Raw genomic sequence first — 72,089 nt, 5'->3', positions numbered from 1 at the left:
AGAGAAGGCAATGGCAGCCCACTCCAGTACTCTTGCCTGGAAAATACCATGGAGGAGGCCGGTGGGCTGCAGTCCATGGGGTCGCAAAGGTCAGACACGACTGAGCGACTTCACTTTCACTTTTCACTTTCATGCATTGGAGAAGGAAATGGCAACCCACTCCAGTGTTCTTGCCTGGAGAATCCCAGGGATGGAGGAGCCTGGTAGGCTGCCATCTATGGGGTTGCACAGAGTTGGACACGACTGAAGCGACTTAGTAGCAGCAGCAGCAGGTGCCAGGCTATAGGGATTGCCCCAACAAAGTGTCTGCCAAACATTGTAACTCATCAGGGATCACAATAAAGACATGGGACCAGAGGTCAGATGAAGATAGGAATGAATGCTGTGGTGCCCAGAAATGAGAGAATGTTGGTGTGTGTGTGCTCACTCATGTCTGATTCTTTGGGACCCCATGGACTATAGCCTGCCAAGCTCCTCTGTTCATGGAATTCTCCAGGCAAGAATGCTAGAGTGGGTTGCCATTTCCTCCTCCAAGGGATTTTCCCAACCCAGAGATTGATCCCAATTCTCTTAGGAATGGAACCTGCATCTATTGCATCTCCCATAATGAGGGTAAATACTTGTACTTTCCACAGAGACTGTATATGGAAAATGCTCTCATACTTCATGGCCCTCATGTGAAAAAAAATTTGACAGACGATTTCTACAATTTGACAAATTAGCTAAAAATTACAGGAACCTATATGTATAACTGGTTCATTTTGCTGTACAGCTGTAACTAACATGACATTGTAAATCAACTGTACCTCAATAAAAGCTTTAAAAAAATTACAAGATGTCAACAATAAGTTGTGAGGCATAAAGAAACTTCTATAACCTATATGAAAAAAAATCAACCATAATAAAGGAATGAATGAACTATATTTTAATTCCCCTTACAGAAACTATTTTTTAGAAGTTTGATGTATTATGAATAAGCTATCAAAAATTGGTAGCCAAAAATAGGTCGGGCTTCCCTGGTTGCTCAGTGGTAAAGAATCTGCCTGAAATTCAGGAGATGCAGCTTTGATCCTAGGGTTGGGAAGATCCCCTGTTGGAGGGTATGGCAACCCACTCTAGTATTCTTTCCTGAAAAACCCCATGGGCAGAGGAATCTGGTGGGCTACAGTCCATGAGAATGCAGAAGAGTGGACACAACTGAGTGACTAAGCATGAAAGATATTATAGATGTATATTTATGTTCAATATTTTGGGGGGTTGTGATATTTTTGAGCCTTTTACAATCTATAATTTGTGTTTTCTTTCTCCTGCTGCTGCGTTGCTTCCGTTGTGTACAGCAGCCCACCAGACTTCCCGTCCCTGGGATTCTCCAGGCAAGAACACTGGAGTGGGTTGCCATTTCCTTCTCCAATGCATGAAAGTGAAAAGTGAAAGTGAAGTTGCTCATTCGTGTCTGACTCCATGTAGCGACTGCAGCCTACCAGGCTCCTCTGTCCTTGGGATTTTCTAGGCAAAAGTACTGGAGTGGGGTGCCATTGACTTCTTTCTTTCTCCTACCTATATGTTAATATTCACAGTCTCCCTTGGCAGGTTAGTGTAACACTTGGGCTCCCAATATGGACTCAGTATCTTGCACACAGCAATCTGAAAGCACTCACCAGTGATTCGCCCCATAAAATATGGACTAAAAGGTAATTCTAAGAGGGAATGAGAGTTCCCTCTCTATATTTCAAAGGATGGTGTAAAATGAAATATATTTTCACATACCACTTTAACTTTCAAACTGTACGTAAAAATACCAAAGAAAGTATTCACTGAAAATCTTGTAAAAAGGAATCTGTGTGAGTGCTCAGTCATATCCTACTCTTTGCGGCCGTATGGATTGTAGCCTGCCAGGCTCCTCTGTCCCCGGGATTTCCCACGCAAGAATACTGGAGTGGTTGCAATGTCCTCCTCCAGGGGCCCTTTCTGATCCAGGGATCAAACTTGCATCTCCTGCAGTGCAGGCAGATTCTTTACTGCTGAGCCAATGGGGAAGCCTAAAAAGGAATATATTTCATTCCCAAATAATGGCGGAGATATGAGAGATCTGGTCATACCCCCCACTCCTGAGAGTAATATTGAATCTAGTGCAAAAAGGAAGAAACCCAAGTATCTGATGAAGGCAGAAGAGCAAATAGAAACAATAGACTGGGACAGCATACAATTATTTGGAAAGTTGATCTTTTCTAAAATAAAACATGAATAAGAATTATACACAGACGTAGTCTCTGATGTGTATATGTACATACGTATGTATTGGGGATTCCCAGGTAGCTCAGTGGTAAAGAACCCATCTGTAAATCCCTGGGTCGGGAAGATCCCTGGAGAAGGAAATGGCAAACCACTCCAGTATTCTTGCCTGGAGAATTTCACTGACAGAGGAGCCTGGTGGGCTAAGTTCACAGGGTCACAAAGAGTCAGACATGACTGAAGCAACACACACACACACACACACACACACACACACACGAACACACAGAGTCCTCCTTCCTCCAGTAATGTGATATAGAAATTGAGAAAAACTTCTTCCTGGGACTTCCCTGGTTGTCCAGTGGTTAAGACTTCACCTTCCAATGCAGGGGATATGGGTTCAATCCCTGGTCAGGGAGTGAAGATCCCACATGCCTCACAGTCAAAACACCAAAACACAAAATAGAAGCAATGGTGTAACAAATTCAATAAAAACTTTAAAATGGTCCACAGTAAAACAACAACAACAACAAAACCCTCGTTCTTGCTATGTGAACAGCACTTTCCTTAGTTATTTTCTAAATGTGTAATAGTTTATTACTGGACTCCGTTTTTCCATTTGGTCATTAAAATGATCTACTTTATGCTGGTATAGTATTTTGCAGGTATCATTTTTCTTCTTCTCCTCCTGTTTCTTTTTCTGCTTCATCTTCTAAGCTCCATAATAACCTCTGTTCACATTTGTGACTTTTAGAGAGAGCCAAAATGGATAGCAAAGGAAAACATCATAAATTCATTATGAAATTCTACTCTGTGTATTTTTTATGTATTCTCCAGCTTGCAAAGAGTATATTAATGGGGATTTCTAATTTTGTTCTTCAGAATGAAACAGTGTTGAGTGCTTGAATTTCTGGACTCCTCATACATTTTTCAAGCTTGACACTATCCATGTTGTATGTTGAAAGCCACCTTTTACTTCAGTAAGTCAACTAATATTGTGGAAAGCAGTGGATCTTTTTTTTTTTTTCCCACTGATACTTTATTTCCCAGATTCTCTGGTCAGATTGGACCTTTACTTATTGTCCCTCCAATGATTGTCTAGGAAGTTCAGTAACAATCACTGCCTTACGTTGTGTCTGACTTTTTTGTGACCCCATGGACTGTCGTCCCCTTCTCCTCCTGCCCTCAGTCTTTCCCAGCATCAAGGTCTTTGTCAATGACTCGGTTCTTCACATCAGGTGGCCAAAGTACTGGAGCTTCAACTTCAGTCCTTCCAATGAATATTAAGAGTTGATTTCCTTTAAGATTGACTGGTTTGACCTCTTTGCTTCCAAGGGACTCTCAAGGGTCTTCTCCAGCACCACAGTTTGGAGGTATCAGTTCTTTGTCGCTCAGCCTTCTTTATGGTCCAACCCTCACATTTGTGCATGACTACTGGAAAAACCATAGCTCTGATTTTACAGACCTTTGTATGAAAAAAATGCAAATGAACACAAATAAGGCATCAGAGGCAGCAACATCTCATTCCTCAGCCCACCAGTGCTTTCTACCAAACCACAGGCTCTTGTTAAAATCTGCCATGAAAATGAATAAAAACAAAACAACAGGAAAGCATGTAATATGTGATGTTTCCTTCAAATCTCCTGTAAGTTTGTATGCCAGCAGGCACCTAGCCTCACACAGAAAAGTGAAAGTGAAAGTGTTAGCTGCTCCGTCGTGTCCGACTCTGTGACCCCATGGACTCTAGCCCACCAGGCTCCTCTGTCCGTGGGATTATCCAGGCAAGAATACTGCAGGGGACCTTCCCAACCCAGGGATTGAACCTGGTCTTCTGTACTGCAGGCAGATTCTTTACCGTCTGAGCCACTAGGGAAGCCTATCATAGAGAGGTCACTACAATTTCAACTTTTAAAGGAACCAAGTCCTCACTTCACCTTCACGCCGAGACCCCCAGATTCACTTATTATACCAAGTGCAGCTCATCAAGAACAGTTTTAAAATGCAACCATCAAGCATAACCTATATATATATATATATATGAGCAAGTGGAAAAACTAGAGAATTTTTGTTTTTAATTACAGATGACTCTGCAGCCAGATCTGTTGCCCTTCTTAAATGGAAAAAGGGGTTTCATGGAAAACCCTCTTCCATAAGTTTAAAATCAAATTTGTGAAGACTTTATTAAGGAAAACCAAAACAACTTTCCATTTCTGGTTTTAAACCCAAAGCCAGATATCCTATGCTAACAAGTTAGTCTAGAGAGAGGGGAGCAGATGGAGCTTTAAGAAATAATGTTTTTGATAAAAAGACAGACTTCAATTGGCTATTTAGCTTTAACTGTTGTGGGTCTTTGATATGACCTCATGGGATACAGCCCATTGAGCTATTCTATGACGACATAAGAAAGTCATCTTATTCCAAGCAGTAGCCACTCCAAATTTTCATCCCGAGTTAACCACAGTTCTTAATGTTCCATTCGTCCGGGGGAAGGCTCACACTCAGAAACGCATCAGTGAACTCTACAGATGAAGGCCTCATCCATCTTGTTTGACTTCTCATTCTGGGCCAAAGGTCAGACAACTGTGTTTTATCAAAACTGACTCTCCATGCTCCTTCGATTAGCATAGAGATCATGCCTAACGAAATGGGTGCCACGTTTTGGAATATCCAAGCTCCTTTTCTCATCATCAAAAGCCATCAACTAAAGGTAAACCTCTTTTCTACTTCAGCCATTCGACTTCTGCCTAGGCCAGGCTTCGAGACAGAAAGAAAAGCGATTACTAATATAGCCCCTGCCAGCTACATACAGATTCTGTCTAGTTTAGATAAATGACAAATACTCTTGGGCCGTATCTGTGTTACCAACATTATTTCCATGTTTCATTCTCGCTGAAGAGATGAGTGCTGTGACATACCAGTCAAATTGAGAGATGACGTATTTATTGAAGACGCTGATTTTCACTGTGGGATATCGGTAAACCTTAAATATCTCAGACTAATGGAAATCTTCCCAGTACAGCGTCCAACACAATGAAAAAATTAAGGGAGGATGTGAAGAAACCAATACTGAGCCTGGCTTTACACTAATCGCCAAACCACTTAAGGTAGGAAAAGAGCAATAATCCAACATGCAGTTTTATATCTACCTTAGGAAGCAGGGCAAGAATCTCTTCAAGGTTACGGCCATGATAAATGATACTTCAAATGTATTCACATTTACAGCTGAAAACCGATAAGTGCTTCAGAAGATGAAACCTTTCTTCTAGGGAACAGCAGTCTGAACTCCTTCCCTATCAAAGGAAAATATAATAGCTGGAAACTAAGATGTTTTCTATAAAAGCTTATGTCATTTTTGCTTTCTTTTTTTTAAGTTGTTAAACGATATTGACTTTTCCATTCAACAAGAGGAGCCTTGGAGCAAGTTTCAATACCTTAAGGATGTGGTCAAATTCTTGAATGGTTTATAGTATAAAATCACACTTGAGGGAGATGTAAGTCCTAAAACGCATGATGGATATAAATGAAGGACCAGGAAATTTCATAAGCACATCTCTTACCGTTCTCTGGAGACGGCCGCTGCCTTCACTTCATCCGCACGTTTACTTCAGGTTGTTGACATCATTCTCACGGACGACCACGTCCTGGCTGGCACCCCATCCTCCAGTAGCACCCCTGAAGAAACCTTCGTGCATGCGTCCACCATCAATATCTTGAACCAACTGAAACATGAACACGTCTGTAGTCAGTTGAAACCTCTTCAACAGGTCGGAAAGGCAGCTGAAGCAGAAAGTCCCACCCGAGCATGAGCATTGTAGACAGTGCCTTGGGTGATTTCCAATTTTATCTTCTACTATTAACCTTTCCCATGCCCTGACACGCTATCATCTCTTTTTCTTCACCTGTTTATTTTGGGCTGCACTGGGTCTTCGCTCCTGAGTGGACTTTTGTCTAGTTGCAGAGAATGGGGCGGCTCTCTAGTCTCGATGCTGGGGCTTGTCCTGCTGCGGAGCACAGACTCTAGGCACATGGGCCTCAGGAGTTGTGGCTTGTGGGCTCTAGAGCACAGGCTCAATAGTTGTGGCTCACAGGCTGAGCTGTTTCAAGGCATGTGGGCTCTTCGCTGATCAGGGATCGGACGCGTGTCTCCTGCGTTGGCAGGCGGATTCTATACCACTGAGCCATCAGGGAAACCCATCATCTTTTAACCATGCAACTTGTAGGGGCTTAAGGACATCATGCTCATTTATACCTTCCTGCCTTCACAACTCTTTCTTCTGCCAGGAAGACGCCCCTCCCCTCCTCCAATCACCAGTCTTCTCTGTATGGTTGAAAATAGTTATTGTTCAGAAGTAAGACAGCTGGGGCATCCATGGATTTATGAGACTTTTTATCTGACCCATTCTATTTTACTTTCTCCTCTAGACCACCTCTATACCTTAACTGTACTTTTATAATATTACTGTATGTGTTCATGCTTCAGTCTTTTAAATATAGTAGCACATACCCAGGTTTGAGTTCTACTTATTTCGGTTATGGTACATGCGTGATGCTCTGAGAGTATGTTGTTCAAAATGTTCCAAATCCTGTACAACTATTGGCTAGTCATTTACTTTTCTACAGGTTTTGTTACTCCACCCTTAACAGAGTAACTAAATTCTGATATCCACATGGATGACATGTGCGATATCCCTTTCACACGATTCACTGATACATGTATTCTTGTGTGAGTATCACATGTTTTAAAACAGTATAGTTCAGTGGGACTTCTCTGGTGATCTAGCAGTTCAGATTTCACCTTCTAGGGTACAAGTTGTAGGTTTGATCCCCCATCAGGGAGTTAAGATTCCACATGCCTCAGGGCCAAAACACAAAAACATAAAACATATTGTAACAGATTCAATAAAGACTTAAAAAACAATATAACCAATAGTTTAGTAATATGTTGTTATATCTCCTAGGAGGGATCCTTCTTAACTGTGGTGGCCATAACTTTTAGATGTGTTGCTATCTGTCCTAAACAGGATACCCTATTTTCTGACAATTTGTAGCTAGTCTAGATTCTTCTACATGCTTAAGTAAAGGAGCACCTTGGAGAAAAAGGAGAGAAAGTTTTTTCCTTTTCCACGTTCTTTATTAGATATAGTGTCTATATGCTGCTGCTGCTGCTGCTGCTAAGTCACTTCAGTTGTGTCCGACTCTGTGCGACCCCATAGACGGCAGCCCACCAGGCTCCCCCGTCCCTGGGATTCTCCAAGCAAGAACACTGGAGTGGGTTGCCATTTCCTTCTCCAATGCATGAAAGTGAATGTGAAAGTGAAGTCACTCAGTCGTGTCTGACCCTCAGCGACCCCATGGACTGCAGCCCACCAGGTTCCTCCATCCATGGGATTTTCCAGGCAAGAGTACTGGAGTGGAGTGTCTATATAGCAGCTTACAAAAACCAGCTCTTTAAACAAAGTAGTATCATTCTAGATTCTAGCGTTCATTATGTTACCTTTCAGGTTTAATATTTTTAGTACTACTGAAAGTTTTCAATATGTCTAAACTATAATTAATTTGTTATGGGTACAGGAAGAAAGTTGACCCAGAGAGCCTTATTTAGGTACATCGTTTATTACAAAGGTTGGTCAAAACCCACAAGGAATTATATGTTAGGAACAAAGTAATACAGATTGCTTAGAATAGATCAGTAGAAAGATAAAGTATGTCCTCTTGGGAAAGGAATTGGTCGCAATCTCTTAGAGTTACAAATTTAGATATTCTCAAGCTAATAATCCTGCTGTTCATTTTGCTTTTCGTGTACCTGTGAAATACTATGAAATCATAAAATGTCCTATATCAAAACAAAATTTGAAATATAAATTTTGAATCACAGAATTCGTGAGATTCTAATGAATGCTAGACATCTGAAATCCTTTTTTCTTTTTTCAACTTCAGATATTACCCTTCCCCTGTTCTTTGATCTGAGTCAGTACATGTCTGATTAGCACTGAAGTTGTGGGTCCATTTCTTCGGGGTCTGATTTCTCATGCTCAATTTGCTGATGTTGAAATGTCTCGTATTCTACTGGGCACAAATATTCCAAACATTACTCACAGAAATTAAAGGCAAGTGGATCATATTGGAATGGAATTATTCATTCAATTCAATGCCGTCTAACATGGCTAATTCCATGCGGGAGTCTTAAGTTTAAATAAACTTTCCACGGCAATCTATTTTCTGAAGACTTTTGCTTTGTTTGAATTCTTTTATAGAAGGACATTTTCTTCCATATGTTTATTCTCACAGACAAATACAGGAAAAAGCCCACTTGCTCTCGTTGACCTTTCTGCTTAGCAACTATGACTTTTCTTAGCTCAGAGGTAATTCTTTATTCAAGAGGGCCTTATTTAGAACACATGATAGGCATTCAGCGTTTTCCAGTAGCCTCTGAACAGCACAGAGTATTTATTTACATTGTATAAAATTAGAGGAAATGGAGGGGGTATGCATTTGAACTAGAAGCAACAGGCTAATTCTCTTTATGGAGAGATTTCAGTCAATGTCACTTTAGGGGGGACAAAAAAAAAGAACTCGCATTACAGACATTTTAAACAATATAGATTTTTGTTACCTAACAACGAAATATATCATGTTGTCTTCTAAATAAGACCCAGGTCATGAATTCAGGGCCTTTCTTTTCTGTGCATTGTCTAGGAGTATATTTTGAACCCTGTCTTAGCAGACCATGACCTACGGAGTCATCTTTGCTGAAACAGTGCAAATGAAAACTACTTTTGGGAAAATATTATTTAAAAAGGACTTATATGTAGCTTTATGTGACTTTACATATTTGCAAACAGATCTTTAATTAAAAAAGATCAGCTAACAAAAAACTTATATACCCGATACAAGTGGAATCTGCACAAGATTGGTTTTGATAAAAAACTGTTACTCTTTCTATTGCTTAAAAATTGTGAAACTTATTCTTTTAACTTGAGTTTAATTGGACTTGAGAGCAAATTTACTAGCAGAGAACAACTAGGTTTGTTTGGATCAGGAACTAACTAAGTTTGGATCAGGAAAAAATGGTGCAAAAAAAACATGCTCTTCATAAGCAACATGAAAAAGTAATATTTTAACTGAAAGGGCAAAAATACTTTACAGCATCTACTTGTGGGATGTCAATTAATTTAAAAAATGATAAATACTCCAATACAATATTGTAATTAGCCTCCAATTAAAATAAATAAATTTATATTGAAAAAATGATAAATACTAATCAGGGATATAAAAGCAATTATAGAAATAAAAGCAAAATGATTTGGATTTGGTACAGCTACCAAAGTGGTTGAATATATCTCCATCCTGAGAAGATCTTAGGGAGAAAAAATATATAGTCTATTATATTCATGTGGACACTGCAAGTAGGCTTGAGAGATCATAATAATGAGTACCATTTAACTTGGTCAATATCCAAAGTAGTTACTCAACATAGCCAAATTCTTATTATATAAGCTCTTCTTAGAAGACATTTTATACATAATTTTGCACAAATCTCTATTAAAGATAGTCTATTTAATTTATTAATCTCAAAGAAGAACCATTGTAAGAAAGAATAATAGGGACGCGTTCTTATGTTCAACTGTATACACTCCACAACATTAAAATCCAGAAGATCAGCTTTGCTGATATAACTGAGTAAAGATTCCCAATAAAATAAGTATTTAAAAATATGTTTAAAAGTCAGAGTGTGTTATATATTAAAATATAATTTTGAAATATCTCAATGAGTCTGTACTCTTTACAAGAATTCCCACTAATTATAAAAAGCAACCCTACATACACATATTTTTGACAGAAGTTAGATACAGCCATTAATTTGTATGTTAAACATTTGCTTATTTTCTAAATTTGTACATTCACATATTTATATAGGTATGTAATACTACGTGTGTGTATATACATGTGTGTGTATCAGTACACATTTAAAAGTATTTATCTCTAGATAGCATGCTTATTGATGCTGTTGTTCAGTTGCTAAGTCACGTTTGACTCTTTGCAACCCCATGGACTGCAGCACACCAGGCTTCCTTGTCCTTCATGATCTCCTGGAGTTTGCTTAAACTTACCTTCATTGAGTCAGTGATGCCATCCAACCATCTAGTCCTCTGTTTCCCCCTTCTCCTCCTGCCTTCAGTCTTTCCCAGCATCAGGGTCTTTTCCAATGAGTCAGCTCTTCGCATCAGGTGGCCAAAGTATTGGAGCTTCAGCTTTAGCATCAGTTTTTCCAATAAATATTCAGGTTTGATTTCCTTTAGGATTGACTTATTTGATCTCCTTGCTGTCCAAGGGACTCTCAAGAGTTTTCTCCAGCACCACAGCTTGAAAGCATCAATTCTTCCATATAATTATATATATATACACACACACATATATATATATATATATATAATTTGTTGTGGCATGCTGAATTTAGTTCCCTGACCAGGGGTTTGAACCCAGGCCCCCTGCACTGGGAATGTAGAATCTTAATCACTGGACTACCAGAGAAGTCCTGACAATAAAACTATATATATATATAGTTATCCAGAGAAGGCAAGGGTAACCCACTCCAGTACTCTTGCCTGGAAAATCCCATGGATGGAGGAGCCTGGTAGGCTGTAGTCCATGGGGTCTCGAAGAGTCGGAAATGACTAAGCGACTTCACTCTCACTTTTCACTTTCATGCATTGGAGAAGGAAATGGCAACCCACTCCAGTGTTCTTGCCTGGAGAATCCCAGGGACGGGGGAGCCTGGTGGGTTGCCGTCTATGGGGTTGCAGAGTCGGACACAACTGAAGCGACTTAGCAGCAGCAGCAGCAGCATATGGTTAACACACACACACACACACACACACATATACACACACACACACACACACACATTGGAGAAGGCAATGGCACCCCACTCCAGTACTCTTGCCTGGAAAATCCCATGGATGGAGGAGCCTGGTAGGCTGCAGTCCATGGGGTCGCTAAGAGTCGGACACGACTGAGCAACTTCACTTTCACTTTTCATTTTTATGCATTGGGGAAGGAAATGGCAACCCACTCCAGTGTTCTTGCCTGGAGAATCCCAGGGACCGGGGAGCCTGGTGGGCTGCCGTTTATGGGGTCACCCAGAGTCGGACACGACTGAAGCAACTTAGCATACACACATATATATTAAAGCAAAATCTTCCAAATTTTGAAAAACTGTTGAAGTATTTTTATGTTATAGAAGAAACAGTTGTTTCTCTCCAATAGAAACCCAATGCATGGCACTTCTTCAAAAGTTATAGGGATCATGGTCAGAAGTCCTAAGCAAAGGCTGAAATCTGTGTAGAGATATAATGTCAAATTGACACGGCAATGGGTCTGTTGATATTAGCCTGGCTAATCATTTTGCTAATTGGACAGCCCGTCCGGCCGCATTGCAAAGTCCTATCGGATTTCACTTTAACTACTCACCCAGATGATGTTTGACTCAAATGTATTACTTTATATCAACACACGGAAAGGCTGTAAAAATAATACCACATGTGCTGCTGCTTCTCTTTAATAAGTGTCTTCCTCAATTTTCCCTGTTATAATAGAGATTTTCACACTGAAAAATTACAGGTTATTTAAAGGATATCAGTTGAAAATGCACCCATAAGATTCTGGAATTAAATGCAGCTACTGGCACAATTCTTAGTATCATTAACCTGTCAGTTGTCTTTAAGAAACTCCATTCACATGGACCTACGCCTGATTTCCTGTTAAAGAAGCCCCGTGGCTTTTCTGTCTGCTTCCTTCATACAAATAATGTGGCTTCATCTCAAAAACAAATTCGTAGTTTTAAATAAATTCATTCCGTTTCTTCCTTTGTCAGTATTTATAAATCAGATGCTTGTGGATGTTTTCACGTGGCAGATGATAAGCAGGATTATTTTGTTTCAGCTGAAACTTTGAGTTATTTTGATGAAGCGATAGATAGGGTCACGTCAAAGAGGCTGCATAACTTTTAAGAAGCAGAACCACTTACTGGCTGATGGCTTCCATCCATTTCTTCCTGTTATTAGTGATTTTCATCTTCAAAGTTAAAAAAAAAAAAAAAAAAGATTGCAGAGTCACCATTGTAGATGTGGGTCAGTAATTAAAGCCAGTATAGTGTCTGCCAGCTGCAGAAGATGCTACTCAAAGCAAGGAATTCTGCAGTGGATTTAAAGAAAATGATAAGAATCAGTGTACATGTTTCCGATCAATTTAATTGTTGTAACACCAAAACAAGTAGGTGTTTTCCTTAAGACAAAGAAGTCTTATAACTAGGTATAAAGTTTTACAAAGAGTGAACCCTTCAAACTTGAGTTGCTTGGTGGTAGTTAATATGAGTTTTTATATTTTTTGGCTAGGTTACTTACTATGTCTTAGGAACAAAGTTACTCTTGAAAAAAGTTACATTTTGTTTAAGGATGGCCGAGGATCTTTTGTCTTTTAGTTGATTGGAATATCCATCTGGTTACTTTATAATCAGATTTAAACTGCTGATCAAAATTCCTGCCATGTCGATCGGTTAAGTAGGAATCAGGAAAAAGATCTGCTCCGTTTTCTTTATTTCTCCTGCTTAATCTCTGCTAGGTGTGAAAATAGCCACAGAAACAAATAATGGAAAGACAATCTGGCTGAAGCCATACGTCTTGGAAAAAAGCTTATCCAAGTGTAAAAATACATAATCCTAAAGAATGGCTTTTGGTTTTGAATATGTGCATTGGATTGAAGAGAATATGAAAACAAATTGTTCTACTTTTCTCTTTAATAAGGGTACATATATATATATATATATATATATGAGTGAAATTGTTAGTAGTGTTAGTTGCTCAGTCATGTCTGACTCTCTGTGACCGCATGGACTGTAGCCTACCAGGCTCCTCTGTCCATGGGATTCTCCCAAGAATACTGGAGTGGGTGGCCATTCCCATCTCCAGAGGATCTTCCCAATCCAGGGGTTGAACCTGGGTCTCCTGCCTTGCTGGCAGGTTCTTTTCCATCTGAGCCACCAGGGAAGCCTCATATTTTATCTGTATATGTCTGTATACATTGGACTGGTTGAAGAGTCTTTCTGGGTTTTCCTTAAGATGCTATGGAAAAACCTGAAGGAATATTTTGGCCAACCTGGTGTGTTCCTAAGCGCTCTGTCGTCTCCCCTTTATGTCCTCGCTTCTGCCGTTTCCTCTGCCTGCATTTCCCTTCTCCTTCCCCATTCACTCTGTTTGCAGCAAGTCCATCCGTGTGACTCTGTGTTTTCCGTCCAAGTCAGCTCAGTTTCCTCCAGTGAGACCCCTGCCTGCGTCTTTCCCACTTCTGACCCTCAGGCTGGTAGGAGGGCCTTCTATGCGCTCTTCACTTCAGGAGCCCCACCTGCTTCTCAGAGACTCACATACCCTTACCTTACTAAGAGTATTTATAACACTGCCTTTGGAGACCCGGGTTGGATCCAACCCTGGAGTAGGAGATGGCAGCCCACTCCAGTATTCTTGCCTGGGAAATCCCATGGACAGAGGAGCCTGGCGGGCTACAAAGAGTTGGGGTTGCAAAGAGTCGGACACGACTGAGCAACTAACGCTATCTTCTGATAGCTGACTTTTCTCTCCCCTTTTAAATTCTTAAGGATGACTTCCATCTTAGAATCACTATTGCCCCAAATAGTACATGTCTTCCAAATAATAGGTCATAAATAAATGATCAAAGCATTGAATCAGAACCCAATTATTTGGGACAATTTTTCAAAATTTAAACATTAATTTTGTTGCTGTTCAGTTGCTCAGTAGTGTCCAACGCTCTGTGACCCCCATGGACTGCATCACACCAGGCTTCCCTGTCCCTCACTATCTCCTGGAGTTTGCTCGTGTCCGTTGATCTGGTGATGCTATCTAATCATCTCATCCTCTGCAGTCCTCTTTTCCTCCTGCCCTTGATCTTTCCCAGCATCGTGGTCTTTTCCAATGAGTTGGCTCTTCACATCAGGTGGCCAAAGTATTGAGCTTCAGCTTCAGCATCAGTCCTTCCAATGTATATTCAGAGTTGATCACCTTTAGAATTGACTGGTTTGACCTCTTTGCTAAGGGGACTCTCAAGAGTCACCACAACTGGAGAGCGTCAATTCTTTGGCACTCAGCCTTCTTTATGGTCTGACTCTATGGCATTTACCAGCATCCAAAATCAGCTAGTTGGTTTTCATTTTCTGGTCCATCGGAATATTTAGAGTAGAAGCTCCATGAGAATGGGGTTCTTATTGATTGTAACTGCTGTCTTCTTACTGCCTAGTGTTACTTATTGAATAAAATGGATCTCTAAATAGATATCACTTCTTCTTTTTGTTCATGTGCCTAGAACATAAAGGACTGCTGAAAGCAAAGGTGGTTTCCTTAAATATAAGTATATCTATAGTCGATGATGGAGAAGGCAATGGCACCCCACTCCAGTATTCTTGCCTGGAAAATCCCATGGATGGAGGAGCCTGGTAGGCTGCAGTCCATGGGGTCGCTAAGAGTCGGACACGACTGAGCGACTTCACTTTCTCTTTTCTGTTTCCTGCATTGGAGAAGGAAATGGCAACCCACTCCAGTGTTCTTGCCTGGAGAATCCCAGGGACGGGGGAGCCTGCTGGGCTGCCGTCTATGGGGTCGCACAGAGTCGGACACGACTGAAGCGACTTAGCAGCAGCAGCAGCAGAGTCGATGATATGCGTGGACCATATAGTAGAGGGTTTTGCTCCCAGCTTTGCAGCAAAAATCAGTAGCACATCATCAGTGACTCCAGTTAAATGTAACTTGAAAAAGAAGAAAAACTTGTTTTTAGCACCTAATTCAAATTTGGGGGAAAAAGCACCGTCCTGTGAATACGTATTATAATTTGGTTGAAACTGATCCGGAGTGGATTTGAGGTGCATTAGAGGCATTCGGAATTGAACAGAAGGGTCTGTAAAGATAATATATGATTCTAGCCTTCCTTGCTTCCCCCAAATTGAGAGTGTGTTCTCCGTGATCCTCCTCTGGGAAAGGAGACTTACTCGGAGGAGGGGGTGGGCCTGCATTTGATTGTTCAGCTGTATATCAACTGGCATGAGTTCGGCAGAGGTCTCTGCCATTTTGCATTCAATCCTCCAGAAAATCACGACCCAAATATCCTACAACAGGGATCAGGCTTCGATTTAAGTGCTGCTCCCCTCACATACTTGTGTTCTAGTCATTTAGAAAAGTGTGATTAAAAACCATTATGTGCCCTAACAGATGTGACCTTAAAGAGTTTAAAAAAAAAAAAAAAAGGTGCAAAGCAAAAGTGGTTAGACTAACACCAGGAAAGTATTATAGGAGCTGAACCACACTGAATACTGCTCACTGATTACTACCTTCTGTTTCAGGAAAAACACCCTGATGTTTCAGAACGAGCTGCAGCATTCCTAAATCAGCTCCCTGCTCTCCTGGTTCTAATGAGGCAGAAATTAAACGTCGATGGTTTCTGAATGTTAAACGCTCTTCACCGAAGAGCATTATTGGATTGTTACCATCTCCATTTCCTCTTCGCTCTGATAATTTAATCCATGTGCCAGGAAAACAGAAAACAAACACAATAAAACCATGGCAACCATTTAGAAAAGGAGATTCCCTTGTCTGAGCATCTTTCTTTACAAATAGTGAAGTGTGCTTCACAATCTTGGGGAAATAAGTTAGCTGGTTCTGATGAAGCGTAGTGCTCCTCGGAGCAGACAGGGTCTTGCTAATCTCCCCGAGAGTTCACAAAAGCATCTCACAGTTTTTGTCTGTAATGTAGTTTACTATGTCTTGTTCACATATGCTGCCTCTGAGCTATCAGTGGTAGAACATGTGATATAAGCTGTCAATACCATAGGAGAGCGTTTCTGAAAGTGATCATCTCTTCTGTTTGTAAAGATTGATAGATTATTCTGCTCTTTGTTCTTATTTCCATGTCCTACTTATAAGCAATGATATAAGTTCGTAAGAAATCTCCCAAGCAAACGATTGAGTCTGTCAGCGTTGGAACTAGACAGAAAGTAAGATGAGGCACAAGATATATTTGCCCAAAAAGTGTGCTAGCAAGACATGTGTTTCACTGATATTGATGGTAAAATTAGATTAAGCTCTTTTTTATAATTAGATTAAGCTCTCTTTTTTTTGGATTATGAGCCTGAAAACAATATTTTAACTTCAATTTTATCGTTTCTTTATAGACAAAGATAATTTAGAAGCAATAGTACAATAAAATAGGGCATGTTAGAAATGGCAACTTTGAGTGCCTGGTATTGTAAAGAATGAAACAGAGCAAATGAATCCTAAATAATTATGGTTTTATAAATTGCCCAACATATTGTTAAATTCTAAGTACTTTTGAGATATTATCCAATAAGAAGATATTTTATTTTTTAAAAAGATTTTCTTGTTGTTGTTGACCATTTTTAAAGTCTTTATTGAATTGTTACAGCATTGCTTCTGTTTTGTGTTTTGGTTTTTGGCTGCAAGGCCTCTGGGGCTCCCTGACCAAGGATCGAATTTGCACCCTCTATTGAAAGACAATTCTCAACCACTGGACCTCCAGGGAAGTCCCAGGAAGATATATATATATATATATATATATATATATATATACACATACTGCTATGATCTTCTTTTTTTAAAAATTATTTTAATTGGAGGATAATTACAGTATTATGGTGTTTTTTTGTTTTTTGTTTTTGCCATACACCAACAAGAAGATATTTTATAATAAAGAAACTTTTTTAGGTTAAAAAATTCTGTTAATGGTCTTCAATATATCTTGTGTAAAAAAGGTGGTAAGACATTAGGATGATCAGCTCTACCCACTCCTGTAAATTTGAGTTTGCCGTTTGACATCACCCCATGCCCACCCCCTACCCCCAACAAACAAAATGACCTGCCCTTTCAAGTAATGGGCAATTTAAAAATTAAAGTTGGCGTAATGATAGTCTGCCATGATATGTAGATTTAACTATTTAAATGATATGTTTTGAGGGTGGAAGAGCATTGCCCTCCAGCTCTGCCTCAGAGGAATCTATCAGAGGCCTGGGGGGCGTCTTTGGGGCTGAAACACAAGCAGTGGATCACTTAGTAACCCCGGGTCATCGCAAACCGATCAGGGAGCACCAAAGAGCAAAAGATGGTGTCCCAGAAACAGGAAGCTGAAGCACTGACTCCAGATCACCGTGTACAAGAACGTGTGCTTAGCTGTGGCCGACTCTTTGGGACCCCATGGACTGCAGCCCTCCAGGCTCCTCTGTCCATGGGATTTTCCAGACAAGAATACTGGAGTGGTTTGCCATTTCCTTCTCCAGGGGATCTTCCCGACCCAGGGATTGAACCCATATCTCCTGTATTGCAGGCAGATTCTTTACCTGTTGAGTCATTAGTATAGCCCACAAGAAAATGCTTTCCATCAAATTTCTATGTCCACAACTTCACCACACCTGGGGCTCTAAGAAAAGCTGGTAAAAGTGTATGATTTCACTGGTGGTTATACGTAGCGCAAATAAAATGTGGAGTGGTCAAACTAACTCACTTACATTCAGTATCCAGAAATGATTCAGGGTGATGCTAAGATTTCTAAGGATGCCAGAGCAATGTAGGTGAATATGGTGCTCATAAGGAGGTTTTTTTTGAAACAGTAGACTTGTCATGAGTTAAGAAAGATGACAAGACTCGTGATAACTTCGTTATAATCCAGAGACATTGATGCCAATACACAGGGCTGAATGAAGACATACATTTGGAAGGCACCCATGTTTAATTGGCCTAACAAATTTGTTCTTGGAATCCTACTTCTAAGAATACACCCTTTTCCTACTAAATTTGTATTTCCTCTTTATATAAGAGGTATAAGCATTATCTGAAAGGTCTAACATACCCTCAGTAAAACAATTGATTGAGGCTTTTTGATGGGGAGGGGAGAAGAGATTTTGATGAGAAAATGGGGAAAATAGAGGAAGATAAGGGCAGTGAAGAGGTCGTGGTGGGAAAAGGCTGTGTCTCAGTTCTGCTGTATTTTCCTTGGCAAGTCACCTCCTCTGTTGAAACCTCAGTTTCTTCATGTGTGAAATGGAACTAACGATAATGACTTGCTGAACTATTAACAAGGTCATATGAGATGATGCTTATCAAGGGCCAAATGCAGTGTCTGGCTTGAAAGAATTGGTTTCAGAAAGTTCCTCTAGAAAATTCATCATCTCTCTTGACTGAAATGAAGGAAGAGCATTTTTAGTATTGTGTTCTCATTATCTGGTGGTGGCTTAGTCACTAAGCCATGTCTGATTCTTGCAACTCCATAGACTGTAGGCTGCCAGGCTCCTCTGTCCATGGGATTTCCCAAGCAAGAATACTGGAGTGGGTTGCCATTTCCTTCTTCAGAGGGTCTTCCCAACCCAGGGCTTGAACCTGTGTCTCCTGCATTGTAGGCAAATTCTTTACTGCGGAGCTACCAGGGAAGCCTTCTCATTATCTGTTTGGGTTCAATTTTAATTGGAAACAGCATGGACCTAGATAGCACTAATGTAGTTTTGACATGGAGAATCCGTGAGCTCACAAGACCAAGATGGACAAATAAGGCAAGAAAGAAAATGACTTGTGTCAGCTTTAGGGACAGCCCAGCATAGAAATTCCCCAGTTTTTACAGGAATTGGTTGCACTCTACTTTTATATCCTAGAACTCCTAAAAGGAATGGATCAGCAATATGGTAGACAATGAGTTATTATCAAGTACCATCAGCACATAAGGTGAAGTTTAGGATTATATTTAGACATAGTTCTAGAACAGGAGAACGACAAAGTAGGAGGAGAAACTAAAAACTCTTACATTCTAACTTAGCTCTTCTGAGTCACAGCTTGATCAAAATTTCTTAGGAATTCACTGTTACATGAAGCAGTGTTCTACAGGGTGGTGAAAAGTACATGCTGGAGTTTCTGCTCCTCCCCAGGCTGTGAAGTCTTGACTATATAGTTAGAATTTATCATTATAGTTCATAAATTACTAAGTTAGGTGTGTGTGTGGGGGGGAAAACACTTACCCAAAGACAACTTCTAAGTTAATCATAGAAAAAAGATATGATTTATTTATCTTCTTTCTTTAATAATTATTAGAGATCTTGGAAACCTTTTATCAGTGGATTTTCTCTTATTCTGTTTTATAACAGACACCAAATAAAATGCTTTCCCATTTGACAGCAAGTTGGATTTTTAAACAAAAGTGATTTAGGTAAATTTCAGTAAAAATATTTTTAGAATATTCATGAATTCTGATTTCACACATTTTTGAACAATAATATTTTTGTATTTAAATCAGTTTGATCAGCTTTGTAGTAGCTATCAATCCTATGTCATAATATTTAAAATTGCACATGAGGTTAGACATTTTTACACTTATATAATATTATTGACAATGTCTCAATTTACATATCGACCTCATTAACCATATATATGAAAGGCATATGCTTGTAGGGGACACAGAATAGTCTATATTATCACTCACAACTTAGGAGTTAGCCTTTTCTTTAAAACTAAACATCAGTATCTTTTTCCTGTAACAATGACAATACTTGTATATGATATGTCAATTATGTTCTTGTATAGCTTCAAGTACTAACAACTTACAGAGGTAAATACATTTTTGCTAAATATATTCTCACTCTTTTCTTCTTTGTTGTATTTCAGTTAAATGGGGGAATAAAATAGTTCCACTAGATGTGAAACTAGTTTTTCAGACCAAGATTTCGTATTATTGAAAGAATTTTAAATATTTTAGGAAATTTTACACAAAGAGGCATACAATGACTAAGCTTTTAAAGAAGTCTTTATTATTAAAATATGTGTCATCATAAACGATTAAACTTATATTGCAATATTTAAGCACTATAAATAAATTCAAACTCAGGTCCCCTTATGTATTTAATATGATAAGTACTGTTTGAAAATATTTTACAGAAAAATGGTTAAAATAATTTATTATAAATTAAAATATTTAACAGCCATGATGGGATCAAATATGGGGCTTCAATTATTATTTTGTTCTTTAAATAAATAAATTGGACTGATGACAATATTTCATGTATTTTGATGTGACAAATGACTTCATTGGACAAAGCAGGAAACCAAGTTAATTTTCCATCAATTGCACTGTTGAAGAGCGTCCTGCTGCAATATTTTGGCTTTAGGACATTAGACTTATTTCTAGCAGAATACTGGAGTGGAACTATTCAGTACTGACACGGTCATTCATTTCTGTCTCAGGACCTAGGTACATTTTAATAGATGGGATGAGAGAGAAAGGGCTGTTTTGTCTCTCCAGGAATGGCTAAACCAGATGTTGAAAAGGGAGGGGAGATTTTCAGATTTTGGCTGAAAAGCACCATCCAACGAATTAAAAGCTGACATCCAATCAGTAACAATACTTCCAGCCAGATAGCTCTGCGCCCTTTCGCGTCCACCTCTGGCCACCTCTTCCCTCCTCTCTGAGGTGACTGTTCCAGGTCACTTCTTGTTGTATATTTGTGGAGGATTTGCGCTAGAAGCGTGCAGAACAGCATCTGCTGTGCAGATCAGAGGCGTTCATCTCCAAAGTTCCTCCCTGGAATAAGGGTCAATGTTGGGAAATTTATCATTGGAAGCTACTCAAAAATGAATTGCAGATTTTAATAAATTGTAATTTTTCAAAGAATTCAGTCTCTATGATTGCTAAAAATTTTTTAAAAATACTGTGGTATTAGTTTTCCTGAATTATTATATTTTCCACTTGCCCGAGTTCAAAGACAATTTTGAAAAGTGTTTCATTCCTAGTAGGCAAAAGTTTTTATATGTACTATTTACTCGTAAAAAGATAAAAATCTATGCTGCTTTCCAAGATATGTTTTTGAGTGAAGCTGCCTATTAGGAAGTTCATCAGTCTTTAACTCCACATTTTTTTCAAAATATCGTACGGTCAGAAGATTTATATTAAAAGTTGGGAATTTCAAAAACTAAGAAACTGAACCCCAAATTTCTGATCTTAGAAGGCAGTCTGGCTGAACTTTCACAGTAATCCGACAGAGGGCAGTGGAATTCCACAGTTCAATGTGATGGTGCTTCTGAAAACTAGATTCCCCGGAATGTAAATCTCCAAAGAGAAATGTGTCTTAGCACAGCTACCTCAGGAAAAGAGGAATTATTGCACTTAATTAAAGTGTATTGACACCATATGTGGCCCCTCCTCCCACCTCTACTTTTTAGATTCATTAGTGATTAAAAAAAAAAAAAAATCAGAGACCAGTAAGGGCAATATTCCCATAGAGTCTGCAATTTAACCCCTAAACATTAAGCCTATAAAGATTACCCTTAAACAAAAAGCTAGATGGCAAATAAAAGTCTTTCAAATGAGACAATTTGTGTTTATTATCTCTAGAATTCAAAGAAACGTCATTGGATTGTTTTTTTATCAATATTTTCCAGTGACAGCTGTATGTTTTTATGTCATATTTACACAGTTTTGAAAGCAGAAAAGATTTACTTATTTTTGCCAATGAAGTGAAGGTAAAAATGCAAATATTTTACCTCCCCTAAATAGATAGAGAAATCATAATTTTACATGTGTGAGTCTCTGTATACCTTAAAGTTCTCCATTTTTGAATAAAACGTATCTATTAAAGTAGAAAATGAAACCTTTTTGTCATGGCTTGGATACCTATAAAAGAAATTAAGCTCTTTGGGAAAACATCATATCCCGAAGCTTCTGATTTTGAGAAAGATGATTTAGGATTTTTCCTAAATTAGGATTTTTCCACTTCACTCCCTTCGTTTGCCGGGGTCCTACTTGTGTGCGTGCGCGTCCTTCTCTGTTCCCAACTTGAGTTTTCACTTAAACACTTCAAAACACACTTGGAGGTGGAAATATATATATATATATTACTTTCATACTTCAATCTGTTCTAGAATTAGCACCTCAAATCTCGATATTTTTATGTTCTAATTAAATATTTTTCTTCATAATTTTTAAGATTATAGCATTTTTTAAAAAACATCAATTTATTTTCCAACTATAAAATAATAACCATTGATTGCAGACCATTCAGAAAATATAAATACCAATAGAAAATAATTTGAAAATGACCCACAATTCTGCCTCCCACATATACGCTGAGTGCTCATTTTTTCCCACATGTGTGCACGTGAACTGCATATACATTTCATATATGTCAGTATACATCTTTGACACATATCAATATCTGTATTTTACATATAGTACATATATGGTATGTATGGTACTATCTTCCCTGGTGGTTCAGACGGATACTTCATTAGATCATTCAGACTTATACCTTTAGCAATCATTTTAAATGCTAGTTACACAAAGCTTGGGCTTCCCAGCTGGGGCAGTGGTAAAGAATCCGCCTGCCAATGCAGGAGACGTGGGTTTGATGGCTGGACATGACTTAGCAACTGAACAACAACATCAAACAAAAATTGTACCTGGCTAGAATATGAAGCATTAATGTTAAGGAAGAGTCTTCTTTTGGAGGGAAAGAGTTAGCTATATACCTCTATAAATATCTATTTCTACGTATTTTACATACCTTGCAGTTTTAAAAGGATTTTTCTTATAATTTGGGGAGTAAGTAGAGCTTATAAGGGCATTCACATTCTAACATTATATATGAGAAAACTTAGAAGTGGCTGAAATATTGATAAATATTTTTCACAATATTGATGAAGTTACTAGACCACGTTCCCACAGCCAGAGGAGGACTGAAACTTGTTTTTTGATGTACATATTGCCCACTCCACCACCGGGCGATGAGTGTTTAACCTACTGAAGTCTTTTCATATGTGTTTCTAAGAGATTGCCTAAACTATACTTAATATATAAATATATCCTATATAAGTATAATATACATGCATATGTATACACGTGTATATGAACATATATACACATATGTATATATACATACACACAGGGAAATACAAAGAGTATATAGAGAGAGGGTATACAAGTGGAAATACCCAGCTATGTATACACTGGACTATTTTCATCTCATAATTAGCCTGAGAAAAATAAATAACAACTTGCAGAATCTTGCATTTCTTTACACTCTGGCCTATGGATTTCTTTTTTAAACAAAGAAAACATTTTCAGCCTTAATCACAGCCCTGAGTAAATGAAAGCGTTCCTGCATATTTGAATTTCACAGGTTTTGTATTTCACACTGGGAGTCAGGCTTTCACAGTTTTTTAACTACCTTAAAACCTTGTTAACTTTCAGCTGAAATTGCTGTTTAACAATGTTCTGTTCTTGTGGGAATACAGGATCTTTGAGAAAGCAGTTTCAGGGCCTCTAGTCTGAGAGCAAGCTAAATCTAAAACTGGGTAGAAACAGTGCTAGCTGGTAAGAGTGACTTCAGCTTGAAGGGCAAGAGACGTGCAGAGACAGATGGTGGGATGGAACCAAGATGAGTTTTCCCTCAAATAGGAATTGTCAGTCTCCGTTCTTCCCTCCTCAAAAGGGAGATCATAGTTGTCATTTAGTATCATCTCTTATCATCTTATCATGATAAGAGAGATTTTTATATCTTACAATCCATTACATGCATTAAGCATCTCAGATGAAAGCCTCTCTCCAAAGGGAGAAATTTATACTACTTTTCAGAGAAGCAGTTAACTGTGATTTAATATGAAATTTTTGTTCTCCTAATACTTTGTAAATAAAACTGGTGACAAACATATTAAAAAAATAAAAGGTCAGTGTGTGAGAATGCTTTTCTGATTGACCAGAATAGGGACTGGCTCCCCTGCTGTAAACTGCGGGGTAGACCAGACGCCTGATATGGCTTTGTTCTGCTTCCATCCTGTGAGGAAAGGGTAGCAATTTATGGGCGATTCCTGGGTAATCCATATTCTCTACCTGCTCCCACCTGGTGCTGCTTCCCTGGACAACAGAGCACAAGAGAGAGCCTGAGTCTGAGACGGAGTTAGCCCTCAGCTGGGACCTAAGATGGAGCATGCTGTGCTGTGCTAAGTTGCTTCATTTGCATCTGACTTTTTGCAATCCCTTGGATGGTAGCCCTCCAGGCTCCTCTGTCCATGGGATTCTCCAGGCAAGAACACTGGAGTGGGTTGGCATGCCCTCCTCCAGGGGATCTTCCCCACCCAGTGACTGAACCCACGTCTCTTATGTCTCCTGCATTGGCTGGTGGGTTCTTTACCACTGGTTTCCTGAAGACTTGAAGAGTCTATAGGCCAAGAAAGGGGGTGAGGCTGTTTCTCTTTGAAGCCCACCAAAGGGGAAAACAAAGGCAAAGTGAAGACTGGGCAGAAACCAGAACAGTTTAGGATTTGTGATCAGGGATCACTTAACAGATCCTGAGACTAGAATATCTTCGGAGAAGGCGTTGGCACCCCACTCCAGTACTCTTGCCTGGCAAATCCCATGGACGGAGGAGCCTGGTAGGCTGCAGTCCATGGGGTCGCTAAGAGTTGGACACGACTCAGCGACTTCACTTTCACCATTTCACTTTCATACATTAGAGAAGGAAATGGCAACCCACTCCAGTGTTCTTGCCTGGAGAATCCCAGGGACGGGGGAGCCTGGTGGGCTGCCGTCTATGGGGTCACACAGAGTCAGACACGACTGAAGCGACTTAGCAGAATATCTTAGGCTCTAAGGATATTGTTTCTAGATTTTTAAAAGAAGTGTGTTACGCTCTTTCCTTCGAACCATTTCTTCTAAACCAACTCCCAAGTGGCAGTTGGCAATGTCTGGAGACATGTTTGATTGTCACAGCTGGGGGAAGGGGTATCTCAGGCCTCCAGTGGGTGGAGGACAAGGATGCTGCAAAGCCTCCTATAGTGAACAGGACGACCCTCTTCATGGATCCCAGCCTTGTTGTGAAAAAAGGGCTTTCGTAACTCAGTGACGCTGTGAGCCATGCCGTGCAGGGCCACCCAGTCATATGGACCACAGTGAAGGGTTCTGACGAAACGAGGTCCACTGGAGGAGGGAAGGCAACCCGCTGCAGTGCTCTCGCCTTGAGAAACCCATGAACAGTACGCAGAGGCAAAGAGTTATGACAGCGGAAGATGAGCCCCCCAGGTCAGAAGGCGTCCAGTATGATCCCGGGGAAGAGCGGAGGGTAATCACTGCCAGCTCCAGAAGAACGAAGCAGCGGGGCCAGAGTGGAACCGACGCTGGGGTGTGGCTGTGCCTGGTGCTGACAGCAAAGTCTGATGCTGTAAAGAGCAATATTGCAGAGGAACCTGGAATGTTAGGTCCACGACTCAAGGCAAACTGGACGTGGTCAAGCAGGAGATGGCAAGAGTGAACATTGACATCTTAGGAATCAGTGAACTTAAAACAGATAAGAATGGGTGAATTTAATTCAAATGACCATTATATCTACTCCTGTGGGCAAGAATCCCTTAGAACAAATGGCATAGCCCTCATAGTCAACAACAAAGACTTATCCAGCCCCAATCACAGTGCCAAAGCTGAGATCCCTTGCTTTGAGCCCACTTTTCAGATCATATGACAATGTCTGGTAATTAAAGTGCAGAAATTATGTCAAAATGGAATTATCTAACTTCAACCAACAGGATGACCTGACATATAAATTCATAGAATTATAATGTGAGCATCACAAGCCTGAAATTATTTAACCTTGTGAATAGTCTGAGCAAGGAGACCAAACCAGACAGTCCTACAGGAAATCAACCCTGAATATTCATTGGAAGAACTGTTGTTGAAGCCGATGCAAAGAGCTGACCCAATGGGAAAAGACCCTGATGCCGGGAAAGATTGAGCGCAGGAGGAGAAGGGGACAACAGAGGATGAGATGGCTGGATGGCATCACTGATTCAGTGGACTTGAGTTTGAGCAAGCTCTGGGAGATGGTGAAGGATAGGGAAGCTTGGGGTCACAGAGAGTTGGACATGACTTAGCGACTGAACAAAAATAGTCTGAGCAGAGTCATTTTTGCATTTGTTATTTCTGTGTGCATTTCAAGACTTTTATCATTCACAGAGAATACTGTGAATAGGAGTCTAGGATACCAATTTCCCTAAAAATAAATAAAACAAAATAATAGACATTTCAAATTAAGGGAAGGGGGAAAAAAGCTGTAGAAATATTGAATAAAATGTAAGTGTGCCTGGTAATGTAATATAGCCCTTTTTTTTTGATGTACATATTGAACTGTAAAAGAAAAAGGCATTCGGTTGGTCAGAACTGTGCTGCATTCCTCATCAGAGGTTTCCCCTCCTAGAAAGCTTTCTAGACTCCTAAGAAACAGACTCGGTGGGGTGTGAAACTGTCAAAGGCAGACAAAGAGCTTCCAAGGGGCCTGGCCTTGCATTAGGAGGCCCTGGCTCTCCGTCTCAGAATGGAGCTTGCCGGGGATGAAGTCTGTTTTTTTTCTCAAACTTGGCAGCAGCTGACCAGTAAAATTCGGGCTTTGCCGGAAGTCTTAGCTCCAGTGGTGGCAAGGGTTAATATCCAACCCACCACCGCATTTTGCACAATCTCCCGGGAGATCTCTCAATGGATTTCCACTGCCACTGGAAATAATGGATCGCAGCTGCGGCAGCCGTGGTAACACTTGATATTCCCGTCGCAAGCGAGCCAGCGCTTTCAGTGGAAATGAGAAAAATCACTAACGCTGGGCGTAGGGGGACATGGTGCCCCGGGGTCAAAGTTCCTCAGTTGCCACCTCAAAGGACCTCTCACCCCAGGTTGCTTCTGGATGGGGTCCTGGGTCCATCGTCTCATCATTTGAGGGAAAATACACCCAGGCAGGCAGGTAGGGAGGTAAAAGCCTAGGAAGAGCCCCTGGGAAGTGCAGATCCCCGGATAGGTGAATAGGAAATTGATGCCTGCTTTTCACAGAGCAGTTTTCGTCTACTTAAAGGGAATCTACGGGTATCCTTTCAAAGTCAAGGAATAAGTGCTCAAATGTGTCCTGTGATTTAAATGTAGTTAAAATGTTTCTCCATTCCCCATGCCTCCAAACCTCTCTTCATCCATCGTGCCTTGGGCCAAGAGTTGATTGTAACAGATACCATTCTGTTGGATTCTGAACGGCAGGAATAGCTGGTGAAAATGCCTCCAGAGAAAGATGACAGATCATTATTTAGAAACATTCTGACAAGGGGATGCTTCCTAAGATTCAGCAGTTGGGTATCTTCCCTGCTCGGATCATCTGATAAATCAGCATGGACTCAGACAGGCACTCATTCACGGATTCAGTGACCTTACTCAGTCTTTCCTTCCCCATTCATTCATTCACTAGGGAGTTTTATTACAGTGAAAAGGGGCAGAGAAAGCTTCTGACACAGACATCGGAAGGGGGATGGAGAGCGCCCCGCTTGCTCCTCTAAGCAAGGGAGCTAAAGAATGTCTCAAGGTTGTAAAGATCTTACTAGACCCACTCCCATAATTTACATTTTAAGATAACAGGGTTAGCCAGAATGTTTTCAGAAAGGAGAAACTGTCCTCAAGCAGGATACATTGTTGTTATCTAATCCTTAGTACAGAGTTTAAACTGAGTTGTTTGTTGTGTAATCATCAGTTCCCGGCTTAAAGAAAAAAATCATTTTATGTGACTAAGACTAAGGAATGTAGGAAAAAAAAAAGACATATGTCCTTTCCTCCTCCTTGAGAATTCCAGACCCCTCTCTCCTCCTCGGGGACCCAGACTTCTTATCAACCTGCCTGGGAACTGACTCTCTCATTCCCCTGTTTTCTTTTAGGAGAATTATGTGGTCACTTAGGAGAATTATGCTGCCATTAATTTTTAATTTTATATTAGAGTTGATTTACAATGTTGCATTGGTTTCAGGTATACAGCAAAGTGATTCAGTTATACATTTCCGTACATCCATTCTTTTTCTTTTTCCATGTGGGCTATTACAGATTATAGAGTTCCCTGTGCTATACAGTAGGTCCTTGTTGATGATCTGTTTTATATATAATAGTGTGTAGCTGTTCATCCCAAACTCCTAGCTTATCCTTCGCCCCCACTGTTGGTAACCTTAAAGTTTATTTTCAAAGCCTGTGAGTCTGTTCCTGCTTTGTAAGTTTGTATTTGTATGCTTTTTTTTAGATTCCCCATATGAGCCATCTCGCCTATTTGTCTCTCTCTGTCTGACTAACGTCACTAGTGTGATAACCTCCGGGTTCACTCACGTTGCTGCCAATGGCACAGTTCGGTTCCTCTTTGGGGCTGAGGAGTCTTCTTTTCGGTTTATGTACTACCTCTTTTGTGTCCGTTCCCCTGTATGGATATCTGGGTGGTTTCCATCACTTGGATACTGTCAACAGTGCTTCTGTGATGTATCTTCTCAAATCATGGTTGCCTTGTTTCATGCCAGACTTTTGCCAAGCACAGTGCAATGTCGACAGCTTGATGTCATTTTTAGGGCGCATGTTCACCATTCCCATCAACCACCCTGGAGAAGCAATCTCTCAGGCTTTCCAGACCCTACAGTGATTTCAAACAAGACCAAAATTCACCCCACTGCACTACTGCGTTGCAAATCATAAATATATATAGAAAACCCAGGCTTCCCTGGTGGCTCAGTGGTAAAGAACCTGCCTGCAATGCAGGAGACCTGAGTTTGATCCCTGGGTTGGGAAGATCCCCCACAGGAGGAAATGGCAACCCACTCCAATATTCTTGCCCAGAAAAATCCCACAGCCTTTGGAGCTTGGCAGGTTACAGTCCATGGGGTCACAAAGAGTCAGACATGACAGAGCGACTGAACAACAACAACAACATAGAAAATATACGCTTTATGCTCTACTCTATGTGACATGTTTTTAATGCTGTATATTGTGTGTCTAAAGAACGTGTATCTACATGTATGTAGATAAGGGAGCTTGGTGAGACTTTCCCAGGAACCCACAGTCCTCAGCAATGCTGAAAATGGACTGGGACAGAATTTTAAAGTATCAGGAAGCACTGGGGCTACTTGGTGATGTCATAGAGGTCCCTGGAGAAAATGTGATCATTAAGTGAGTTGCATGTGCTGATAAGAAGCCACTAAAATAAGCAGAACTTCTCTGTAATTACTGAATTTCCCAGAAAAACAATTAGAGTGCTCGAGATATTCTGTGTCTGTCTTCCACCGAGTTAAAAGTTTCCATACTGCCCATTTTTTGGAAAAGTGCTTGTTGAAACTGTGCAGCGTAACCCAAAAGAAAAGAATCAGGGGCCTCTCTGGAGGATCTGACAGCAATTTTTGCTGTGTTTAATTTTATTTTAAACAGTTGGGGGCTCTGAAATGAAATGGAATAAATGGACTTATTCTATGTGGAAAACGTGATTGCTTTCAAATCCTTTTGCATGATGTAAGTTCTGAGTTGTAATGCTAAAACAGCAACTTTGTATTGTAGTCAGTCATATATATGGGGGTGATGTATACGGTTTATACATATTATATAACAGAGTGGTTTATGTGTGTGAGTATAAACATATACACTTATTGTATATACACAGGTGGCACCGTGCTAAAGAATCTGCCTGCCAGTGCAGGAGATGCACAGGACGTGGGTTCCATCCCTGGGTCAGGAAGATCCTCTGGAGAGGGAAATGGCAACCCACTCCAGTGTTCTTGCTGGGAGAATCCCATGGACAGAGGAGCCTGGTCTACTACAGTCCTCGGGGTCGCAGAGAGTCAGACACGACTGAGAACACACACACATATCATGTATAAACCATCATAACAATTCATGATCACACTTCCTGCCTTAACAGCCAAGCTCTTAGCAGCTAGAATTCCAGGATTAGAAATATGTCCCCATATCATCAAATCCTTATGAAGATATTGGAATGGTAAACATGAAAGCTTTCCCTGAAGTATATTTTCATGTGAATTAAATATAAAATAAAAAATTTGTATAGATGTAATTTGCATCTTTAGATCAAGACTAAGATGAGAGTGGCAAAGAGATGCAGGCTTGAGAAGCTAGGAAGGGATAATCGAAGGCATGTAAATCAAAGACACAATCCATGACATTCCCAGGGAAATGGCAACCCACTCCAGTACTCTTGCCTGGAAAAACCCCATGAACAGAGGAGCCTGGCCAGCTACAGGCCAGGGGTTCCCGAAAAGCCGGACACAACTAAGCATGCACACGCACTAGAGTACATGTTTCTGGAAGACAGGTCGAGTTTGTCTTTATTGAAGTAGCATCAAGATTCTCTGACTCGGTGCAGATGCTGAATAAAATCTGTGAGATGCACGGGCAGAAAGGTGAATGAAGGGGTCGTTTGACTGTGATTTGTAGCATGCCCGACCAGAAAGAAGATGTGCTTATGCTTTCCTAGCATTTCTGGCATCTGAGAGGCATGCTTATAGCACATCATACATCTTGAAGGATCCAGAAGATGGAAGAGATGACCATTCTCCAAGGCTGTCAGGGAGGAATGTCTGGAAAGCTCTCATTTTATAAATAATCTACCAAATTTAAACCTTGTTCAAATGTTTATAACGGAGAACATGTTTTTAGTGGTTGCCAGAGAGCAAGGACTTCTAGCATCTATTAATATTCTGCCAACTTCTGGTTACTAAATTTATCATCAGAGATGGATGCTATTTTCTGCATCATATAGAATTTTCTGTTAAAACTGAAACTAAATTTAGAGAAATAACATACAGAATTATGTGTAGGCTTCACTTATATGTGATAAAAATAAATACCGGCATGCATGTAGTCACGTACTTAATGGGGGTCTTTTTTTTTTTTTTTAAATGTGGATCGACCTCTATTATTTTCACTACTGGAGCTGGGCAGAAGTGTTGATAATTTTAAAATGATCTATGGTTCTCTTCAGAATGCAGTTTTAACCTTTACATCTTATAGGTTTGTGTTGCTTTTAAAGGGGCTTCCCAGGTGGCTCAAGTGGTAAAGAATTCGCCTGCCAGTGCAAGAGAAGCGCGTCTTCTCCCTGGGTCAGGAAGATCCCCTGGAGAAAGAAATGGCAGCCCACTCCAGTATTCTTGCCTGGAGAGCTCCATGAACAAAGGAGCCTGGTGGGCAACGGTCCATGGGGCTGCAAAGAGTCGGACAGGACCGAATCGACACAGCACACAGGCGTTGCTTTTGAAACCGACTTTAGAAAAAGTGATAAAGTTGCTTTGAAGACCGAATTCCAAGTGAAGCTGATCATTTTAAAGATTCCCACCCCCCACCCCCCGCCTCCCCGCACGATTCTTCCTCTAAATACCTGAGCCTGTTGCACGTTGAGCATAGGGAACATCTTCTCCCCTCGGAATATTACACAGCATCCATTTATGACTCAGATTCTTCTTAGAATTAAGACATTAAAAGGTCTTGGTTTTACGGGAATGCCTTCATATCTTTAGGTAAAATACAACTAAATGAAATACAAGGGGATGTTGACAAAAACAAGTCCCAGAGAAGGGACACGATTACACATTCTCTGTCATTGCTAATCTCATTGGACTGGGAGCAGCTGCAGACCTCCTGTGGGAAACCAGCAACACTGTCTGGCAGCTGGGAAGCAGCTGTTGGGCTGGTGGTTGTGGCTGATGCCCATTCTGATTGGATAGAGTGGCTGGTGCCCATTCTGATTGGACAGAGCGTCTGTTTCTGATTGGCTGTTTCCCTCGCTCTACCAGCTCTTAAATACTCTCAACCCCAGTCCTGGGCGCAGGTAGCCATTCTGTGCTCTTGATACTTGTACATTTCGTCTGTGTCCTGAGCAAGCTTCCCTTGATCAGAAGTTGATTGAATGAAGGTTATGTTTGGCCAGTTCCGGTGTGGAGGGGAGAAGGGTGCAATGCACTATGAAATAGGTTAGATACTCTAATTTTAGAATCCTTCAAAATGAAGTAGATGGAATGGCAAACAACGCAAGTGACCGAGGAACAGACGCACGTTGTCAGTCATGTAGGCGATCCATTCATTACGTAGCTCCTTGGCAACTTGATGCTATTAATGGCTTGGGAAAGCAAGGACACCCACAGGGAGTTTATATACTTTATTTAACTATGGATTTTCATTTTTACAAAGCATCTTTTTTTTTTTTTTTTTAAATCCTCATCTATACTTGCAAAGAGCCCATGAATGGGATAAGAATGAAGACTTATTCCTAGCTTCATTTCCTACTCTTGTCAGAAATATTAAGTCAGGAAAAACAAGGAGGCATGAGGTTGCCTGAGATGGAGTGGTGATACCTCTACGTAGAACTGAGTGCACCCCTATCTGAATCTGACATTGGCCATTCGCTCGAACAAATAAACGAATAATGGCACTTCACAACTCCTTTATTCTCAGAAGTCAGGCTGTGAAGGTACGCTTAGTGGCTAGACACATGGAAATGATTGGGAAGCAGAGTACAGTGCAAAAGGGTTTAAAAAACCACATGGTCTCAATGATATTTCCCTAGTGCTCCGAGCAATTTTCTTCCACCATCAAATGGTTTCAAGACGCTCCAGCTCAAAATTACCTACAAAACGTAAATGCCAAAGAGAGAGAGAGAGTAAACTGCAATGCATTAGGACAAAACAATCCAGTAACCCCAGAGGAAATTCCTTGTCAAAATTGTGAATGGGACACGCTGTGGTACAGACGGCCACTGCCCGAACTTCCATCCAAACGCGCTGTGACTCGCCCGCCGCAGTACAGAGGGCAGTGATTCACACACGACGCTGAGAAAGGCCCCGAGTCACCTGCGTCTGTTTATTTCTGCGGATGGTGACGGGGCGGAGTTCTCGAACGAGCCGATGAAGGTGTTCCTATACGTGAATAACGGTTTACTGTGAGAACATGTGTGATATGGAAAGTCTTCGTTTTAGGTGTTTCTGAGTTAACAGGTACGTTAGTCAAAGAAAGACTCATAACACCTTTCCCCATAGAATGTTCTATCAGGAGCCAGCTACCTGCTCATAATCAAAAGTCTTACCACTGATTTGTCTCCCTAGTTTTGCTCATGATTCTTCGTGACGTGACTTCTATTGAATCTGATTCTCTAGGAGCTTGATGCCATATATTTCTGCCTTTATATTTTTCTAAATACGGAATGAAATGATGTCATGTGGTGATGTCGTCAGATGATATGTGCATCTTTATTTCGCTAATTAAATATGTTGGCAGTGTGGTGGTGGTTTAGTCACTAAGGCATGTCCAACCCAGGCTCCTTTGTCCATGGGATTTTCCAGGCAAGAATACTGGAATGGGTTGCCATTTCCTTCTCCAGGGAACCTGCCTGTCCCAGAGATTGAACCCCTGTTTCCTGCATTGGCAGGTGGATTCTTTACCATCTGAGTCACCAGGGAAGCCCGATTTATTTAACCTACTGCATACAAATAACTTTTCTAAGCTCTTTACATGAAAATTCACTTACATTTCAGAAACATAATAATTTATTATTCTCATCTCACAAATGAAAACATCACATTTCAGACACACTCAGCAGATAGCACAAGATGATAAAAGTTGTTGTTAGCTGAATTGGGATTTTTCATTTCCAGTCTCTTCAAATACATGAAAAATAGACCTGTCGGAAAAGAGTAAAACTAGCATAAGAGTTAATTATTTCTCATATTAAGACACCATAAGCATCACTGTTGGAAACACATCGTGAAGGCCAAGTATAAAACCATAAATATTTCCTAAATTAAAACATCTTATTTTGCTATGATGCAAGCAGGATGGGAATTTGGGACAGGATAAAAAATTATATGCTATGCTATGCTAAGTCACTTCAGTCGTGTCTGACTCTGTGCGACCCCATAGACGGCAGCCCACCAGGCTCCCCCTTCCCTGGGATTCTCCAGGCAAGAACACTGGAGTGGGTTGCCATTTCCTTCTCCAATGCATGAAAGGGAAAAGTCACAGTCATGTCCGACTCTTAGCGACCCCATGGACTGCAGCCTACCAGGCTCCTCCATCCATGGGATTTTCCAGACAAGAGTACTGGAGTGGGGTGCCATTGCCTTCTCCTAAAAAAAAAAAAAATTATATAGGGGGAGATTATTAAGATGTAAGACACCCAGAAACTATCAGGTGTTTAAACTGTGTAAGGATGTTGGTGAAGCTTAGCAGGAGCCCACATGGATACAGCTGGAAAGCTTTGCTAGAGTTTCTTCCTCTGGGCAGGTGCTAATGAAGCACGTTGTAGACCTCTTCCCAAGAGCTCATATGCATCTGTACAGTCATAATCTGGGGCCTCCCAGGCCAGTGGTAAAGAACCCACCTGCCAATGCAAGAGACACAGATGAGGTGAGTTCAACCCCTAGGTTGGGAAGGTCCTCTGAGAAGGGTCTTTGGGAAGACAGAATCTGCAAAAAGAGAAGTTGCCAGACTCTGTTAGTTTGAGATAACATTTTATTGACTCCTCACTCTATTACAAAGGAGGGCATGGCAACCCACTCCAGTATTCTTGCCTGGGGAATCCCATGGACAAAGGAGCCTGGGAGGCTACAGTCCATGGCGTCACAAAGAGTCGGATATGACTGAAATGACTTAGCACAAGCACATAGTCATATTCGACTTACTTTAGTCTTCAAAGACAGTTAAGAGCAATTTTTAACTCCGTGAAAAAGCTAGTTCTCTGTAGTCTCAACACTTTGGAGAAAAGTGATGAGGTACCAATAACAGGCAAACTACAGTCTCCAGGTAATTTTGACCCTTTTTCTGTTTTTTTAAATAAAGTTTTATTGAAAAACTGCTCTAGGCTTCTTTATTTATGGATTGCCTATGGCGGCTTTCACTGCAACAGCAGGGCAAAGCATCTGCTTTGCGCTGGTCCTAAAGGGACCATCTGGCTGCAAAGCCAAGAATATTTACAGTCTGACGCTTTACAGAAAAGTTTTGCCAACCCCTGACCTGGATGATTGCGGCATGTGTTTAAAAAATAGAAAAAAAGAAAGAAATAAAGAAGAAAGGAAATAAAGACTATTGAGCCCTTAGCCTTAGTAGACACAGGGAGACAGAGTTGAAATTTCATGCTCCTTCCCAGACACTGGCCCCAGTGGCATGCCATCTGTCACGGTACCATCATGACATTATTGCAGAGGACATCTATTTGGCCTAATTGCAGTAACACCACAGACAGAATTTGCAGAAAGAAAACAGAAGTTGCCAGACTCTGTTAGTTTGAGATAACATTTTATTGACTCCTCACTCTGTTACAGGATTTCAGCTCCCTTACTTCATCTCTGCCCAAACAGTCAAACTCCTTCAATGTTTTTAATAAGAGGCAATTATTTTTATAGGATTTTAAACAAATCTCCATGGCATTCAAATATTTTTTTTTCAAAATGGTCATAGATATTATATTTTAGTACAGAATCAGTGTTGAGTTAGCTCTTTCACAGAAAAGATGTTAAAATGATTGAAATCACGGGGAGAAATCGCTAGTAGACACATACGTGTGGCTTGTGTAGCGTAGGCATCAGCTCTTACTGTTTAAACTGTGGCACAGAAAAGTTGAATAATGTGAGGATTTGGAGAGGCTTTATGTTTAGCTGTGGATACACATTAGCATTCTAGAACTTAAGACTGGCTGGGGAACTTTGAAACAAGAATGACAAGGATGATCCAGAACTTCACAGCCTCTTACTGCTGAATGCCACGAGACAACTCAACATTCTGATAGTTTAGCTACCCATCAGCTCAGGGAAATTCCTGGGGAGTGATAAAATTACACTGGCCTGTAATTATTTGTCAAATTTTGTTACTACATATATCAAAACTTTGTACGGCTCAAATCATATATGCTTTTAAGTATCAGCAAGACAAACATTTGCTATAACGTGGCTTGGTCTATTAGCAAGATGTTATACATGTTTCTGGGCTTCCCAGGTGGCTCAGTGGTAAAGAATCCACCTGCAATGCAGGAGACCTTGGTTCAATCCTTGGGTCTGGAAGATTCCCTGGAGAAAGAAATGGCAACTCACTTCAGTATTCTTGCCTGGAGAATCCCATGGTCAGAGAAGTTTGGCATAGTACTGTCCGTGGGGTTGCAGAATGAGTCAGACACGACTGAATGACTAATCAGCAACAAGGACATGTCCCTAAAAGAAGTTAAAGCAGAGCCTGTAAGGGATCTGTGAAATACTGCATTGGCATACTTAACCTATAATTGCTTTCTGCTATCTAACCACTATTTTATGTAACTTGGGGACCCCAAGTTGGTTTTTTTTTTTTTTTAATAAAAGGACCGTCATAAAAGGTAGTGGGTACATCACTATCATTCAGGAAACCAAGCAGAAAATTAAATTACTTTTAGTCTGTCTTTTTGAGCTATTAATCTTTCATTCACCTATTTAGGCATAAAACTACCCTAATCATCAGTGAGACACACAAATACATGTAATTTTATTCTTTAAATGTAAGTTGTACTAACATGAGCTTGCATTCTTTTATTTTCTGAAGATATTAAAATTACCTCCTATAAGACTATTGAAGCACAAAGGTGAATAAACAAAAATACACATTCTGATAAATGCTTGTATTCAAATATGATGCTTCCCTTTACTTGTAAATACTGGTTCAATAATTGAAAGGGAAAAGATAATATAGAGAGTCTGTCAACGTCTTTGCGTCTTTGAAGACACACTGACAAATTAAGCAACAGCCTTTGAAACTTTGAATGAGCATGATTTAAAAATCTGTCCATTTTCCAGAAACTAGTATGCTGAGTTTTGCCAGCCTCTGGTTAGACATTTCATTGGCCACCCAGACCAAAGGCAATTTATTCGAGCCTTCTGAGGTACACCCATCCATTAAAAGGCCACAGCACGAAATGCCAAGTAACGCATCCCGGTCCGAGTGGGTGCTGCCGTGCCCTAGAAATTACTCAATGAGTCGTCTATTTCTGGCTTTGTGAATGAGCAATTCTCAGCTGCTCTTACTCTTAAAATAGGAAGGAATTTTCCACACCCAGGATCCAGTTGCTCTGCTGGGGATTCTCCCTGTGACTAGACTCCACGCTCTGCCCTTATCTCTCTTTCCCCACCTGGATCCGACCTCACAGCGTGGCTTTACCTGAGTTCCTTGGGTCTGTAGCTCCGGGTTGGGTTGGGTCACCAGGCAGCACTGACAGGAGAAGAAGAGTGTAAAGAGAGAGACAGGCATGTTTATTTCTCTGATTGCTCTCGGCTGGGCTGCAATATCGGTGATACATATCTGTGTCCCCTACCTACGGCCACAGCTCCTTCGGGATGGCCCCTCTGCTGGGGCTACTGTGCCTGCCAGGTTACAGGCAATGCCTCGCTCTTGCTTTACCCTTTTAAGCTGGGGGGTGGGAACCCCTGAATAGTATCACTCACCCATAAATGTTTCAGCACCCCTCAATGGTCCCTGTCCCTCTTCCCACCCCATCTGTAAATAGATGCTCCCTTTTATATCTAGCTTTATTGAGGTGTAATGGACAAAAGAAAATTGTATATATCTAAGGTATAGAGAAGGCTTCCCAGGCAGCTCAGATGATAAAGAATCCACCTGCCAATGCAGGAGACATGGGTTAGATCCCTGGGTCAGGAAGATCCCCTGGAGAAGGAAATGGCAACCCACTCCAGTACTCTTGCCTGGAAAATCCCTTGGACAGAGGAGCCTGGCAGGCTACAGTCCATGGGGTCACAAAAGAGTCGGACACGACTCAGCGACTGAGTAACAACAAAGGTGAACGGCATGACGGTTTGATGTATGTGTATGCTGTGAAATGATTACCACAACTGAGGTAGTTAACACATTCATCATCTCAAATATAAACCCATTTCTGTGTGGGGAAAATGTATAAGATCTATCCTCTTAGCAAATTTCAAGTATATAATACAGTATTAATAGCGACAGTCACCTTGGTGCATATTGGATCTCTAGAACTTGTACATTTTTTAAAGTGTGGACCATTTGAAGACTCTCTATTGAATTTGTGGCAATATTGCTTCTGTTTTTTGTTTTGATGTTTTGGCCATGAAGCATGCAGGAACTTAGCTCCTGGGCTAGGGATTGAACCCACACCCACCGCATTGAAAGGTGACGTCTTAAGGACTGGACGACCAGGAAAGTCCCAGAACTTACGCATTTTATAACTGAAAGTTTGGACCTTTGACCAACATTTTCCCTATTTCCTTCACTCCACCTCCAAGCCCCTGGCAATCATTGTCCAAACATCTAAAAACTTGGATGTTTTTAGATTCTACATGTAAATGAGATCATGTAGTATTTGTCTTTGTCTTTCTTTGTCTGTCTTCCAAGGTAATCATATTTTTGGAGGTGGCATGATTTCCTTGCTTTTAATGACTGAATAATATCCCACTTATGCATATATATGGATAAGCTAGCCCACTTTACATATAGCCCACTTTCTTTATGCATTACTCACTGATGAACACAGATTGTTTCTGTATCTTGGCTGGTGTGAATAACGTGGCGATGAAGATGGGCTGCCAGTGTCTCTTTGAGGCACGGATGTCATTTCTTTCATTGTCTCACCCAGAAGTGGGAATCCCGGGGTCAGATGGTAGCGTTAACAAGGGCATGAAGAAAAGGGACCTTCACATGAATACAGAGTTGCACAGCCACTGTGGAAAACAGCAAGGAGAGTCCTCAAGAAATTTAAAACTAGAACTGCCCTGTAACCTGACAATAACCCTTCCTCTCCAGATCCTTTGCACAGATCTTCTCTTAAAGTGAGGACGTGTCTGAAACAGGTATGCCCCTCTGACAATATGCTGCTGCAGATTATCCACAAAGCTAATTTGCTTTTAACAATTTATCAGTGAAGATTGAATAGACAATAGAAAAATAAAGAGAAGAAATATGATAGGATAATTCTTACAGGAATTTAGTTAAAATGGAAGCTCTTCAGGGTGCTGGTGGGGCTACTTTTATGGTGTTAATTAGGGATGGCCAAGGGTCCAGGTCCTGTCTCTCAGTATATTTTGGAGTCTTCTGCCAAAGATTTGACCTCAGTTTCTAATGCTGCTGCTGCTAAGTTGCCTCAGTCATGTCCGACTGTACGACCCCATAGACGGCAGCCTACCAGACTCCCCCATCCCTGGGATTCTCCAGGCAAGAACACTGGAGTGGGTGCCATTTCCTTCTCCAATGCATGAAAGTGAAAGTGAAGTTGCTCAGTCGTGTCCGACTCTTCGAGACCCCAAGGACTGCAGCCCACCAGGCTCTTCCATCCATGGGATTTTCCAGGCAAGAGTACTGGAGTGGGTCCCCATTGGCTTCTCCGGCAGTTTCTAATAAGTCTATTTAAAGGCCATAAAAGTTAGTAACAGAACCACAAGGACAATACTATCTTTTGCCCTTGATGTGTGTAGAATAACTGAAAGACACTTTGCTCTTTCAAGATTCATTTTCTTGCAAATCATCAGCATTTTCAGCTGACTGACACTGCTAAAACTGTATTTTGAAATTTAAAGCTGAAAAGCAATTTCTTTATTCTAGGATATATTTTTCTTTTTCTTGAAACTATTTAAGTCATCATATTAGCAAGCCATGAGCAACTGCGGACAATCAGGAATTACCTGGAAGAAATGCATTCATTATAAGTCTAGATAACTTCTTTATATCTAGATAAGCGAGTGAGCTGTCTGTATCTATGTCACACGTACTCAGACACTCAGTTGTGTCCAACTCCTCGTGAACCCATGGACTGTAGTTCACCAGGTTCCTCTGTCCATGGGATTCTCCAGGTAGGAATATTGGAGAGAGTAGCCATCTCTTTCTTCAAGGGATCTTCTTGACCCAGGGATCAAATCTGCATCTCTTGCATTGGCAGGCAGGTTCTTTACCATGACTGCCTTGGCAAGGCCATCTAGTTCATGTAGGTCAATGTTGATATTGATATAACATCCCTGTGTATAAAAGCATGCTCTCTATCTATAAAATAGTATATAGCTATGGAAGGCTATAAATAATGCTATTTTATTAAGAACAGTGGTATAATAATAATAATGGGGCTTCCCTGGTGGTTCAGTGGTTTAGAATTTGTCTGCCAATGCAGCATATGTGGGTTCGATCCCTGGGTTGAAAAGATCCCCTGGAAGAGGGCATGGCAACCCACTCCAGTGTTCTTGCTTTGGAGAGTCCCATGGACAGAGGAGCCTGGTGGGCTACAGTCTGTGGGACTGCAAAGAGTCAGACATGACTTAACGACTAAACGACAACAAAGTGTAATAATAAATTTGAGTGGAAGTGGACCAAATCCATCTGTCTTTTTACCTTTTATGCAGGGATAATCATGCAGTGATAGATGTCAATATTATAAATAAATACAAAGTCTCCCATGACAACCACATAGATCAGTTTCACTAATAACTAGGTTGATCTGTTACTTTCTCCATAAATGTCTCTCTCCAACTGCAGCATAAAATAGTAAAAGCTATTCACTTTAAAATACCATTGTAGATATTTTGCCCTTCAGAAACCCACACTGAATGTGATTCTCCTTGAAAATCAATGGAAATGTGATGCATGAAAACTGAAAGAGGAAGGGTTGATGGTTTGATAGCAGAGCAGTTGTCATTGTGGTAAGACTGTATAAAAACCAAACAGAGATTTTGCATTTATTACATTAGTCACCCATCCACTGCTAAAAGCAAAATGGTTACAAATGGGTTTCATCAAATATTATACCTCCGATTATTCTTCGTCCCAACCTTAAAAAAGGCTGACTTACCCAATCAATTTGCAATGTTTGCATTATTAAGAACATATTCTCTTCATACCATTGAGACAAGCATCTGTAGATCAGGTTCTCATGCCAGACCATTGCCTCTGGCCAAAGCTTTCTTCTTAACAACATGAAAAGTCAAAAATGCAGAAAACAGTGAGTCCCAGAAAATTCAGTTTGAATGCCCAGCATTCCTTTAATAGAAATTGCAGGTAGAGTTTCATCTGTGTTAGTCAGGGTTTCAGGGTAGCAGGTAAGCTGTAGCCCTAACTGTCAGATTTCTATGAGTAATTCAATTGGCATGGAATAAATTCGGTTATATTTTTGACTGCTTGGTATTTCAAGGTTTTTAAAACTTTTTTTTTCCATTGTGGTGGTGGTGGCGGCGATGGAGGGTTAGTCTCTAAGTCTTGTCCAACCCTCTGCAGAGATGAACCCAAATATAAAACAAGGCAGTGTGGCAATTTTACCCACTAATGGCTCATCCTCCATATCTCCCTCAATTATAATCTTAATAATATCTCCCGCTTTGAAAAACTAGTTTATTTTTGGTTACATGTGATGAGTTGAACCCACGTATTTATAATTTCTTACCCACAAAACTGCACAAATAAGAGTAAAGGAATAAAACAGACATCAGTTGTGGAGTTTAGGCAACAACACAGTTTCCTACGATGACGGCTGCTTCCTGTATTCACAACACGGACAGTCTTCCCACGTTGCTCCAAGGATGGTCTCTGTGACCCATTTGTTGTTCTTGTTCCATTGCTAAGTCCTGTCTGACTCTGTGACCCCCGTGGACTGCAGCACGCCCAGCTCCTCTGTCCTCCACTGTCTCCTGGAGTTTGCTCAGATTCATATCCATTGAGTTAGTGATGCTATCTAACCATCTCATTCTCTGCCACCCCCTTCTCCTTTTGCCTTCAATCCTTCCCAGCATCTAGGTCTTTTCCAATGAGTGGGCTTTTTGCATCAGGTTGCCAAAGTATTGGAGCTTCAGCATTTGTCTTTCCGATGAATGTTCAGGGTTGATTTCCTTTAGGATTGACTGGTTTGAACCCCTTGCTGTCCAAGAAACTCTCAAAAGTCTTCTTTAGCACCACAATTTGAAAGCATCAATTCTTTGGTGTTCAGCCTTCTTTATGGCAAAAGTGAAGCCTATGACCTGTGAAGTCACTCAGTCAAGTCCGACTCTTTGTGACCCATGGACTGAAGCATGCCAGGCTTCCCTGTCTATCACCAACTACCAGAGTTTGCTCAAACTCATGTCCATTGAGTCAGTGATGCCATCCAACCATCTCATCCTCTGTCGTCCTCTTCTCCTCCTGCTTTCAATCGCTTCCAGCATCAGGGTCTTTTCCAATGAGTCAGTTCTTCACATCAGGTGGCCAAAGTATTGGAGTTTCAGCTTCAGCATCAGTCCTTCCAATGAATATTCAGGACTTATTTCCTTTAGGATTGACTGGTTGGATCTCCTTGCAATCCAAGGACTCTCAAGTGTCTTCTTCAGCACCACAATTTGAAAGCATCAATTCTTCATGGTTCAGCCTTCTTTATGGCAAAAGTGAAGTGTATGACCTGTGATCGGTTCAGTTCAGTTGCTCAGTCGTGTCCGACTCTTTGTGATCCTTGGACCGCAGCAAGCCAGGCTTCCCTGTCCATTACCAACTCCCAGAGCTTGCTCAAACTCATGTCCATTGAGTCGGTGATGTCATCCAACCATCTCATCTCCTGTCGTCCCCTTCTCATCCTGCTTTCAATCTTTTCCAGCATCAGGGTCTTTTCCAATGAGTCAGTTCTTCACATCAGGTGGCCACAGTATTGGAGTTTCAGCTTCAGCATCAGTCCTTCCAATGAACACCCAAGACTGATCTCCTTTAGGATGGACTGGTTGGATCTCCTCACAGTCCAAGGACTCTCAAGACTGTTCTCCAACACCCTAGTTCAAAAGCATCAATTATTCGGTGCTCAACACTTTTTATGGCCCAACTCTCACATCCATGCATGACTACTGGAAAAACCATAGCTTTGACTAGACGGACCTTTGTGGGCAAAGTCATGTCCCTGCTTTTTAATATGCTGTCCAGGTAGGTCACCTGTGATATTAGGTTATAAAAGAACATTGCTTTCCTCTCTGACTCTCCGTCCTTCTCCCCATCTCCTAGCACTTTCTCTCTCATCTCTCATTCTGATGAACAATCCAACAGAGAGACTTCTGTAACCTTCTGACCAATAGTGAGTAGCCACCAGCTACATGACTGCTCTTGGAATGGATTTTCAACCTGTTTGAGTCTTTAGATTGCAGCAGCCCCCAATGAAAGCTTGACAGCGCTCTCACGGGAGATCCTAAGCTAGCACCACCCACCCAAGCCTCTCCCAGATTCATGAGCCTCAGAACCTGTGAGATAAGACGTTTCATCAGCTGAGTTTAAGGTCCTTCGTTACACAGCGATAGATAACTAATACATCTACAATGAACAAGAAATCAGGAGGGCTTTCCACAGACAGTAGATAGGGAAAATAACAGAAACGCAGGTGCTAATTAGAGATGTTTGCAGAAGAAGTTATGAATGAGGGTCAATTTAATTCATGTCAGAGCACTGCAGAAAGACTCCAAAATTGGAGTCACACAATATCAAAGAAGATAGAGCAAGAGGGTAAAAATAGGAGAATTACATACAGGTATGTATAACAAACAGGCTTGCCAGGTGGCTCAGTGGTAAAGAACCCACCTGCCAATCCTGAAGACATGAGACACCAGTTCCATCCCTGGGTCTGGAAGATCCCTTGAAGGAGGGCATGGCAACCCACACGTTTTCTTCCCTGGAGAATCCCATGGACAGGGGAGCCTGGCGGGCTACAGTCCATAGAGGTGCAAAGAGTCAGACACGACTGAATTAACTTAGCACTTATGCACATGAATAAGAAACAGCCAGCTGCCTAGATGAGAGAGAGAAGCTGCATTAGAGACCTGCAGATCGTGGGGACAGCCACAGTGGAAGGTTGGTTCGGGGAGATGAACCTGCAACAGGAAGATCAAGGGAAAGTTCATGCATCAGACCATCAGACTGTTTCCCCTTTCTGACTCTTAACTCCAGCACATGTGATGGAAGACTGTGCACCTGCTAACACAGAAGGGGAAGTTTCAGATTCTTTCCAAGGAACTGCTCCCCACCCACCGCACCCCCTACCCACACACTCAGAGAGAAAGAGAGGGGAGAGAAGAAGGGAGAGAGAGGAGAGGAGAGAGAGAGAAAGGGATCGAATCTACTGTTCGAAGGTCCCCAAGAAAGAGGGGCTTCCTTGGTGGGTCAGTTGTAAAGAATTCGCCTGCAATACTGGGGACTAGGTTGGACCCCTGAGTTGGAAAGATCCCCTGGAGGAGGGCATGGCAACCCACTCCAGTATTCTAGCCTGGAGAATCCCATGGACAGAGGAACCTGGCAGGCTACAGTCTACAGGGTCACAAGAGTCGGACACGACTGAGAGACAGAGCACCACAGTACATCAGAGCCCACCGGTCATCTTAAAGTGAAACCCATCAGTTGATAGAGTCCCGTCACAAACACTGAGCTTCCACTCAGCTTTTCAGTGCTTTATCCTTTACTATAAATGAAAAGTACTTTTCATCAGACACTGGAAGAAAGCCTAAACACCTAAAACACAGAGATTAAAAAAACAGAGGTGAAGAATAATTCAGTGGAAATGGATACAATTCAGGGATTAGATTAAAACTTTAAAAATACACAATTTATAAAGTTAAATTTACAAGAGGATATAGTGTATTGAATCCATATGCAAGGACAGGATGGAAGAAATAAGAAAGAGAAAAATAGTTTTTGCAAATAAACATGAATCACACTTCTTGAAAATAAATAGAATGAAAAGATCACTTAGAGGCACGGGTCAGAGAGCAGAAACTTTTTAAATGATCAGCAATCACAGAGGAAAGATATGAAAGTTAGTTGGTACATGAGGTCTTCAGTCTAGCTAATTACAGCCTCAGGAAGGAAAGAAAAAGCAATTTTAGGGAAATAAATAATCAAAGATCTTTTAGCAAAAAAAAAAAAAAAAAAGAATAGTTACGATGACAAAACTTGAAATTTTGTATTGAAAGTAACCATCCACTGACAGGTAAAAAACAAGGGGAAAGATACAATACAAAGTCAATGTGACTGACAAATACTTTCAAATGGAAATTAAGGTAAAGGGCTCGTTGATACCTGATCATATTTTTATTTTATTTTTTTTCAAAATGGTAAGCCTATTCATAGCCAATTATCTATTTCCTTACACAATCAGGCCTAATTATTATTTACATGTTTGCCTTGTTTTAAATCATTTTCCCGATTTAGTCCATGTGCCACCTTTCTTTAAACTCAGGCAGCCACCGTTTGTTTTGTCTCTGGTTTTGCCACCCGTGTGCTGAGCACAAGCGTTTAGGGTCTGGCCATGTATACTTAGGTCCAGTTTTTCATCACCCAAGTGGTAAAAGTTATTTTCATATTGGGAAAAACGTTGGAATACGCAACATGTGATGCAAAATATCCCTCCCCACTCATTTATTTATGTATTTTTTTCCTCCCTAAAGTATAGTACATGCTTAATGCCTTCTCACATGTATTAATTTAATGAAATGCCTCTTTACAAGGATTGCTTGCTAATGATAGGATTTGAGTTGCGGCAAAGCAGTATTTAGGGTATTTATTTTTAAACAGGGATAATAGGTGTATTTATGGACAGATGGCCCCATTTCCCTTAGAGACATGGACATTTTTTTTGAAGGTTATTTTCTGGCAAGTACAAGCTTCTTCCCGGGTGTAGAACCATTCAAAGTGAAACTAATTGCAACTCACATTTAACATCCCAAATATTTGCATTCACAGTAATGTATTTTTTTAAAAAACCAAAGACTGGTAGTTCATGTGGTTGGAAGTCTATAAGCTATGCCTGGAGTGGAAGGAAAAAATATATGTTATATTTACATATGTAACTTTTGATATGTTTATATTAAGTATTTAATAACTGAAAGAGTCAGAGCAGGAGTTTATACTTTTTAAAATAGTACAAAGACCAGTGGCAGAGACAAAGTATCTATTTCTGTCTTGCCTCTAAAGAAAGCAGAATTAATCTTCCAGAGACATTTATTAACCGAGAGGATGATTTCACAGTGCGGATTGCACCTGATGTACTTTTCAGTTTAGTGTGTATTCAATTCTGACCTTGGAGACACTACCTCATACGGGGTAGACCAACAGTGTGGAAATGACAAAGAGTCTCTGAATATTTTTACTGGGGATGACGGCCTTGGGCAGGGAAAAGCCCTAATGCTAAGGTCAGCGGTGAGACATTGACTTGGCCCACTTTCACCAACTTAACCAAGCGTGAAAACAGGTCTCCAGCCAAGTCCGTCGTGGTGGGCAAGGGAAATCTGGAAGAGGCTTTGAATGAGCAACAGTTGGTTAGCGCATTGTGTTTATGAGAATAAGATCATGGACTTAATCCCAGCCTCGTCCAGTGAACATCATTTATTTCCATGACCACCTACTGAAGCACTTCGCCTTGCCAACAACATCAGAAACGCTCACATTTGGTTACCAGGACAGTTGGGCAAGAAGCCGCTCAGTACAAGTCTACTCAAGGCTGTGGGATAAAAAGACTCCGCTGACACGGTCGGCATGATCATATTTGCATAATCTACATTTTAAAATGTATTTTTAATTGGAGGATATTTGCTTTGCAATGTTGTGTTGGTTTCTTGTGTATAACTGATCGGAATCGATTGGTTATACAACAATGTGAATCAGCTTTAAGGATATATATCCCCTCCTTCTAGAGCCCCCCATCCCACTAACCCTAGGTCATCATGGTACCTAGCTGAGCTCCGTGTCACACAGCGCCTTCCCACTAGCTCTCTATTTCGCACGCGAGAGTGAATATGTGTCAGTGCTGCCGTCTCCATTCCTCCCGCCCTCCCCTTCCGCTGCTGAGTCCACGAGTCCGTTATCTGTGTTCTCGTTAACGTCGGCTGAATCAGGGTGTATAGGAGGATCCAATTTTTCAAGTCAAACTCCTCACACTCATGATGATTTTCAGAAATGACACAACATGACTCACAGGGGTATACCCTCTCCTCAATTTTCCTGGTATTTACATCATAAGATAAAGGGTCAGAGGAGAAGCTTGCTGATATTGGTATAACAATATCTGGTATACCGGAAACCAACACAACATTGCAAAGCAAATATCCTCCAATTAAAAATAAATTTTAAAATGTAGATTATGCAAATATAATCATGCCGACCGTGTCAGCGGAGTCTTTTTATCCCACAGCCTTGAGTAGACTTTGATCAAATAGTAAAAGAGCAACTTGCAAGCCCTGGCATCATTTTCAGAGCCCATGCAGAGGCAAACCTGTGTTGAGGACCACAGCAGTCCCTGGTAGTTTCTTTGCTGAAAAATGGTGGTGATGGAGGTGGTGGAGATGGAGTTGTTGCCATGATTAGAAATGAAAATAATGGTGGTTTTGGTGCTGGAATGGGTGGTGGAGGTGCAGTGGGGATGAGGATGTGGGGGAGGGTGGTCAAGTCCCAGTGGCAAATCAGAGGCATGCATGCTGGGCAGAGTGGTGCTGGTGTAGATGGTAGTGAAGAGGTTCAGTTCAGTTCAGTTCAGTCCAGTTGCTCAGTCATGTCCGACTCTTCGCTACCCCATGAATCGCAGCATGCCAGGCCTCCCTGTCCATCACCAACTCCCAGAGTTCACTCCGACTCACGTCCATTGAGTCAGTGATGCCATCCAGCCATCTCATCCTCTATAGTCCCCTTCTCCTCCTGCCCCCAATCCCTCCCAGCATCAGAGTCTTTTCCAATGAGTCAACTCTTCGCATGAGGTGGCCAAAGTACTGGAGCTTCAGCTTCAGCATCAGACCTTCCAAGAAATCCCAGGGCTGATCTCCTTCAGAATGGACTGGGTGGATCTCCTTGCAGTCCAAGGGACTCTCAAGAGTCTTCTCCAACACCACAGTTCACAAAAGCATCAATTCTTTGGCGCTCAGCCTTCTTCACAGTCCAACTCTCACATCCATACATGACCACAGGAAAAACCATAGCCTTGACTAGACGAACCTTTGTTGGCAAAGTAATGTCTCTGCTTTTGAATATGCTATCTAGGTTGGTCATAACTTTCCTTCCAAGGAGTAAGTATCTTTCAATTTCATGGCTGCAGTCACCATCTGCAGTGATTTTGGAGCCCCCCAAAATAAAGTCTGACACTGTTTCCACTGTTTCCCCATCTATTTTTCATGAAGTGATGGGACCAGATGCCATGACCTTCGTTTTCTGAATGTTGAGCTTTAAGCCAACTTTTTCACTCTCCTCTTTCACTTTCATCAAGAGGCTTTTGAGTTCCTCTTCACTTTCTGCCATAAGGGTGGTGTCATCTGCATATCTGGGGTTATTGATATTTCTCCCGGCAATCTTGATTCCAGCTTGTGCTTCTTCCAGTCCAGCATTTCTCATGATGTACTCTGCATAGAAGTTAAATAAGCAGAGTGACAGTATACAGCCTTGACGTACTCCTTTTCCTATTTGGAACCAGTCTGTTGTTCCATGTCCAGTTCTAACTGTTGCTTCCTGACCTGCATACAGATTTCTCAAGAAGCAGGTCAGGTGGTCGTACAGTGATATAATCATGGGAGATGAGGTGTTAACAGTGTATCAGAGATGATGGAAGAGCCTTTGATATTAGAAGTGATGGTGGAGTGGAGACAGTGTTGGACATGGAAGTGTTTGGGTTGGAAGTGGTGGACATGATGGGTGGGATGAGTTGCTACCTTTATCTGAGCATCTCTTTTCCATGAAAAAAAGAGAAAAGGAAAAATCAATGTTCAAACTCAATTTTCTGTTTCTGCTGTAACAGATCACCACAAACTCTGGCTCCTAAAACATTTATCGTCTCATCTTCCATCCTTCAGAAGTCCAGATTGACTCTTCTGGCTCCTCTGTTTCAGGTTTCTGAAGTCCAAAATCAAGGTGTCAATTGTCTCAGCTCTTAGAGGGCTGCTGTCGGAAGATTCTTGCTCGGAGCTCACTCAGGTTCCTGGCAGGTGATGGTCTGAGGTTTCCATTCCATTACTGGCTTTCAGCGAGGGCTGGTATTTGCTCCTGGAGACAGCTCCCCTCCAGCCTTGGTCAATTCCTGCCCACTTTCAATCACTCTGCTCCCCCTTCTGCCGTATTTCTCTGCTTGGCTCTTCTGCCATCCTCTTTGTCTGAAAGGGCTCATCTGGTTACAAGGACAGGGAAGCCTGGTGTACCGAGCCCTAAAGTCCACGGGTCGAAAAGAGTTGGACATGACCTAGCGACTGAACAATCAGGGACAGTAAGTCCCCTACAAACGGACCTCCAAGTTGCAAGCTCTCAAACATTCAAACATGCGTTCCACCATCCGGCATGGGTGAAATTGCAGCCTGCCCTCCATCTCCTGTTGCTGACAGCCCTTCAGCTCTACCATCTCCCACCTCCTCTCCCTGCTCCTGCCAGTGGCTCTTCTTGCCTGTTCACTTGATGATGCCAGCTGCTCTGTGTTAGCTGTTGTGCTCTATGAGTGCTTTTCAAGGTACTGGACTGCAAGATTAAAAATGTTGTATTATTTTGTGTTTTTTATGTATTATTTGTGTGAAAACTATTATAAACCTATTACAATGCAGTACTATAGAGCCAAAGGTATTAGTTGAGTACCTAGGCTAACTCTGCTGGACTTATGAGCGAACTGGACTTAGGAACTTGCTCTTGGAATAGAACTCATTCGTATCTGGGGGACTTACTGTAATCTAAGATTATCACTCCTTTTTAAGATGAACTGATATTATCTTTAGTTACACTTGCACATTTCTGCACAGTAGTAACTAACCTGTTTATTGTTTGGTTGACTAACAAGAGACAAAAGACTTGGGGTTAAATATTGAGAATTCTGCTATATACATAAAATCTCCAGGACCTCCTCTCAGTTTAATGGGTCTTCATCTTGCCAAATTGACTGGAAATTAAGTGAGCTAAATTTCCATTGAACACTTAAAAATAAAGTCTTCCTAGTTTCATAACAGTCGAGTCAGCCATCTCTCCGGAATTTTATTTACCTAGTGTCTCCCTGACTGATATTATCCCTGATATTGTGCCTGATTTAGAGTTTGCTCTAAAATAGGTCAAGCAGTAATAATTCTGTCATTGTTATCTTGGTAAATCTTATGCCAAGCAGGAGATGAGAGTTTGATCCCTGGAGAAGGAGATGGCAACCCACTCTAGTATTCTTGCCTGGGAAATCCCATGGGCAGAGGAGCCTGGGGGAGTACGGGTCACAAAGCAGAAGGACATGATTCAGCAACTAAGCAACAATCTATACATTTGGCATTTTGGGTGGCACATTGCGTTTTCCTCTGTATTGAGGCCCTAGAATCACTGCTGCACATTTTCACTGCCTTCAACCAATTTGCTATAGTTGCCAAGTTTCAGAAGTACCACCTGCCATCAGAGTATTCTCTATGCTGTGGATCTCATGAATTTGATTTCGTTTCACATAATTATTTCACCCAGTAAAGGTGAGCATTTTTAAGCAGCTCACCCAACTTGATTTAATATTCATGATGTTCTAAGATATAGCCTATTGATAAATTCACAATGCATAGACAAATTTATGGATGGTGTTGGTGTTAAATTGCTGAGTTGTGTCTGCCATGGACTGTAGCCCGCCAGCCTCCTCTTTCAAGGGATTCCCCAGGCAAGAATACTAGAGTGGGTAGCCGTTACCTTCTCTAGGGACTCTTCCAAACCCAGGATGGAACCCGGGTCTTCTGCTTTGCAGGCAGATCCTTTACTGTCTGAGCCACCGAGGACGAGGACCGTAAAAAGCTTCAGTTTCTCCTGTCTGGGTTTCAGCCGACAGAACAGCTCCCGTCACACGAGGTGGGGCACAGGGGCGCAGGAATGCTGCGGGAAGAGCAGAGGGTGAAGCTGGATGCTGGCGCCAAGCACATCTGTGTTACAATTCTTTCCTTTAGGCAGTCAGGATAGTTCTCGTTCTGTACTTGACTTGGGCTGTAAGAAGGCTTTCTATATGCTCACACACAAATCCTCACCGCACCCAGAGAGGTAAGTGCACCAGGTTCTGGAAGAAGAAGAGCTGTCTCGTGCGTTTTTCACGAGAGAAATGTCAATAAAGTGAAATAAGTCAGTGCCCCAAACACTATGCCAACACGTGACAAGAAAGCCTGTTTGCATGTGGGTGGCATAAATGGCACAGCTTAGATTCCTGCATCCAAGGCTGCCAGCCAGTCCTTTCAGTTAATCTATTTTTTGAAAATGTTCGATTAACAACAAGAAGTGTTTGAAGAACTACCTGGGAAACACATGTCATTGAAAACTTTTTATTTAAAAGAATATTTTGAAAAGGACCTACTGCATAGCATAGGGAACTCAACTCAACATTTTGGGATAATCTATATGGGAAAAGAATCTGAAAAAGAAGAAAAACGTGTATAGGTGTATAGGATACAAAGAAGAAGATATATATATATATATATATATATATATATATATATATATATAACTGAATCATTTTGCTGTACATCTGAAACTAGTACAACATTGTAAATCAACTATACTCCAATAAAGTTTTAAACAAATACATTTTTAAAAAAATTTTGAAAAACAATCACTACCATATATAGAATTTCAGTTTAAAGAGGCAAAGTTCATTGGGACTCTGACCCAAATTATCTCAATTATTTATATGTCACCAATACCAGATATAGCCATAAAGTTGGGGCAAAAATGGTACATCCTTAATTTTTTGGAAGAAGAACCAGTCTTCCATTCCTACTAAACATTGTATATAATCCTATAATCCTCCAAATGTACTGAGGAGACAAAATTTCAAAACAAGTAAATACGTAATAATTGAACATGGAGGACAGAACCTACATATAAAACATCTTCCAATGTCAGCTAATATTCTTCTATAGAAAATTCGGGATTTTCAAAATGTGGTCTCTGGATCAACAATAACCACATCACTTGGGAATTTGTTAGTGTGCAGATTCTAGGTGCCTTTTCCCAGACCTATCGAATTGGAAACTTTAGGTTTGGAGTTCAGTAATGTGTATCTTAACAAGGTTTTCAGGTGATTCTGATCCAAGCAAGAGTTGGAGAACCAGAGACTCAGTAGATCATATTTAGTGATGAAATAATAACCATAGAATTCAGGATAGTCTGGATCACGGTGTGCCCCCATTGCAGAGAGATATTTCCTTTTTTGTTTTATGTGAACATTTTTGCTGTTGCTCAGTCACTCATTCATGTCAGACTATTTGCGACTCTAAGGACTGCAGCATTCCAGGCTCCTCTGTCCTCTACTATCTCCTGGAGTTTGCTCAGATTCATGTCCATTGAATCAGTGATGTGATCAACCATCGCATCCTCTGTCACCCTCTTCTCCTGCCCTCAATGTTTCCCAGCATCAGGGTCTTTTTCAAAAGAGCTGGCTCTTCACATCAGGTGACCAGAGTATTGGAGCTTCAGCATCAGTCCTTCCAGTGAACACCCAGGACTGATTTCCTTTAGGATTGACTGGTTTGATCTCCTTGCTGTCCAAGGGACTCTCAAGGGTCTTCCCCAGTACCACAGTCTGAAAACATCAATTCTTCGACATTCAGCCTACTCTCACATCTGTACATGACTACTGGAAAAACCATATGCATAAGTAGGAAAAGAAAGAAAAGAGACAGAGGAGACAGAGAAAGAATGCAGACTTTTAACAGTATTACAGGCTATTTGTTTCTGCCACAAGACTTTTAGTTTTTTTCCCCAATATTTCTTCATTGAACATGCTTTCAACTGGTCATTAGGACTATGTTTAAAGAGAAAACGAGAGTTATCCTAGGATATATCGAGAGCCATTTAGAAATTGTGCCAAGTTCTGGGGAAGCGACAGACAAAGCAAACACCACCCCGTGTGCAGCAGACACGCGTGAGTGGCACTGTTCTCTTCACAGTGTGTGGAAACTGTCATCACACAGCTTATAACCACATTTTCACCTGCTCTGACCGTAGGTGTTTTTAGCCGCTGGTACACAGCTGGCTAAGACTCGGGGAGCCCCTGGCTGAAAGGGATGAGGCCATGGGCCCAGAGTCGGGGGGGACTTTCTTGCTCACATTCCTTCTGGAAGTCAAGAGCCTCTCTTTATAAAATTTATTTACTTATTTTTGACTGTGCTGGGTCTTGCGGCTGCGCATGGCCCTTCTCTAGTTGCGGTGCTGAGCTTCCCATTGCAGCGGTTTCTCTTCCTGTGGAGCACAGGCTCTGGGGCGTGAGGGCTTCAGCCACTGTGGTGTATGGGCTTAGTTGCTCCTGGCGTGTAGGATCTTACCTCCCTGACCAGTGAGGGAACCCACGTCCCCTGCACTGGCAGGCGGATTCTTAACCACCAGACCACCGGGGAAATCCTGGGGTCTCTCTCAGTCTGGTTTGCAGATGGAAATATCTATGGCTTCTTTGTTAGAATATTCAATATTTGACTTTTTAAAAAAATCACTGAGATGATGAATGCCCATGTTTTGGGCACTATCTTGAAACCATCACTGGAGAGTTAAAGAGAAAGAAATCAGACAGGTCTTTGAATGTGTGACCCGGGTCTACGCTGGAATGGCCAAGGAATTCAGAAGCAAATTCTGTCTTCTGGAGCTTTTTTTTTTTTTTTTTTTTAATCGCTGCTGTAACAAAGTGCCACAAACTTTGTGTCTTAAAAACCACACTAATTTTTTCTCTGTGTGTTCTGGAGGTCAGAAGTTCAAAATTCAAGGAGCTGGTGAGGCTGCGCTCCTTCTGAAGGCTCTTGCATTCTCTAAGACGCCCCTTACTGTCCAGGGTCCGTGGCCTCTCTCAGTTGATCTGACTTCTGTTTCCATTGACAAATCTCCTTATACACTCTCCTGCCTCCCTCTTAACCTGTAAGGACCACGGTGACTACACTCTGCCCACTTAATCCAAGAGAATCTCCTCGTCTCAACGCCTTGAACTTAATCACACATGTGAAGTCCCTTTGCCATGTCAGGCACATACCCACAGGTTCTGGGAGTACACATAAGCATTTTGGGGGAGTCATTATTCTGCTCATCATACAAAGGAGGGAAGATTTCACCATGGAACGAGACTGTCCTTTATCCACATAGCAAAAGAATGTGGAACTCCTACGGTCCTTGTCACATTTGCAAATGATAGACAGACAGATTCCAAGGCATCCATAAATATTACCATCGACAATGACATGGTCTATACAATGTGCTTACAAAGAAAACCAAGCTTATTTGGCAATTATAAGTTGAATTTACAAACCCTTGTGCGTTAAAGAAAACAACCCCTATACAGGTGGTGCTGGTGATAAAGAGCCCACCTGTCGATGCAGGAAACATAAGAGACACGTGTCAGATTCCTGGGTCAGGAAGATCCCCTGGAGAAGGGAATGGCAACCCACTCCAGTATTCTTGCCTGGAGAATCCTGTGGACAGAGGAGCCTGGCGGGCTACAGTCCACTGGGTTGCAAACTTGGACACGACTAAAGAAACTTAGCACAGCACAGTTACTTATTAGAAAACTTATGCACAGTAATTAAATATTATGATAAATATGAAAAATGGAGATTATAAACGAATGAGTTCCTTGGACACTTACATGCATCTTCATTTCTGTTTTTACAGAATCGGACCTTGAAGCACATTGTGCTTTGCAACTTTTATTGTCATTCCTTTCTCGTGAGATCTTTGCTGATAGTATCATTAATTTACTAAATTCCACAGAATCATACACTATTACACAACTTGTCCAGTATTATTGAAGGTGTGGGGCTTCCATGGTGGCTCAGATGGTAAAGAATCTGCCTGCAATGCAGGACACCTGGTTCAATTCCTGGGTCAGGAAGATCCCCTGGAGAAGGGCATGGCAACCCACTCCAGTATTCTTGCCCAGGGAAACTCGTGGACAGAGGAGCATGGCGGGCTACAGTCCATGGGGTCACAAAGAGTTGGACACTTTTGAACAACTAACATTAAAGATGTAGGTTGCCTAAATCTTGGATTACATAAAAATTTGTATGTTGAGCATTCTAGCAGGTAATATCTATCTGTACATATTCATGATTATTTCCAGGAAGTGAAATAACTAGGACAAAGAATGGCTGAATATTTTTAAAATACTTACCTTTCCAATTGGTGGCTTCAACTGCCTTAAAATAAAACACAGGTAATAATAGAAATATAATGTTTGGGGCTGCCACATTAATTTTAAAACAATTTTCCCCATCACTTCTTTGGAGATAGAAATCTCATAGTCAGACGCATTACTTTTGGAACAGAACAGCTATAGTTTATTTAAAGAGATGGTAATTAAGCATATTTAGGTTGTAGGTCTTTAAGAAGCCTTCATTTAAAATGTATGGCATGGCTGAGAAAACAAATTTATGGTTATCAAAGGGGAAAGGTGGCAGAAAGATAAATTAGAAGTTTGGGATTAACATATACACACTACTATATATAAAATAGGTAATCCACAAGAACCTACTGTGTAGCACAGGGAACTCTACTCAATAATCTGCAATAACTTATATGGGAAAATAATCTAGAAAAGAAAGGATATATATATGTATATATATATATACACATATACACACACATAACTGAATCACTTTGCTGACCTCCTGAAACTGACACAGCATTGTAAATCAACTAGACTCCAATACAAAATAAAATAACATAAATAATGTATGGCATTATAATGTAATTTCATCTCTATGAACCAGGAGTACTATATTTTGCTATGGGTAGAGACAGCTTTCAGTGGTGAATATATCAGACTGGGAAAGGTGGATAATCCAGGAATTACCAACAAAAATCAGGGCTGCTTAAAGACAGATGAAACTTTTATTAAAGGAAAATATTTACGGGGTGGGGGGATTTGCATGTGTGTGTGCTAAGTCGCTTCAGTTGTGTCTGACTCTGTGCAACGCGATGGACTGCAGCTCACCAGGCTCCTCTGTCCACGGGCTTCTCCAGGGAAGAATACTGGAGTGGGTTGCCAGTCCCTCCTTCAGGCATGGGGGAGTTTATAAAGGCATAAAAATTAAAGTGAGTTCATCGGCGTGGTCCAGTCGTGATTGGCCCCTACTCCTCTGTAGATTTCCATACCTGCAAGAAATGGTGCTGGAAGCTTTTTGTGACCTTGAAGCTTATTAGCATTGAATGCTGACACCTTGGAAATCATGTGGATGACTTCTGTTGCAAATTACAGATAAAATTAATAGCAGCTTACTTTATTACCACATTCCAGATAAAATGTCAAATGCATATGTACAATGTTAACAGGATTCCTGATGGCATTTTTAGGGAGGAGAGAGCCCCACTCTGCAAGTGTAAAACTGAGGCTAGAAGACTTAACAGATTTATAACTTGAAGATGGTCACATCAGATTGATGGTCACAGAGTAAATAAACATTTGCTTGTGTCTGAATAGCACCAAAATCTATCGTCTTAGCAGGCTCATTGGACTTTAGGAAAGTAAAAACAGAAGTATGTAGAAAGGAAGATTTTGAAATTAAGTTAATTATGAAATAATTTTTGAAACTATTTGAGTAACGGCATACTCATAAGAGAAACAAACCAATATCTTTTTGTATCACGTGAAATCAACATTTAAATAAACATGAAATTTTGCAAAAGCTAAGTCTGCATGTGTGTGTGTGTGAGTGTATAGAGTCTTGTACACAGCAGTGGTATTTAAATGGTAGAGTCACAAATGATTTAAGTTTACTTCATGATTTTGCATTTTTTATAATGAAGATGATAGTCTGTTTTATAAATGTCTTCTATAATAATAAACAAAATGAATTACCATTTACTTAAAAAAAAAACAGAAAATGGGGTAGCTGACTAAAAGTTTTATTGAATCTTCCACAAATTTACACTAGAAAAAGTGATCATTTTTCTTATTAATAGTACAGATATGGTGTTAGACATAAATACATTCCGTGCTGTTTTTAATTTGTGAGGCCAAAGCAATATATAGTATCTAAGGAGAAGTATGACAATTCAGCCCACGACATCCTTTATCTTTCTCCTGAAACATATAGTAAATACTCAAGTGCAGGAATAAACCATAACCTTGCACTGAATCCTTGGTACTGAACTCAGTAAGCCTTTTGGATTCTGCCACCAAAGATTTAAATGACCAAATATTTTGCAACCATCAATATACATTGATATCTGATTCTCAGAGACCCCAGGGTATTTTTTAGCAGGAGTCATCTGTTCCCCTTGCTTGGCCCAGCAATAAACTTTTCTCTGTTCAGAAGGAAAAAAAAAAAAATGACCTGATTCTCTTAACTTAAACCTCACACATACGGCAGTTGCAAATGGATGACAACATGTTCTTTTCAGTCAAATCATAAAAGACCTTGAGATGTAGCAGATTTTTGGAGCAACTAGAAATGGCAACATAAACTGAAGTCCTAGGCTTCCTTGATTTCCCTTGAACATTATAGCGGTCTCAGCTTGGGACCTGAAAATCACTTGCAATGAATTCAATTCAATTTACTTAATCTGTGAAGTCTCAGAGTTAATACAGGTAATGTTGTTTGCTTTCAGTGAGCCATTTAATATAATGAAGGAGTGCTTTTATAATACCTAATTAATTTTTGCCCTCAGCCCACCAATTGATGAATAACCCAGGGGAGTGGACAGTCAGCCTCCTTCTCCTTCCAAATAATTGCTACCCAGGTAGGAATGTCACGTGCAAAGTCAGCATCGTTAAATCGTAACAAATCTGAGTAAATGATGATGACCTTAAAGAGTCAAACAACTTTCAATTCCTATTGATTAATTAGAGAAATGTGTATCAAAACCACTGCAAATCTACCTTAAATAAATGTCGGCATGGAGAAGGGAGCTGTGATTTTTATTGAGACTACTTTGACTATCCAAACAAATGTTTCCTTTTTGAGCAAGCAGAATATAATATAGGCTTGTGCAAGATGACTAGCTGCTATATTTAACTCAGACAAACGCATAACAAATCACTATTCTGCTGTGAGAAGGCACACTTCATAGCCTCCTTCTTCTTTCTTTTTTTTTCCTCTCCTTTCTTTCATTGGGGCTTGGATATAAGACCACAGCCATCTAAATAATCCTCCAGAAATAAACCAATGAAATGGTGAGTCTGACAACAGACACAGTATTATACCTGCAGCTGTGAAATGTTTCCATAGTCCAACCACCTTTCCAGTAAAAATTTTATCCCGGGGGAAAGTCAGCAACTAAGATTTTAACTACTTTTCTGCAATAGAAAAGTTTGGAGCAATTGAGCCTTCATAAATTTCAATATTTATGGCCTTTATTTTTCTTATGGAATTACCCACCCATCAAGTATATTGTGAAAATACTACTACGGTATTACTATGCTCCCATATAAATTCTTAAAATAAATATTCAGATGATGAACAATGAGACTACCTCCTAAGAAAGTACAGAATTCCAAAGCTATTTTCACTTGTTTTCTATATTACTTGCTATGTTCAGAATTGCTGAATGACTGTTCCAATTATATGAATATTGGAAACTTAAAAATTTCTAGATGCTTTGGCTGACTACCTGAACTGTGCACATTCACTCACCAGCCTGCTCTGTTCTGATGGAATTCTAAAAGCTTAGACCACTTGGATTTTGCATACTTCCTGCTCCCTTTGCAGAAACAGCATTTATTTCTGCACAGCCACTGAATTTATGAACGTATTTCCAAAGGATACAAAGCTAATATTGGGGTTATGACACAGTGAACTTTGCTTTGTGGCCCAGGAATTTACACAAGCATTGGAAGGAAAGATCATTCACAATAAATAACAAGCAACCTCTGGAACTTTGGTGAGAATACAGCTACAACTGTTGAAAGGAATATATGCATTATTGATCCATATTTAAGATGTGTGAGCCCCCATATACTAGTTTCAGTAATCCAGTCATACATGGATGTGTGTGTGGCAAAGACATGTGTATAATGACGTCCACCACAGTATTACTTGTAATGGCAAAGAGTAACAATATGTGAGAGGATTATCCAAAGGAAAACATTTACAACCTTTGCTTATCCTGAGTCTACCAAAGAACACAGCCTGAGGAGATGGCTTGCCTGCAGATTTATTTGTGGAACTGATCCCAATCAATGGGATCAGAAACACGGAAAAGATTTAAAGAAAAAAAGGAGACAGATTATTTCTTTTGGGGGGGGCAAGACAAAACCAATTCTTCGTTTTCATCTTTCCTCAAAATTAGTGCATTTTTTTAAAATGGAAAGGCATTTTATTTTTGTACTCCATCAGATTTACTATTTTTTTTTTTTAATTTACTGGAGTCTAGTTGCTTTACAATGCTGTTAGCTTCTACTGTACAGTGAAGTGAATCAGCCATACTTACACATACCTCCCCTCTTTTTGGATTTCCTTCCAATTTAGATCAGCACAGAGAACGGAGTTTCCTGTGCTGTTCAGTAGAGTCTCAGTAGTTTAATGCTTTATACATAGTATGATAGTGTATATACATCAGTGCCCATCTCTCAATTCATCCAAGACATTGTATTTTAAATAAAGAAGTGTGTGCACGTCAATCCCAAACTCCCCATCTATCCCCACTCCCATCCTGCTGGCAACCATAAGTTCATTCTGAGTCTCTGTTTTGTAAATAATTTGTATATTATTTTATTTTTTCAGATTCCACATATAAGTGATATCATATGATATTTGTTTTTGTCTAACTCACTGTTTCTAAAATATGTTACTGATCTTGCCATTTGCAGGCAACCGTGTATCAACCCTGCCTGGGTACCCTCTGAAGAAATGGGTACAATTAGCTTTGGCATTATTTTCTGGGGGTCAGAGTCTGGCATTTGTGGCCTCCAATATTTATGAGTTTCTCTCTGGGGTCTCAGGTTCCTTGCACCTTTAAGATTTTGTGTAAGAATTTCAGAGCAGTTGCCAAAAAATCAAAGGCAGAAAGGGAAAATCATACAGGGCAGCCGAGCTAAGGTGATGCCAGGCTCAATGCTGGAACCACAGAAGCAGATCCAGCCCTGTTACCACTGCCTCCCACGGATGGCCTGTGCTCCCTTTCGTTTTCAGTTGAAGATTCAGCGGCCTTTTGATTTTCCTTTGACCTAGCCGTTCTTTAGGCGTGTTATTTAACTCCCTGTTTTGGGATTTCCCAGATATCTTTCCGCTTACTGATTTTTACTTGGATTGTGTTATGGGGAGAAATCATGCTTTGTATGATTTCAACACTTTAAAAAAAGTATTTTATATCAGAATATAGTTGATTTACAATGCTGTGTTAGTTTCAGGCGGTTATGCATATACATGAGGTGATGTGTGCATGCTCAGTCATATGCGACTCTTTCCAAAACTATGGACTGTAGCCTTCCAGACTCCTCTGTCCATGGGGTTCTCCAGGCAATATACTGGAGTGGGTTGCCATGCTCTTCTCCAGGGGATCTTCCCGACTGTGGGATCAAACCCACATCTCTTGCTTCTATCGCATCGACAGGCGGATTCTTTACTTCACCGCTTGGGCTGATCTGCATATACATATATCCATTCTATTTCAGATTCTTCTCTCATGTAAGTTATTACAGAGTATTGAGTAGGACTCCCTGGGCTGTATGGTAGACCTTGTGCATTATCTATTTTATGTATAGTAGTGTGTATCCCTTTTAAACCACTGAGTTTGTTTATTGGTGAAAACTGTAGCCTATCATGGTGAATCATGCTTGTGCATTTGAATGTGTATTCTGTGTACCAGGTAGAATGGTCTCTAGATGCCAACTGACGTCAAGTTGGATGATGACGCTGTTCAGGTCTTCTATGTCCTTTTAAGTGATCTGTTTATTATTAAATCCTGAGAGAGGAATGGTTAAGTCTCCAGTTATAATCGTAGCTCTCTCTCTTTCTCCTATCAGTTTTCCTTCATGTATTTTGAAAAGTGTATGTGTGTGTGTGTGTGTGTGTACACAGTTATTTTATGCCTATTCTTTCTACCTCTACTTCCATGCAGTTCCTGGGTACATGTTTGTTGATGTTATTCATTCTCAAGGTTCTTTCTTTTAATGAATTAAATATCACCAGTCTGTTGGTTATTATTCTGGAGCAAACTAAAAGCCCACTTATTATGAACACACTTGATTTATTATAGCCCGAGAAACAATTATGATAAAAGATGGCTTTCATTACCTTAATTCTCACCATTAGCAGTTTCAAATACATTTTGGTGAGCAAAACAAGAAGTAAGTAAATAATAGGGTGACTTTCCTTTGGGTTTAGGGAAAAGATGGACTTTCTTTCAGTTCACATTTCCCACTTTCCCATGTTGCTTCTTATACCTGTTTACATATTTGTGAGACGGCAGACTGGGGCTTCAGAGTGAAATATTTTGCTATGGAAAATTGTGCTCTGTGCAAGTCCATATGGCCTAGTTCACGTAGTTATTGAGTTAAATTTGCATACTGATGGGGACGTTGAAGACTTTTTCTAAAACTTCCACTGGAAAGTGTGTTCGGGTGTCCTGCAGACACACACAAAAGAATCTGGAGCTGTCACCAAGCCTGATGAATAGCCCTGCCAGTGTCGCCGTAGCACGGAACCTGTGTGCTCCAAGCCAAGGAGGCGGTGTGCCTGGCCTCTGAGCTCAGTTGGCAACCTTTTAGGAGATTTAAGAATTTGATGGATATAGAAAGAGGTAAATGGACCTTCTGAGTTATTCCAGAAGACAGTGAAAATGATCCGAGGAAGAACATTCTTATCATGTTGATGTAAAATATTAGTGGCATTAGAGATCGTGTAAGAACACACTGGAACAACTGCTTTTTACAGATATAAGAGGAGAAAGGTCCAAAATAATAAATTTTTTGGATACCATGGTGCGGCTTTGGAACATCCAACTGTCAAGTCTTTAGACACAGGGTGGCGTCAGGCACAGAGTTTAGGGTTAAGAATCACCTCCTATGGACTTCCCAGGCGGCACCAGTGGGAGTCAGCCTGCCAATGCAGGAGACACAAGAGATGCAGGTTCGATCCTGGGTCAGGAAGATCCCCTGGAGTAGGAAATGACAACCCACTCCAGTATTCTTGCCTGGGAAATCCCACGGACAGAGTAGCCTGGTGGGCTACAATCCACAGGGTCACAAGAGTCTGACACCCCTGACTCGTTGACACCACTTCACCCCACATCTGAGGAACAGAATATGCTTCATGTCCTAATTTTTTGCTGGCTCAAGGAAAGATCTGCTCCTTAGAGAAAATTCAGAGAAAGAGAGAATGGGGAATTTTCTGGAAGCTAATGAGCCCTGGAGACACAGCTTCCCCTCTTCAACTGACTTTGCCACACAAGATCAGACTGGCAGAACATCAATATAAACTTTATTGGCTAGGATTGATTCTGCACACACTGCATATTTCCTGCTGGAATATGTGTAAGTGTAGGTATAAATGGATGTACTTTTCCCTAACACTTTGCATTCAGAGGCTTAAAAATGCCTGGATAAAATGTAGTCTTTCTTTCTAAAGAAACTGATTTATGTGGATGCTGTTTTACAACTCCCAACCGTATTCATGAAGTAAAATACGTTCTAAATCTTGCAGCAGTAACTGTGCGGGCCATACTGCCATGATTTTAGTCTGCAGGAATCAGGTGGTAATTAAGTATTTGAATCTGCAGTTATAAGGCGTGTACCTTATCCTGTTTGTGTGGAAAGAGGTCTACAATATTTCCTTTTGAAGATACCCTTAATGTTGCACTTCGATTATTTTAGATCATATAAACATAAACAGATAACAAATATAGTCTTTAAACAAACACTTTTTGTTTCTTCTTTTTATTATGACAAATAACTGGCTTAACAATTTTTCTCTCCCCTGAAGAGATGTGATATTTTCATTTTTAAAGGCATGGGCATTCTGGAAAATTCCTGGAATGATGTGGAGGCTGAGAAAGTGTTCAGGCATGGGTCTTGAGTGATTTGAAGACACGTGCAGTGAAAGTTGCTCAGTCGTGTCCCACACTCTGAGACCACATGGACTGTAGCCCGCCAGGCTCCTCTGTCCATGGGATTTCCCAGGCAAGAATACTGGAGTGGGTAGCCATTCTCTTCTCCAGGGGATCTTCCCAACCCAGGGATTGACCCTGGGTTTTCTGCAGTGGAAGGTGGGTTCTTTACCGTCTGAGCCATCAGGGAAGCCTGGACGCCTCAGGGATTCCCAGGTGGTACTAGTGATAAAGAGTCTGCCAGTCACTGCAGGAGAGGCAAAAGACAAGGGTTTGATCCCTGGAGAAGGAAATGGCAACACACTCCAGTAGTCTTGCTTGGAAACTTCCACGGGCAGAGGAGCCCAAGGCATAGGGCTGCAAAGAGTCCGATATGCCTGAGCATGCACACACAATGTGAATATATGAAGGCCAGAGTTTAATCATTTTGCAGTAGATTTTTGAGTATTTTTCAATGAAAACTTCTCCTCATAATTGGAAATTGCAAGGTTAGTGATGAGCAAGGATATGAAATAAACAAGAAAAAAAAAAAACAAAACCCAGCCAAACCATCTAATGAAATATCAAGTTGGTCCTGTAGCTAGTTTTGCATAATTTAATTGAAGATTTGTTGTTACAGTTAATAAATTTTTTTTTATCCCTTTAGGTGGTAAGCGAATAGGTCTTTTTATTTTGAAAAAAATTAAAATATTGAGTATAACTGAAGCAGGAATGACTATCTTTCCTAGGAGCATTCCATAGATAGCATTAACTCTTGGAGAGTATGAACCACTATACACACCAAAAAATATGGATGATCAAAAGGCAACATCATACTATAAAACACTTTAGAATTGAGTCTTCTAATCCTCTTTTCTAGAAACGGACACCTCCTGTCCCCCCCATGACTGTCACAGGAACTGCCATGAGAGTACCTGTGGTTGTGCCTTTCAGCAGCAGCTGGTGGTCCTGGGGTGGTCGTGCTGCCCAAGCCTGGCCAATGGGATGCTTTCTTTGTCAGCAGAAAACAGTCATCAGACAGTAATCCTCCAGGTGAGCAAAGTTCAAAAAGAACAGGATATTGTACTGATCTTGATTCTTCAGAAAAGCAGCGCCATTAGCATAGATAGTTATATAGACAGACAGACGGACAGACAAAGTGAGAATTACTAGAAGGAGTTGTTGACTCACATGACTGTGGAGGCTGAGAAGTCCCAAGATCTTCAGTTAAGGAGATGCAGACCCACGGGAGCTGATGGTAAAGTTCCAACCAGAACGTAAGTCTGGAGACTGGAGCTGACTAATGTATGAGCACCAAGATGGTCAAGCAGAGAGAGTGGATTTCCCTTTGTTCAGCCTTTTTTGTTCTGTTCAGACTTTTGAAGGATTGGATGAGGCCATCCATGTTGGGGAGGGTTATCTACTCTATTCAGTCTATCTAGTCAAATGTGAATTTCATCTAGAACCATCCTCATAGACACACTCAGAAATGCTGTTTAAACAAATATCTGAACTTGAAACTAACACAACTTTGTAAAGTAATTATTTGTTGTTGTCTTGTTGCTAATTCATGTTTGATTCTTTGTGACCCTGTGGATTGTAGCCCAACAGGCTCCTCTGTCCATGGAATTTCCCAGACAAGAATACTGGAGTGGGTAGCCATTTCCTTTTCCAAGGGATCTGCCTGCCCCTGGGATTGAACCCACGTCTCCTGCACTGGCAGGCATGCTGTTTACCACTGAGCCACCAGGGAAGCCCTATACCTCAATAAAAAAGAAAGAAAGAGGGAAGGAGGAAGATGAAAAAACAAAAGAAGTTCTGGGGGGAAAAAAAGGACACCTGAAGACTTCAATTAAATGAATTAAAAAATCTGAGCATCTCACAGCCCAGGCAGGTTGACACATAGAATTCGCTATCACAAGTACTATCAGATGAGGTAATATAAGTGGTCATTTCCCCTAAAAGGAGAAAGGTAATCCCTCTGCAGGTGGAAGGATGAAGCTGTCACAGGAGAAAAGCAGGCTGGCACCCCCCTCCAGTACTCTTGCCTGGAAAATCCCATGGATGGAGGAGCCTGGTAGGCTGAGGTCCATAGGGTCACTGAGGGTCAGACACAACTGAGCGACTTCACTTTCACTTTTCACTTTCATGCATTGGAGAAGGAAACGGCAACCCACTCCAGTGTTCTTGCCTGGAGAGTCCCAGGGACAGGGGAGCCTGGTGGGCTGCCATCTCTGGGGTTGCACAGAGTTGGACACTACTGAAGTGACATAGCAGCAAGGGAGCAAAAGGGGTCTAGAAACATACAAACCCTGATCTCAGATGCTCCTGTGACACTTTCCCAGGGTGTAAGTGTCCTAAGGAGGAATATCTCAGGGTCCATTGATTTAATTCCCATCTTTTATTAGTAACTTGAATTTGGTTTTGACTGCTTGGGCACCAGCGTACAAAGTCATACGATGGCTGAGTCTGATGGGAAGAAGGTTCAGTCGGGAGGTGGCGCGCCGGTCTTATCCCTTCGGGTACCACAGATTGTCTGAGCTTGGGGAAGGCCGTTCCCTCCTGGACTTCAGGGATCTTATCTCCAGGGTGCTCACTGACTCATTTTTTTAAACAAACAGTGACCTCAAGCTACGTGCTCGGCACCTGTGGAGACACACAGCTTACAGTGGTAAACAGACAAACATGATTATTCAATTTACATGAACTTCAGGGGAGAATCTGATGCTGGTCTCTCTGACTCACACTTTTCAACACCCCAGTACAATGCTCACATGAATTGATAGTAATTTAAGGCCCTATATTTTACCCATTATAGCTGGGTTTTTTTATCCATAGCAAAATAGTGTATTCCCACCAATAATTATTCAAACGTAAGAAGATATCTGAGGGCCATATTTATACACAGAAATATAAATTATATCCACCCATAGGTCATTTAAAATATGCTTTCACTTTAACATTACATCTGGAGGTCGCTTTGTGAAAATAAAATAACTGTTGATTTATGGGTCTTAATAAGAGTCTGGTCCTTTCTTATAATAGAAGTGTTATTTATGTTTTTCCTGTGAAGACAGGAAAGTTTCTCCATGGGGGAGGAAGCCACTGATTTCCCTTTGGGGGTCTTAAAAGTGATTTTCTATTTCACAAGCTAGAAAGGAAACCCCGCGTGTCCTCTGCTTTATGGATCCAAGGCTGATCTTCCCCACTAAGCCCGCTCATTCCAGCTCTGATTTGTGCCCATGAATCTTCCCTTGACTCCTTCAACCCTGAGATCTCACGCTGCTCTGAGCTCACCGCGTCAACTTGCCTTTCGACAGCGGAACTGGGAGGGAGTACAGGATGAAGGCAGATAACAGGGTTCAGGAACAGAGAAACTGAGGCGCTCCCAAGCTGAGGGATTGAGGAAGCCTTGAAGCGGAAGGTCAGGGAGTCAGAAAAACAGTAGCTTTCTGAAAAGGAGGAGAAGAGGGAGTCAGGCACGGGGTGCTGATTTGTGTATGTCATTTACTCTGTCATGTCCAACTCTCTGTGACCCCATGGACTATACAGTCAGCCAGGCTCCACTGTCCATGGAATTTTCCAGGCAAGTGGAGTTGTCATTTCCTTCTCCAGGGAATCTTCTGGATCCAGGGATTGAACCCGCGTCTCCCACACTGCAGGCAGATTCTTTACTTGATTCCAGCCTTCTGGAAGGTGGTGATGAACAGACTGCTCACGCTGAGTCACTTGTGCTTACTCCGGGGCAGAGAGAAACGCGTGCTGGTTTTGCCATCTTGGAGTAAGCAGGTAGTGGAGAGGGAGAAATGGCAGTGTATGGAATCCTTACTTTCCCACGGAGTTCTTTTTTGTTATTACTATTATTTTAATTACTTTAGAATTTGTTTTTATAATTTACTCATTGTAAAGTAACACCATACCATAACTGCTTCTGTGGTGGCTCAGATGGTAAAGAATCTGCCTGCGATGCAGGAGACCCACATTCCATCCCTAGGTTGGGAAGATACTAGAGAAGGGAATGGCTACTCACTCCAGTATTCTTGACTGGAAAATCAAAATGTAGCCTGGTGGGCTACATTCCATGGGGTTGCAAAGAGTTAGACATGACTGAGCGACTAACACTTTAATAAGTGTAGAGTATTCATTAATGTTTGATTAGTCAATCAGCTTCAAAGGTCTCAGCGGCTTACCCCACTAATCACATCTCTCAGTGGCTTATAACAGCTACCAGTCAGGACTTGCTCACAGGTGGGCTCTGGATGTGCAGGGAGCCAGCGGGGTTTGGCTCCGTATGGCCAGATGGGTTCACGTTGACCCCATGGGTCTGCTCATTCTCCTGTACCAGCATGTTCCCCTTCGACTCTTGGTGGATCTTAGAGGCGCACATGGGCAGGCCAGACCATAAACATGTGTTTTAAGCCGTGGTATATGTTTCACATTTGCTATCATTCCATTGGCAAAAGCAAGCCACAGGGGCACATGTCCAGGCCCCCCGGTAGCGGGTGAGGAGAGTTCCTCTTTCATAAGAAGGCTCAGCAGTTATATGATGATATTGTTGTGATGAAGGGGTGAATAAATGACAACAAGACTCTAATCGATCACATAGAGCTAACATGGCACCAAATGCTTATAAGAAAAATCAGCATTTCCCCCTAGAATCTTGCTCCCAAGAGGCAAATATTTTCTATTTTTTGATGTTTACCTTCACCTACCTATTAACGTCTATCTGTAATATTATTTTATCATTCATGTAAATTGGTGTTAATACATAGCTATCAATTTTCCATGCATTCTCAGTCGCTCAGTCGTGTCCAACTCTTCGTGACTCCATGGACTGCAGCCCACCCGGCTCCTCCGTCCGAGGAATTTTCCAGGCAAGAACACTGGAGTGGGTTGCCATTATATCAATTTGAGGCATTATCAAGCTCCTGTAACTTGATGAGCGTTTGGCTTTGTTGCATATTCACCCACGTTTTTCCTTCTCACATCATATCAATATAATATTACCACAATTCAGAGGTTTAATCTGTTTAGTGACTGTAGCCATGAAATTAAAAGACACTTACTCCTTGGAAGGAAAGTTATGACAAACCTAGATAGCATATTCAAAAGCAGAGACATTACTTTGCCAACAAAGGTTCGTCTAGTCAAGGCTATGGTTTTTCCTGTGGTCATGTATGGATGTGAGAGTTGGACTGTGAAGAAAGCTGAGCACCGAAGAATTGATGCTTTTGAACTGTGGTGTTGGAGAAGACTCTTGAGAGTCCCTTGGACTGCGAGGAGATCCACCCAGTCCATTCTGAAGGAGATCAGCCCTGGGATTTCTTTGGAAGGAATGATGCTAAAGCTGAAACTCCAGTACTTTGGTCACCTCATGCGAAGAGTTGACTCATTGGAAAAGACTCTGATGCTGGGAGGGATTGGGGGCAGGAGGAGAAGGGGACGACAGAGGATGAGATGGCTGGATGGCATCACTGACTCGATGGACGTGAGTCTCAGTGAACTCCGGGAGTTGGTGATGGACAGGGAGGCCTGGCGTGCTGCGACTCATGGGGTCGCAAACAGTTGGACACGACTGAGCGAATGATCTGATCTGATCTGATGACTTCCCTGGTGGCTCAGATGGTAAAGCATCTGTCTACAATGCGGGAGACCTGGGTTCAATCCCTGGGTTGGGAAGATCCCCTGGAGAAAGAAATGGCATTATATTATAGATGTAATTCAGTACTTATATAATGTTTTTAATTTCCTACAGTTAACAATTTTGTCTCTGCTTCAATCTCTTCATACCTATTAATATTTCTATTTGCCAGTGTTCCAAAAGACCTGCTGGATACCTGTTACTAGTTTTCTTAGCATTCAAGCCCAGATCCTAACACCACACTATTACACCCCCCTGCCCCCAGCACACACACCCTGACACTTCCCCCATCGGCGTTTCACGCCCTTCTCTCTTGTCCACACCAATGCCCTCTACACCTAACGCAAACTACCATTCTTAGCCTTTCTTTACTTCTCTGCTTGAGATGTGCTAATTATTCTTTTACACCATTTTATTTATTTTTGGTTGCACTGGGTCTTCGTTGCAGCATGGCCTTTTGTCTAGTCGGTCAAGTGCAGCCTCCTCTCTAGCTGTGATACGTGGCTTCCATTGCAGTGGCGTCTCTTGCTGCGGAGCACAGGTTCTAGAGCACGTGGGCTTAGTTGCCCGGAGCACACCCCGCCCCGAGGAGAGCAAACGCCGGGAGCAACACGGGAGAGCACAGCTGTCAGTCAACAGCCTGTAACGGAACCGAGCCGTCCAAGGTTTGCCTCTGGAGGGAGAGTCCGAGCCATGTACCCGAAGATCTAAACTAGAAGTTAAAATGTTACAAAAGTTAAAAATGAAAATGCAGTAGGAAGGCCTTTGAACAACATGCATTTATTTCCAACTAACCCTTCTTCTCACCCTGTTTATTTAACTTATATGCAGAGTACATCATGAGAAACACTGGACTGGAAGAAACACAAACTGGAATCAAGATTGCCGGGAGAAATATCAATAACCTCAGATATGCAGATGACACCACCCTTATGGCAGAAAGTGAAGAGGAACTCAAAAGCCTCTTGATGAAAGTGAAAGTGGAAAGTGAAAAAGTTGGCTTAAAGCTCAACATTCAGAAAACGAATGGGAAACAGATGGGGAAACAGTGTCAGACTTTATTTGGGGGGGGCTCCAAAATCACTGCAGATGGTGACTGCAGCCATGAAATTAAAAGACACTTACTCCTTGGAAGGAAAGTTATGACAAACCTAGATAGCATATTCAAAAGCAGAGACATTACTTTGCCAACAGAGATTTGTCTAGTCAAGGCTACTGTTTTTCCTGTGGTCATGTATGGATGTGAGAGTTGGACTGTGAAGAAGGCTGAGCACCGAAGAATTGATGCTTTTGAACTGTGGTGTTGGAGAAGACTCTTCAGAGTCCCTTGGACTGCAAGGACATCCAACCAGTCCATTCTGAAGGAGATCAGCCCTGGGATTTCTTTGGAAGGAATGATGCTAAAGCTGAAACTCCAGTACTTTGGCCACCTCATGCGAAGAGTTGACTCATTGGAAAAGACCCTGATGCTGGGAGGGATTGGGGGCAGGAGGAGAAGGGGACGACAGAGGATGAGATGGCTGGATGGCATCACTGACTCGATGGATGTGAGTCTCAGTGAACTCCGGGAGTTGGTGATGGACAGGGAGGCCTGGTGTGCTGCAATTCATGGGGTCACAAAGAGTCGGACACGACTGAGCGACTGATCTGATCTGAACCCTTCTTCTTTGAGACACAATCTTAATTTAAAAAAACATGATTACTCCATACTATCAAGGGTCAAGAGTTTTTAGTAAGTCAGTAATTTGAGCAAAATGTCTAAATGATGCCAGTTACAAATCTTAGACTGAAACATCCAATGAAATTAGATATATACACATAATATATTAATATACATTAGTATTATATATATGCATATATACATTACATTATATGTATAATATTAATTAAAGCAGGAATAACATGCTTTATTGTTGTTATTTACTATAATAATGATTTTAAAGCAGAGAAACTCTGCTTTATGATGAGAGATAGAAAATAAGATTCTATCCACATGCTAAAAATTTCTAATTTTTTTTCTTTTTTTGAATAAAGTCATGATGAGTTTAAAGCCAGACACTAATGCTTCCTTCTAATAAATAACTTAGGAGAAATTAAATGGAAGACATCTTGGTAAAAAATCCTAACATACAAAAGGCAGGGAGGAAGAATCTGAGACTTCAGGCCAAGATAAGACTCGGGATTGATACCGAGTGCTCCAAGCCAGGTTTCCTTTTGTGCCCACACCAGAAACACTTGGGAGAATCTGTGAACGAGATACAGCAGGCAGAGCATCCAGTGGACAATGGAGCCGCTTCTCCGTCAGGCAGAGCTTGTCAGTGATATTTCAGGCAGCGGCTTGGGAGAGGGTATCAGCCGTGGACACGTTGTGTGGGGAGTGAAGGCGAGCAGAGCAGAACGCGGCCGACTGATAGCTGTCCCCGGCGAGGCCGCTTCCCCAAGCGCGCGCAGATAAACGCCGCTGCTGGAAACGCTAACTTGTCATACACTTTCTGTTGCTGAAGTGGTATTGACAATGTACATCTACTCCATCCATTCCTACGCGGTTTGGCTGCCTTAGAAGAAAATCCACGGAAGAATGGTTTAAGTGCACTGCATTAAGTAAGCGTCATAGATAGGAAAGAGGGGAAATAGAATGAGAGGTGATCTGAGTCCTAGAGGAAGAGAAATCTAGCAGCAATTATCAAATAGGGAATAAGATACACTCCCTGAGTGAAAGACCTGAGTCTGAAGATGTGTAAGTGTAATTCACTGGAAAAAATTAATTGAAATAGACCAATATGTGCCACCCGACCCTAAAAGATGGAAAAGGAATCCAAATGTATCAAGTAAACAATATAAATAAAATTTTCTTATTAGAAAAGAAGAGGCTTCCCTGGTGGTTCAGATGTTAAAAAATCTGCCTGCAATGAAGTCGACCTGGGTTCTATCCCTGGGCTGGGAAGATCCCCTGGAGAAGGAAATGGCAACCCATTCCAGTATTCTTGCCTGGAGAAGTCCATGGACAGAGAGGCCCCGCGGGCTAGAGTCCATGGGGTCACAGACTAGTAAGGACGCGAGTGAGTGACTAATACTACTCCTATTACCTGTATGACTTATTTTTTTTAGAAGCAAGAACAAACACTATACATTTTTAAAAATAGATTTCAGACTCAATATATTACAAAACTACATTAAGCCAATTATTTTGCCGCTAGCTCTGGGAAAGTGAGATGAAAGGAGAACAGAGTCTGCAAAGAGACTGATTGGCTGCTGTTGTTGTTCTGTTTGCGAAGTCACGTCTGACTCTGTGACCCCACGGACTGCAGCACACCAGGCTTCCCTGTCCTTCACATCTCCTGGAGTTTGCTCAAACTCATGTCCATTGAGTCGGTGGTGATATCTAACCATCTCATCCCCTGCCACCTCCTTCTCTTTTTGCCTTCAGTCT

Source organism: Bos javanicus, chromosome 19 (genome assembly GCF_032452875.1).
Source record: "Bos javanicus breed banteng chromosome 19, ARS-OSU_banteng_1.0, whole genome shotgun sequence".
Classification (NCBI taxonomy): Eukaryota; Metazoa; Chordata; class Mammalia; order Artiodactyla; family Bovidae; genus Bos; species Bos javanicus.
Note: the sequence above shows the minus strand (reverse complement) of the source record.